Below are 61,776 nucleotides of genomic sequence, written 5' to 3'. Positions count from 1 at the left end.
CCCCCTACCCGTATCCGTCGCCGGAATAGAGTACGAGGCATTGCCAATAAGTACGACACACTTACGGATAATTTATATATATTTTCATAACATCTTGTCTCGATTTCATACAATTTCATATTTAATCTTTATTCACCAAAGTATTTGAAATATCATCTTTATGCAAATAGCACACTTGAGGTACATAATTCCATAATTATGAATGAACACATTTATCAAATATATTCCACATTCATATATCAATGTCTCATGTCTCCATATATCAATCACTGTCATTTTTCTTGTTTTTCAGGTAATTATATGTAACCGTTCATAAGTATGCAATTCACTGTTTCTTCCTGTCAATCACAATTTCAAATGACAAATTCATGTGAATGAGCTCAACCTCATTAAGTGTTTAAATTCTGTCACTTTGATTCACATACTCATAATTTACTAACATATTTTGTCAATCGCAATCTCCGAATGACGAAATCATATAATTGAGCTCAATAATAATAATAATAGCATTACTTACATTTCTTTTTCCACACGTTACATTTACAACTTACCAGCTTCTCCATTTAAGGAACGACTTACAGATTGAAGTACATCGTGATCTAAAACCCGAAGTCTAGCTGAAGCACATAAGTGTTAAACGGAAGCCCGAAGGCTAACTGAAGCACATAAGTGCTAAACGGAAGCCCAAAGGCTAACTGAAGCTCATCAGAGCTGAACTGAAACCCCAAAAGGGTTAACTGAAATCATATGAGTTAACAGAAGCTCGTAAGAGCTAAACGGAAAGTAAACACGAGAATTCGCAACAAATGCTGAATCTCGGTTTACTTGGGTAATTTACCGTCAATTCATCTTTTTCACTGAAAGATCGTACTCATTTCCTGCATTCCATTCTTTCGAAATACTCAGTTCAATTTCATACCTTTTGTACACAATTTACTTATTTTCAACAATTAACATTCATAAATATTCCAAATAAAATATTATATCATTTCTAATTCAACATTCATTGATTATAATCGGGCATGTGATCAATTTATACACAAGTCATTCATATATATATGTATATTTTTCCTCCTCCTCCTCTCCATCCACATCCTTAGTATAAACAAGACCTTAGTATAAACAACAGATTTGTAGGTAACATTATCCATAATTTTTACTATCTACTTAGGTGAATATTCAAGCTGTCCATCTATGTCATAGTCACTAAATTATTTTTATATTGAGCTAAAGAACTCCAAATTAAGATCCATAAATTTTCCCAGAAACTAGACTCATACGTCTTCTTACCATAAAAATTTCATAATTTTTGGTTGGGCCAATTAATACAGTTTATTCATTGAAGTCTCCCCTGTTCTGCTGTCTGACAGTTCCGACCCTTCTTCACTAAAAACTAATTATCTCCTCGTACAGGATTCGAATGATGTTCCCGTTTGTTTCTCTTGATAATAGACTCAATAAGGAATCCATGCATGTAAATTATGACTCTTAATAAGTTTTTTAAAATTTATGGTAAATTTATAAAGTCAGGACAGCGGATCTCGAATTCATTCTGACCTTGTCTCACAAAATTTATCATATCTCATGATTTACAATTTCATTGCTTACATTATTTCTTCTATAAGAAACTAGACTCAATAAGCTTTAATTTCATATTTTATTCATCCTCTAATTCCATTTCTAAAATTTTTGGTGATTTTTCAAAGTTAGACTACTGCTGCTGTCCAAAACAGTTTTAGTGCAAAATGTTGATTTCCATTTTGCCCCAAATTTCACAATTCATACAATTCAGTCCTTACTCAATTAACCCATAAATTAAGATAATTTTCTCAATTAATACTTTTCCTAAACATTATAAGTTATTTCATAACTATTGAAATTCATAATTCCCATATAAAACTCTAACTTCAAACTCTTTTACAATTAGGTCCTAAACATTCACTTTCTATTCAATTCTTTCAATAAAATCAGCATATAAACAATTTAAAGCTCTAATTCCATGCCAAATCATATATGCTTCCATAACATATTCATAGCAACTTAATTTCTTTCATAGAATCAAAAACTAATGAATTCAACAAGTGGACCTAGTTGTAAAAGTCACAAAAACATAAAAATTTCAAGGGGAAAGCAAGAATTAAACTTACATGAAGCTAGAGTATGAAAACCAGCTTCAACCCTCCTCCATGGCTATTTTTCAGCTGATTAATATGAAGAGAAATGAAGAGAATTCTAGATATTCCAAATTGGTCCCATTTTTATTTAGTTAATTTTGGGAATTTTCCAATTTTGCCCTTAATTCTCCTTATTTTCTTGCTGATTTCATGCCCTTGCCGTCCAGCCCAAATAGACCTTGGGTCTATTTTCCTTTTAAACCCTTTTTATTTTATCAATTAAGCTATTTAATCATTTCTTAAAATTTTGCATTTGATACAATTTAGTCCTTTTTGTTCAATTAACTATCAAAACTTTAAAATTTCTTGACGAAACTTTAATACTAACATATTAACACTCCATAAATATTTATAAAAATATTTATGGCTCGATTTGAAATTCTCGAGGTCTCGATACCTCATTTTCAATTTTAATTATTTTAATATTTATTTTTAGTACATTATTCATTATTTCAAAATTTTTCCTAACTGCACATTTAATTTATACACACTAAATTAATATATCCTACTCATTTGTCGGATTTAGTGATCTCGAATCACTGTTCCAACACCACTGAAAATTAGGCTGTTACACCTCTTCTTTCATCCTCTCCTCCAGTCAGATAGAAGCATCGAGTCCCAACCCTTGACATGATGAAATAGACTTGTTTGTTGTCTGATTTGATGTCAGGCCCGAAAACCTCGACAATACGGTTTATCGAGGGCCTTCTCCTTCCTTAGACCTTAATCTCTCCTCTGATTAGGGAATGCTCTATTCCCTCAACTAAGAACCACCCTGCCCGTAGCTCTAAGCCCTCTAGGAGTAGATGAAGTTCATGAGGGAGTAAATGACGGCACAAGAGGCACGATTTGTGGAACAGCAAGCCTTTCAATAGGAGTTACTAAGGCAAAATAAGGAACTACGCCAAAAGGCACATGCCAATAACTCGGGATCCCAATAAATGTTACCACCCAAAATGAAGCCACGAGCACTTAGGTGAAGGAGTGGATAAATGAGATGGATGAGCTTTGTCGCGACATACGGGCCCTGCAGCTAGAGTCGTAAGACATAGACTGGTTGTTTTGTTCTAATAACCTTTTAGCTCTCGAAATCGCGGAAGTTGGCCTACCCCGTGACTTCAAGGTGCCTAAGGACATATTTGAATGCAATATAACAACTATATGAATGTGTTGGGAGCATCAGACACTGCAAAATACAAAGCATTCTCTACAACGCTGAAAGCAAGCACCAATGGCTGGTATCTCTCTCTTCCACCAAGGCTCAGTTTGCAACATCTCATAGCTAGGGAAAATGTTCTTGAGAAGATTTTAGACCCACCGAGCAATCATGAATACACCTATGGGGCTAATATCGGTTAAGTACCGAGAGGGTGAGTCTCTCCAAGACTACATAAAGAGGTTTCACATAGCTACACTCAACACAAAAAACTTAGAAGACCAATGAGCAATAGAAGCATTCATCATAGGGGTGCATAATGACTATATGCAGTACTCGTTAATTGATAATAGGTTCAGAGCCTAGCTGACCTATACAAACGAGCTCGTAAGTTCACGAAGGCAGAAGAAATTAAGAGGGTATCACGAGTTAGATTTTAAAGGGAGGATAGACAACCTAGGAACAGAGAAGGGCAGCGCACTAGGCAATCTCCTAGCAACTAGTTCTTGCGGGTTAGGACCGATAGGTCACACAAGACCTCAACCCAAAGTGATTTATTTAAAAACCCGCAAAGGCACCAACATGAGTACATGAGGCGTTATACCCCCCAAGGCAGGTTCGAAGCTTACACCTTATTGAATGCCACACGAGCTTACATCATTAACCAGGTGAAGAGCTTGTGCATCCTTTCTAAATCACCCCTGATGCGAAGTACCGGTAGAGGGACGAATTCTAAGGATCAATAAGCCTTCTATGATGATACAGAACATAAGATCGAAGACTGCTTCATGTTAAAGGACACCGTAGAAGAAGCTATCTAGAATGGCGAACTTGTTGAGTTCATAAATAAGGGAGGTTTCTAACAGGGCCAGAGTTCGTAAGGACTGGACCCCAAGGAAAAGCAATGGGTATGAGGAACCATTCATGTAATAGTAGGCACAAGCAATGAGTGGATGCAGTTAAGCACAAAAAGAAGCGAGCTCACATGAGCGGTGTGATGTCGCTTAGTATCTCGAAGAAACTGAGACACTATGAATAGTAAAATGTGGAGTTTGGAAGTGGTGATGATGAGCTAGTCCGCGACGAAGATGAAAATGACCCAGTGGTGGTTTCAGCTCAGATCGTAAGGTTTGAAGTCAAAAGGATACTTGCCGATAGTAGCAGCGTAGTAGAAGTCCTATCTTGGGGAGCATATAAGAAAATAGGCTTAAAAAAGTAATCATTATTCGTAACCAGCCCTTTGTACTACTTTTCAAACTATCCTACCAAAGTAAGGGGCATTATCACATTACCAGTCACTCAGGGTGATAGCGAACATATGACCACGAAATGTGTCCAATTTTATGTGGTTGATTACCCAATGGCATGTAACGCCATCTTTGGTAGACCAATCATGGAAATGGCAAAGATGGTGATGACAACTTATTGTATGAAGATCAAGTTTCAGACAAGTTCCGACGTCAACTTCTTGTGAGTCAACCAGTGCACGGTGAGACAGTGTCACATACTGTCTGTGAGGTAGGCAAAGCAGCCTCTAATCAAGAAGAAAAGTTCGCCAAGAAAAGCCATTAACTTGGATGACCTAAATATGAGGGAAGAACATCAATATACAAAACCCAATACAGCAGAGCACACAGAGACCCTACAGATATTTTGCAGTAATAAAGAAAGAACAGTCAGAATTTTGTTAGCACTAAATGGAGAAAAAAAGATTTTAGTGGTCGAATGCTCGAGGGGGAATTCAGACGTCTTCACATAGTCCGCAACGGTTCTGCCAAGCGTTAGTGTACAAGTTAAATATACTCCCAAAGGCGAAACCCATGAAACAAAGAAGGGAAATTTCGCACCACATGTAATTGAAGCAATAAGATAGGAGGTCACCAAGTTGTTAGCCGTCAGATTTATCAGGGAATTGGAGTACCCGAATTAGATTTTGAATGTTGTAATGATAAAAAAGACGACATGCAAGTGTAAGATTTATTGACTTTACAAACTTAAACAAGGTATGCCCTAAATATAGCTTCCCCTTACCGTCGACAAATTGCCTAGTGGACATCTCCACTGGGCACAAGTACATGAGCTTCATGGATGCCTTCTCGAGCTACAATCAAATTCTATTAGACTAAGGTGACCAGTAGAAGACAACCTTCATCAATAAGTAAGGTCTCTTCTGTTACCAGGTTATGCCATTTAGACTAAAAATCCGAGTGTAACTTTGGTAAACAAGATATTCAAAGAACAGATAGGTTGCGGTCTAGAGGTATATATAGATGATATACTTGTAAAAAGTAAATCTATGGAGGAGTATGTGCGAAACCTATTGACACATTCACGATGTTGAGGGCCCACAATATGAAGCTTAACCCCGAAAAATACTCATTCAGTATGTGAGCTGGCAAGTTCTTGGGTTTTATGATATCATAGAAGAGAATATAGACGAACCTAAAAAAAATTCAAGCTATCACAGAGATTCCCCCACTGCGAACTATAAAAGAAATCCAACGCCTAATAGTCGGGGTGGTGACGATAAACAGATTTATCTCCAGAATGGCATACAAGTGCTTACAATTTTTCAGAGCTTTAAAGAAACCCTTCTCATGGAACGAAGAGTGTCAAACTACTTTCAAATAGCTAAAATGGTACCTTACTTCCCTCCCACTTCTAAGGCCGCCTCAAAGAGGAGAAACACTATATTTGTACCTAGCAGCCTCAGAAGAAACAATCGCAGCCGTCTTGGTCAAATCCGAAGGCATCCTCTAATTTCTAATGTATTATGTTAGCAAGGTCTTTCAGTATGGCTAGCTCAAGTACACAAATACAGAAAAATGCATCTATGCTCTAATCATTGCAGCTCGTAAGCTACGCCCATACTTTCAGACCCACCTGATTGTCGTGGTCATTAACCAGCCAAGAATGAGGTGCTCGCCAAAGCAGACACCCTGGGGAGGATAACAAAATAGAACATTGAACTTACTGAATTTGGGATAGATTTTACCCCATGGACGACAATAAAAGGGCAGATGTTGGTAGATATCATGGTAGAATGCTAATTCGAAAGAAATAAAGATATAACAGGTAACATAGAATGTAATTTGAAACATCGAATAGTGAGATACCTCGCGGACATAATGTAATATGTGAATACTAATGAAAATTAGCAAGTTTACGAGTGACACATTATGCGATAATATTTATCACACTAATGATTCTCACACTTTGCAGAGAAACAATAATCACTTTATATTTTTTACTAAAATTACTTTTTGTTATTGGACACTACCAATAGTAAACACACCAAGAAGTGTACGTACAATAGATGAATCGAAAGATTGGATGGTTTAAGTCGATGACTTCGCAGCTAGAATGGGATTCGGGGCAGGCGAACTTATGATAGACCTAGAGGGTAACGAGTGACAATATGGACTATAATTTGGATTTCAAACATCAAACAACATCGCCGAATACTAAGTGCTAATCTTGGGACTACAATTAGCGTGCCAGCTAGGTGCTAGGAATTTGACTATGCACACCGATTCTTAGCTCCTCGTAAAGCAAATACAGCGCGAGTATGAGGTTAAATAACTAATACTAAAATGATATCATACAACAGTAATTCAATTGCTGTAGGGATTCAACAAAGCTGAAGTTAGACAGCTTCTAATAAATAACAACACGTGCGTAGATGTCCTGTTAAAGCTTGCATCCTCCATCATTATTGAGTAGAGAGGAAAAATCTTACTCGAAGATAAGGAAGCACCGAGCTATGACGTTCCCCAAGTGTTCTCTACAACCTAGAAAGAAATGTAGATGACCCTTATAATCCATACACTGCATAGTAAATAGGAAATCGAAAAGAGCTCGAAAAATAACAACGCAAGGCAGCGCGATACACCCTCCTAAATGGCGTGCTATATAAAAAAAAGGTTTTCATACCCATTTCTGCGAAGCCTCTCTCTATCAAAAGCTAAGTATATCATGAGAGAAACCCATGAGGGCATTTGCGGTGATCATCTAGGAGGCAAGAAAATACTCAGACAAGGATATTATTGGCCTACTATTTATGAAGATGCCTAACACATGGTTAAAAAATGTGACCCTTACCAAAGAAACGACAGAATACAGCAACAACCAGCAGAACCTCTCCAAATCATGACAGGGCCCTTTTACGACATGGGGGTCGATATTCTCGGGTCATTTTCTATAGCCATAATACAGAAAAAGTTCATTATAGTAGCTGTTGACTAATTCACCAATTGGATTGAGACAGAAGCTCTAGCAACCATAATAGAGAGACAGGTAGAGTCATTAATATAGAAGTCGATTGTCTGTAAGTTTGAGATACCTCGTACTGTTATCATAGACAATGACACACAGTTCTAAGGGAAGTTCATGAAATTTTGCACAAACTTCCGGGTATCCTTAGCTCAAAGCTCGGTGAAACCCTACAAACCAATAGCCAAGTAGAGGCTATAAAAAAGAAATTTTGACCGCGCTTAAAAAGAAAGCAGGCAAATTAGAAGAACTACCAGAAATCTTATGGGCATTACGAACTACGCCCCATACTGCGACGAGTGAAACAACCTTCTCAATTGTCTATAGTGTAGAAGTCGTCATCCCTGTAGAGATAGGCCTAATATCGCACAGAATGCAAACTTCAATGAAAAAGCTAATCATGTGGCCTTAAGACTTAACTTGGAGTTAATCGACGAACCTAAAGAAATAGTTGAAATAAAAAACACAGCTCGTGCCCAACAAGTAACTCGTTATTATAACTCCAAGGTCAAAGGAGAGTAGTTTCAAATAGGCGACCTTCTGCTAAAAAGATGGCCCTGAGTTGGGAGGAACCATACAAGGTGGTAAAAAAGATAAGCTATGGAGCATATAAATTGGCAAGAATGGAAGGCGTTATGATACTGCAAACCTAGAATGCCCGACACCTTAAAAAGCATTTTGTATGAATGCCCATCATATAAATAAAATTTCTTTCTCACAAAATTATCGTCTATAAAATTAAGGTTCACAGGCGAAGAGCCGTGACCTCCAACACAATTAGTGAGAACAAAGGTCCCAGCTGTAAAATTAAGGTTCATAGATGAGGAGTTACGACCTTCAACATAGTTAGTGAGAGCAAAGCTCCCAGTTGTAAAATTAAGGTTTGCAAGCGAAGAGCCGTGACCTCCAACATAGTTAGCGAGAGTAAAGCTCCCAATTGTAAAATTAAGGTTCGTATGTGAAAAGTCGCGACCTTCAACATAGTTAGCTAGAGTAAAGCTCCCAGCTGTAAAATTAAGGTTTGTAGGTGAAGAGTCGCGGCGTCCAATACAGATAGCAAGATCAAAGTTCCCAGTTGTAAAATTAATGTTCACAAGTGAAGAGCCACGGCCTCAAACATAGTTAGTAAGAGCAAAGCTCCCAACTGTAAGACCAAGGTTCGCATATAAAAATTTTCTAAAAAAATTCCAAGTATGAAATATCTCGCAACAATGCTCTTCATTTAAAAAAAATTCAATACAAAGAGAATAGCTAGAAATTAAAAATTTAAGAAAAATATGAGTACAATATCATTGTTCAACTACTCATCACCCTCACCTTGATCTTGATCAATAGGAGCAACATTCTCAATAGCTGGGGCAGCAACTTTAATATCCCCAGTGACCGAGGGAGGAACTGAAATCACAGCATCACCAACAGCAGATGGAGCCAGGTTTACAGTATGAGAGCCTTCCCCCTCCTCCACAAAAAGCTCTCATTTCCAAGCGGCCACTAAAGAATCCCAAGCAAGCCTGGAAGGGTTAAAGGTATCGAAGCCCAGGTTGTTAACATCCATGTTCGTAAACGTGTCAAAATCCACCTTACGGACATCAAAGGGGCCACAGAGGACCTGGGTATGTAGGAGCAGATTCTCCTTGAACCTTTGAAGGGAGCTCAAGATGTTCAGAGAAGTTTGCTGCTTGAAAGCTGCCAACACCTCCCCTTGTTTTAGGAGGGTAGTATCCACCTGTTCTTTACACTCTTTAATGATCCTTTCTATTTCGATGAACTGCCTCACAATAACCTTCAGCTCCACTTCTGCGAATATGTGTCTCTCTTTTTCAACAATGAGCTAGCTCCACACTCCTCCACTATCGTCTCTATCATCACCAAGCGCTTGGTGAGGACTCCCTATTACTCATTTATTATTTTATTTTCTTCTATTACCTTGTTGTACAGCTCGTTTACCCTTTCTAACTCAGTCCGAGTATCAGTGAGCTCCTTATCACGGGCCTCCGCATACCTTAGGCCGAGAGTGCCAACCTCAAATAATAGACAGTGTAAAGATGAAGGAAAGTCCTTCACAGCTTCAATGGATATTTTTTCAATTGTGGGAGCCATTGGAGAGTCTTCAAAAGCAAGGGAGGGGGAGTGTCCTCGGTGATGGTGATAGGCGAGCTCACCTAGGCAACGGTTGTCAAGTTTACCAGAGGGGAAGAATGGATGGAGGTGACTGTAACAGCAAGGTCTCCATTATTGCCCTCATCTTCTGACAGTGCCCTAGTTGAGGACCACCCCCTTCCTACTCGCTAGAGGGATTGACACGCAGGGCCCCAGTCGAAGTCCTGCGCTTCTTGCGGCCACTACTTATTAAAGCATCGATGTCCATAGCTATGTTAAGCTCGCGTGAGATGCTGTCACTATCATGTGAACTATATTTGTTGCTTTGATTGCCTCCTGTACCACCAAGAACCCTAAGATTAGTAGAAGTAAGTAACAAGTTAGTACCTCCTCTGACCCTCTTATTTCGCTTAAATTTTAAGAGGGCAAAGGAACGAAGCATTATCCCGCAATAATGGTAGAAGAAGTTCACAGGCTCCCTCAAGTACCCCATCAATATTATCCCCAATTGGTCGTAAGAATCATAAGTCTAAGTTCCCTCGCTGATCGCCAACCAACCAATTGCACGATGTCTTTGTTATTACCAGCCCTCCAGCTATTCGGACTAAGATTCTCCAGATAGAATCTGAAGACATTCTTAGCAGTTAGAACCTTCTTCAAGGCTAGCATGCGACCAATGCGCAATCTCTAATATTGCACGATAGCCTCATCAGTGGTGAGGCTCCTTTGAAAAACGTATATATCCTCGCTAGGGGAAGACCATCTAATGGAAAACCCAAAGCCCTCACCAAGTAGACTGTGAAATTAGATGTATTTCCCCTGTTTTAGGAGAAGATTCTTACATTAGTTTTTGATAATTGTTTGCACCTTCTGAAAAGGGAAAAATAGTAGAACCCCGCGGACTCCTCCAAGTCAGTCACCTTCAGCTGATACAGATGTTGGAAGATAGGGAAAGTAGGAACCTCATCATGCTAGTATCAGTCAAAGAAATACGCCATAGCGAGCCACCAAGAGAAACAGAAAAGTTGGCCAGGAAAAAACCTATAGTCATTGAGGAGACTGCAAAAGAAAGAGTGTAAAAGAAGGTGAAAGTGCACTTCCAAAACTTGCAACGAAAGAAAAAACCGTCCTCCGTCGCCTTACATACGTGGTGTGACCTCGAGGGAATGGAAAAGTCATAAGCGAAGTAAGGAAGCTAAATTCCCCGCACGGTCAGAGCCTGTTTTATCTCCTCTGGTGTTGTGGTGTAGGCATAGGTTTTTCAGTCACGATGATTAGAATCGAACAAGCCAATACAATCTGGTTGTGAGCTCATCTCATTCTTACCATATTTTGAACAAAAGAAGAAAGAAAACATATATCAGAGTTAAGAAACAAAGAAATTCATGAGATTTACCTCGATTTCGATATACAAAAAAGCCAAACAATGGAGAAACCTAAAACGCTGGCCATCCCTTTTTAAAGGGAGACCCCTGAAACCGTTTGGGTAACCAAAAATAAACCAACGGTTCATATGCGAGCACAAAAAAATCATTCGTATCTCAACATTCGGTTGCACGCCCCAATGCCTGGATTTGCACATGGTAAGATAACTATCATACACTATGGCCCCACGGCGTACCTAGCAAGCTACGTCTGAAATGGACCTAAGGCCAACCACTTTATAACGTCCCTTAGGTGCACCAAGGGGGACTGGATTGTTAGGATTTGGAAACCGATAGTCCAAGTGGCCGATAAGATCTGGACCTCCGAACCAGATGAACTCGACCCTAAAAAAAATGTTTACCTATAGGTATAGTCATCTGAGGACCTCGCGGGGGTACAAGATGTTTGCGAAGATAGCTCACGCGGGAAACCATAAGGAGAGCTCGCGTAAGCTTCGTAGGAATGAGGTCGCAAGAAGAGAGCTCGAGTAAACCTCGTAGGGACGAGGTCGCAAGCCGTATCTGCGAAGATAACCTTCGCTCATGACTGGTAGGTGCGAGGTTCGTTGGGAGTGTTAGTCCTAGGGTCAGAAAAGACCGCATGCTTTGCAAGCAAGGGTCCAATAAGCTAAAGGAGGCCTAGAGAATGTCAGTACTAGGGACAGAGAATGTTAGCACTCTCGGCCCAAAGATCAAGACAAAACAATTGGCCCTATTGTGAGTTGTAATAGTAACAATAAGAATGTATACAAATACCCCCATATTTTTCTTAATACAACATGAGAGAATATTACTCAACAAAACTCTTTTTCATGCCTAGTCTATAAAACAAGTATTTAGGTATTGAATAATTATACTATTTGATCCCACACCCCCAAAGTTAAGTTCACATCATATTGACTTTACTGTACTTTTCCTTATCTTTATTCATTGATTGCAAAAAAAAAAAAACAAAACCAAATCAAAACCATGCTACAAAGCTGTCAGAGTCATCCTCTTGGCTAAATTTCCATTGGAAAATCTGCAGGTTACAGTCGTATAGCTGTAAGCTCATAATGCACCAAAGTATGAAAAGTCACCCCTCCATATGTGACTCATAACTTTTTTTTTTGGAGTGATATAGAAGATGCATTAAACACCTATCATCTTAGATTTATTATTATTATTATTATTATTATTTTGATGAATTAAAATAACAGAGTAAAACAACTCAAATCAATAAACGTGATTAGAACGACTCAAATTCAGATCACATTTAGAGCGGTAAACACTTTTAATCATCAAACAATCACATGGAATTTGATTTGTTTTTATTTAAACACTTTATTTTTTTATAATATGAGATCAATTTAAAAATTGTAGATGCAAGCCTAAAACAGACTTTTATAGTATATTTCAGCCCTTGTGTGATATTTAGTAAGCCTTGACTGTGACTTCTGTATGAGAAAATTGTTTAGATACTTGCTGGGTATCATTTGTTGCTTGTTCTACATTAAGACAGCATGAAAATTGGATATGATTCCAACTTTTACACTCTTAAGTTTTTAACTATTTTTTTATTAAATTAACATTTAAATAACTTATACACCAACCTAATTAAAATATTTAATATTAGTATTTATTTGATGACCCATTTTTTGAGAAAAAAAAAAGAAGCAAGCAAGCAAGCATGAAAGAGTATGGGTTGTGAGATTGAGGCAAAAGAAACCAAATTACATCACTGGTCACAGCACATGGGATAATCAATGTTCTTTAAATCTTTTACAGACCAAAACTGTCAATGCGTGTACCTTAGGAACCGTACCGCACCCGTGATTTCTTTTACTTGCTATGTTTGATTTTATGGTTTGAGCCTAGCTTTTATTCGGGATATAATTTAAGTAATTTTTTTTATAATTTCAATTTTAAAATTTAAACTTAGTTTAAATATTTTGGGGAAAACAATTTCTGTTGTTGTTTAATATTGTTATGTTGTTTTTTTGTTACTATTTTATTATTATATTATTATTATTTTACTGTTATTGTTTGGATATTGTATTTCTTGTTTTGTTGTAATTTTATTACTATTTTAGAAGATTTTTTTTTGCTATGTTGCAATGTGTTAGTGTTATTTAAGTATAAATTTTTTAAATATATTCTCAATTTGTTGGGAAACACTTATTTTAATATTTTTAGTATATTTGATATATTATATTTTTTAAATTTATCTTTTTATGAAAAATAATCTAAAAAAATAATACAGGAAGGTCGGGTCGAGCCTAGAAAACAAGCTTAAAAAATTGCATTGACTCGACCCTTGATCAGGTCTATATGAACTTTAAATTAATTCATATAATTTATTCAACCCAATATCAAGTTTCATTGTAAAAATATTATGTTTATAATTAATTAAAATAAATTTAATTAATTCCTTCAATTAAAATTATTTTCTCAACTAAATTTTAATTTTGTTAAAGTCATTATAACTTTATCGTACTAGAACCTATGAGTAAATAAATTTAATTGTCTCATTCCTTAAAACCACAATGATTAATTAATTTAATTTTCCCTTCAAACTTTAATTATTTAATTATAATTAATTAAATAATAATTTAAAGAAATAAGTTAATATAAGTCATTTCTTGTTCTTAGCGAAAAAACACATTCATTGTAGATAGTGATACATGCAATCTATTTCTTTTTCTCTTTTTTCATTTCGGTTCAAATGAAATCCGTTTCGGTTCAAATGAAATCCGTAAATGATTGTGTTGAGCTAGCAAAATGATTAATTGAACATATATAATTAAGACTAAAATAATTTGTACTTAAGTTCCGACTCTTCATTTAGAGATATTCGACTTTATATGTTATGTAAGGTTTTGAAAAGGATGGGAAGAAAGATACAGATTTTTCATTGACAATTCTATTTAGACTAGTAGAAACGATTTAAGATAAATTAAATATTAATTTAAATAACAAAATGAGAAAAAAATTATTTAAAAAATAAAAAAATTCAAATTTTAGAGAGAGAAAAAAATTAATAGACTAAAACTAAAGAAGACTTAATCAAGCTTATACCATTAATAGCATCTATTTTGATCTTGTCCATCCAACGATACAAATAAATGAAAATTATTAATAAAAATTGAACATATTCAAATTCGGCACTCACATAACTAACATAATGGCAAATAGGACCCCAACTTTTACACACCCATCTGTCGTAACTTCATGCATATAGCCTTGTCCTTGACCTATTACCTCTTAACTAAACCTATGAACCAGGCATGTTGGGTTAATTTTAATTAATAATTTGGATTGATTAAGTCAATTTGAGTTTTAAATATTGAGTTAAGGCCTGTGTCTTCACCTTTGAAGGTTAAGAAAACTTAATGTATCATTTAACGAGAAGATGATGAAGAAGATGCCATGAAAGTGTATGGATTGTGAGATTGAGGAAGAAGAGAGGAAAATACACAAAGGGAGCTTTGGCATCCTAGTATTAAATGAAAATGAGATTTAACAAAGGCAACGACCGGAGGGGATTAGCTAATTATCTGAGTCAAGAAAATTGTCACTCGCACACTTTTTAGGAAACGACAGTCTTCTTTCTTTGTATCTTTTACCCACAAAAGTCGAGGTCTTCCAATGGGACAATGTTCAGCAAATGGTTAAATTCTTAAAAGAGTCCTTGAACTAGTTTACTTTTATGGTACCCAAATGAACCCGTATATTTTTATTTGTGTTTAAATTAGCCCTTATTTCAAATGACATGTTAATTTAGAAAAAAAGTTGGTGATGAGGAGAGCGTTGAATTTCAACATCAACTTATAATCACCATTTAATATATTGAAAAATATATTTTATTTGTGTTTATTGTTATACAAAGTTTAGCTATTATATTTAGTTTTTAAAAACCAAGTTTAACTTAAATATTTTTTTAGTTAAAAGGATAATAAATCTAAAAACAAAACACAAAAGGATTATAAATCTATAGAAAAGACCATATTTTACATTATTTAGAAAAACAAAGGCAAAAAAAAATTTGAGTTTAGATAAAGAACCATATTCTAAGCCTTAAGTCTATATATTAGCCTTCTGGTGATGTGGACTTTGATGAAGAAGAAGGCATGAAAGAGTATTAAAAGGGAGTTTTGACTAACAAGAAAAATTGTTCCAAATGATGATGATGATGATGGGTGTTAATTTCCAAGTCAAGGTCTTCCAATGGGACAAAATTGTTAAGATTAAAACTTTTCTAGATGCATGTTAAAAATTCAAAGTTATTTGGATAACAAGTAAAGTTTAAAGGCTTATTTGGGGTATGATAAAAGTACATGAGATTATTTAGGTACTTTGATAAAGCTTAAGGGCCTATTTAATATATTAGTATGAGTAAATCATCTATATGAAAATAGATATTAGTTGATTTCGTTACCAAATGTATAACTTCAAAAAAAATTGTCACAATTCATGAATTCCTTTTTGGGTTGTTATAAAATTTCTTATGAATTTCCTAACAAAAATAATAACTTGAACACATTTTGTCATTTGGGTCAATTGAACTGAAATTTCGTATAACTTTTTTAAGAATAATTGCCACTTTTAGACAATTTTAAGTAAATTAAATTTAAATTTCATACCACTTTCTTGAAGAATCTTATGTTATCTCATTATAATAATATCTTATATTATTGATATACTTTTTACCAACCAAAAAGTTAATGGGATGAACTCAAGCGACAGATTCATTAATTGAAGTGAGTCCATTTATATTTAATTTCAAATTTCGATCCACAAATACACCTATATAATAGTGTCAGTAAGCTTCAACTTTATAAAATAAATAATGATAGGATAATTAAAAAAAAAAGACAATTGCATAGGAGATATATGTTTTCATGAGCATTAAAAAAATGTATAGGTAGTAATGTTAAAAGGCTTTGGCACTAGAAGACTAAGTTCGAGATTTTTATAGGTAGTAATGTTAATAGGATTTGGCACTAGAAAGGTAGACTAAGTTCGAGATTTACTATGTGTAATAATGTATATTTATTGTATGTAATTTTTTGTCCAATTAATTAAGTTAGTTAACTTTAGTATAAGCTCTTAATCTATTTGTATTGTAATAATTTAATTCTATTTGGTGATTTTTCAGACAATTCATTTATACCGTAATAATTTAATATTTATGATTACTTAAATATATATATTTATATTTTAATTATACTTTACTTATAACACTTTCAATATATATTAGAAATAGTAATTAAATTAGATTAATAGATTTAGAGAGTTGTGATTGATCCTTAATTAGTTTCATTTGAATAAGATTAATTTTGAATTGATTCCAATTTAAATTTGAATTATTTCAAATTTATTTGATTTCGAGTTTCATTATTTCGAATTTTGAGATTAAGTTAGTTACGGCACAAAAAAGCATTCCATCAACAACCATTGCAGCTCTATTAAAAATATTTTTTATTATATAATTAAATTATTATTTTTAAAATTAATTTAAAATTATTCAAATGCAACTTTCTTTTAAAAAATAAGCACGCGGAGTTGAAAGATTCATTTTTTCTGCTTTCTCTATAGACAAAGCAGCAACGATCTTTAAAACCGTAAGTCCTCACTCATTCTAGTTAACACTCTAAGTGGGCTTAAGCTCTTTCCATTCTTCTTCTGTCATGGATGAAAGGTTGAGAACAGCAGCTTGTACAGGAAATGTTAGTGATCTATACAGTTTAATTGAAATAGATGGAAATGCTTTGAAGCAATTTGACGAGGAGGAGTTTGTCGAAACTCGGCCCTTACACATTGCTGCAGAAGAAGGATACCTTAGGCTTGCAATGGAAATGATGAGCTTAAAGCCATCATTTGCTAGCAAGCTAAACAAACAAGGCTTGACCCCACTTCACCTTGCAGTTACAAATCCGGATACAAGTATGGCTCTACGTTTCTTGGAAATTAATAAAGATCTAGCTCGTGTCAAAGGAAAGAATGGCAAGACACCTTTGCACATCATAACTGAAGTTGGGAACCACAATGGTCTGTTGGATAGATTTCCAGAGATTTGTCCTCAATCGATTAGAGACGTGACAATTGAGAATCGTAATGCTTTGCATATTGCCGAGGAAGAAAACGGACTGGATGTTCTTCAAGTCCTAATTCGAACACTTGAGAAGACAGGCTACTATAGTGAAGTGGTGAACCAAAAAGATGAAGGCGGAAACACTGCACTGCACTTAGCTGCTTTTCATGATCGACCTGAGGTTTGACTCATCTAGTTCAGTACGGCTTCTTTTTAATCTTTATAGACATAGATTGTAGTTCTTTTATTTCTCAAACTATCAATTAAACAGATGCTTAAACTATTATTGAACTGGAACACCGATGAGTACGCTACCAATCAAGCTGGTTTGACAGCATTGGATATTGCAGACCAACATCATAATGAAGACAGTATTACTGTTCTACGTCGTTGCTTTATTCCAGGAGTTTCAAACTTTATACGTAAGTACAAGAACCAAATGATAAAAATATCATATCTAATGCCTCACGAGATAGATAATATGTCAGGCGAGGACCGCAATGCCTTACTAGTAATTTTAGGGTTGCTTCTAACTGCAACCTTCCAAGCTAGTCTTAGCCCACCTGGTGGTGTTTGGCAGGGAGATAACACTTCAAAGTCCAAAGGGTCATATGATGAGATGGCATTGGGTAAATCAATCTTAGATGAATTTACTTTTTTTTGTTTTCTATATTCCAACTTATCTTGTCTTCATCGTAACCTTTTTCTTAACATTAGCCTTGCTTAAACCTTATCCCCATTGTTTCAGAACAGCACTTCAAGTCTTACTTGCTTTCTTCGCAATATGCTTCGACCAATCAATAGTTTACATAGCGCCAACAGAGTCCACAACTAGAGTTATGATTTCTTTTTCGATTTTGGTTTTTTTTTTAACGGTGCTCATGGTTTCCACTTCTCGAGAGTCGAAACTTAGTGTTGCAATTCTGGGATGTTGGTTTTTCCGTTCTTTTGTGTTGCAATATTTTGGTAGTTTTAGTTTAGTTTTACAAAGTATAATTCAGGGAGTTTGGTTATGCCTTTTCCTATGTGATGAATTCTGGACAGGAACGACCATTGTAGTTGTAGCATACGTGTTAAGTTTAGTTCCCATGCAAAGGTGGCCATGCACGACATGCAAAGGTGGTCATGCTTCTGGAATCGCAGCAGGCAGTGGTGCCATGGTGTGCAGCAAGCTGAAGCTATCCATTTAGTTTCCTTAATTGAATGTTTTGTATTTAGTTAGGATCAAACTTAGTTGGTAGCTGCATTTTGATGTAATTAGGTGCTGAATGACAAGTTTAGGTAGAAGCTTTTTGTTTTTCAATCAAGTTTACCAAGTTACTAGGCAATTTAGTGGTGTTAGGTATGTTATTAGGTGATTACTTGTTTGTTTTACTTGTTGACTGATATATGTAATGGCTTAATGCCTTGTTGGCTTGCTTAATGAAAGATATCAGCTCATTTTCATTCAATCTTTTTCTCTCTTTTTCTGTTTTTCACTTGCTAGCTTCATCTTTCTGTTTTCTGCTTCCGAGTTTGCTTCTTCACCAAGCCTCGAGGCTTACTACTCAAGCAAGACTAGAAACAGCTTGCTGCTGCCTCTTGCACCAACAATTGGTATCGAGAGCTCTTGTCTTAGTGGACCTGTTGCTTCAAAACAAGGAACTTGATGGCTTCTTCAGGATTTTCACCAGCAGCCCCACCAGTCTTCAATGGAGAAGGCTTTCACATATGGCTGGTCAAGATGAAGACTTACCTACAGGCCTTCGATCTGTGGGAAGTTGTCAACACAGATACTGAGCCAGCACCACTGAGGGCTAATCCCACAGTAGCTCAGATTAGGCAACATGCTGATGAGAGGACCAAAAGGCACAAAGCCATGTCCTGCATCCAGAACTGTGTGTCAGATGTCATCTTCACCAGAATTATGGCCTGTGAGACTCCAAAACAGGCCTGGGATAAGCTCAAGGAGGAGTTTCAAGGCACTGAGAGAACAAGGCAACAGCAGCTGTTAAACTTGAGAAGGGATTTCGAGAATTTGAAGATGAAGGAAGAAGAAACAGTGAAGCAGTACTCAGATAGAATTATGGCAGTGGTTAACAGCATAAGGCTCCTAGGTGAGCACTTTGATGAGGCAAGAATTGTGGAGAAAGTCCTCTCCACTTTGCCTGAGAGATATGAGGCCAAGATATCCTCTCTAGAGGACTCAAGAGACCTTGCTAGCATCTCTTTGACTGAGCTAATCAACACCTTTTATGCTCAGGAACAAAGAAGAGCTAGCAGAGCTGAAGATCACCAAGAAGGTGCATTTCAAGCCAAGGCCAGAGAAACCTCGAGCACTAATGCTCAAAGAGGCAAAAAGCCTTGGAAAAACAGGCCTAAGCCTGATGCTGCAAGGAGCAATGACCAGCCCTGCAGATATTGCAAGAAGCCTGGCCATCCAGAAGACAGATGCTGGTTTAGGCCAGATGCAGTATGCCAACACTGCAAGAAGAAGGGCCATGTTGAAAGGGTCTGCAAAAACAGAAGTAAGCCAAGGCAGAATCAATTTCAGCAGTCAAAGGTTGAAGCTCGAGTAGCTGAGGACAGTAGTGACCAAGAAGAACAGGTCTTTGCTGTTTCCTGTGTAGCTTCTGAGAAGAAATGCTCTAAAGGCTGGTTGCTGGACAGTGGTTGCACTAACCACATGTCACCAGATGCCTCCTTGTTTAAAACCTTGGAAAAAAGTTATAAAACCAAGGTCAAGGTTGGAAATGGTCAGTTTATAAGGGCTGAAGGAAGAGGAGAAGTGCTGATAGGTACTCCCACAGGCAACAAGATCATTCAAAAATGTGCTGTTGGTACCACAGATTGACAGAAACCTTCTCAGCATAGCTCAACTACTCGAGAAAGGTTATTTTGTTGTGTTCAAGGATAAACAATGCCATATTACTGATCCAAGTGGATCAAGCCTTATGACAGTCACAATGACTGATAAATGCTTTGAGGTTCACTGGGCAAATGACTCAAACTCAGCATACACAACCTCTGTTGAAGACTCCAAGCTTTGGCATCAAAGGCTTGGACATGCCAACTTCAGATCAATGGCTCGATTGGCCAAAGAGGGCTTGGCAGAGAACTTCATCAGCTCAGTGGAGCATGATGATGTGTGTGAAGTTTGCCAAATGGGGAAACAGGCAAGACTGCCATTTCCTACAAATTCAACCTGGAGAGCTACTGAAAGACTGCAGCTGGTGCACTCTGATGTATGTGGCCCGATGAGGACTGAATCACTCAGCAAAAATAGGTATTTCATCCTCTTTATTGATGACCTTACAAGGTTTTGCTGGATTTTCTTTTTAAAACACAAGTCTGAGGTAGCTCAAGTGTTTGTAAAGTTTAAAAATGCTGTAGAAACAGAAACAGGTTGCAAGCTGAAATCGATAAGGACTGATAATGGCACTGAGTACACTTCAGCTCAGTTTCAAGCCATTTGCAATGATGCTGGTATCAAACATCAGCTTACAAATGTCTACACACCTCAGCAGAATGGGGTAGCTGAAAGAAAGAATAGAAGTCTGATGGATATGGCCAGATGTCTGCTGTTTGAGAAGAAACTGCCCAAGACCATGTGGGCTGAGGCAGTAAACACTGCTGTTTACCTTCAGAACAGGCTTCCTACTAAAGCTCTTGCATCCGAGACACCTTTCGAGGCTTGGTCTGGTTTCAAGCCTTCCTTAGCACATCTGAAGGTGTTTGGTTGCCTGTGTTATGCACAAATACCAGCAGCAAAGAGAGACAAGCTCTCTAAAAGGGCTCAACCAGGTGTTCTAGTAGGCTACAGCTCAGTCAAGAAGGGCTACAGGGTTCTGGATCCCTTGATAAACAAAGTCCAGGTGAGCAGAGATGTCATCTTTGATGAAAAAGCCTGCTAGAATTGGGAGAAAAATGAGCCAGAAGCAGTTTCAGAAGACCTAGTGCCTAACCAAGCTGAACTTGAGCAGCTAGGACCTGAAATGGAAGTTGATGATGTGCCTGTGAGAGGCACAAGGCCCCTAGATGATATTTATGAAAGGGCACAGGTTGCAATAGCAGAACCTAGCAGATTTGAAGAGGCTGAGGCAGATGAAGGCTGGAAACTAGCTATGATCAATGAAATCAACATGATTGAAAAGAACCAGACATGGGAGCTTGTTGATAAACCTGCTGGAAAGAAGACCATTGGAGTAAAATGGGTCTATCGAGTAAAACAGAATGCAGATGGCAGTCTGAACAAGCTAAAAGCCAGGCTTGTTGTCAAAGGATTTAGCCAAAGGTATGGTCTGGACTACCTGGAGACATTTGCACCAGTAGCCAGGCTTGACACAGTTAGAATGATAGTTGCCTTGGCTGCTCAACATCAGTGGACCATTCATCAGCTTGATGTTAAGTCTGCATTTCTCAATGGCTTCCTGGAAGAAGAGATCTACATCGAGCAGCCTCAAGGATTTGTGATCACTGGCAAAGAACACATGGTGTACAGACTGAAAAAGGCTTTATATGGCCTGAAACAGGCTCCTCGAGCCTGGTATGCTCGAATTGACTCTTACTTGCTCAGTTTGGAATTTGAAAGAAGTCCCAGTGAACCAACACTGTATGTGAAGAAGAACCAAGCTCAAACTCAGCTTATTCTGTCACTCTATGTTGATGATCTATTGATAACTGGAGGAGATGGAAGAATGCTGGAAGATTTCAAAAGAAAAATGATGGAAATGTTTGAAATGTCTGATTTAGGCAGAATGAACTACTTTCTTGGAATGGAAGTGAACCAAACAGAAAAGGGAATCTTTCTTTGTCAGAGTTCTTTTACTATGAAGATCCTGGACAAGTTCTCTATGAAGAACTGCAAGCCAACAAGCACACTAATGGCTGTTGGAGTGAAGCTTTCGAGGCAAGGGAGTGGTGAACCAATTTGTGAGACCATGTACAAGAGTCTCATTGGTAGTCTATTGTATTTGACTGCCACAAGGCCCGATATCATGTTTGCTGTTAGTGTGCTATCAAGATACATGAATTGCTGCAATGATCAACACTTTCGAGCAGCTAAAAGAGTGCTGAGATACATCAAAGGCACCATTGGTCATGGTGTATTGTTCAAAAGGGCCAAAAACATGAAGTTAATAGGCTATGTTGATAGTGACTGGGCTGGATCAAGTGATGACATGAGAAGCACATCCGGATATGCATTCAGTCTTGGCTCAGGCATGTTTTGCTGGAGTTCTAAGAAACAAAGTCTGGTGGCACAGTCAACAGCAGAAGCTGAATATGTTGCTGCTGCATCTGCTGTGAACCAAGCCATATGGCTTAGAAAAATCTTGACTGATTTAAACCAAAACCAAAAGGAGGCAACAGAGATTTATTGTGACAACAAATCTGCTGTTGCAATTGCAAAAAATCCCATTTTTCATGGCAGAACCAAGCACTTCAATATTAAGTTGCATGTTATAAGGGAGATGGAACAAGCTCATGAAATCGAGCTGATTCATTGCAATTCAGAAGTGCAAATTGCTGATATCTTCACAAAGGCACTCAATGTGTCTAAATTTGTTAAATTCAAAAGGGAATTAGGTGTTACTAGCATGGAAACTAAGGAGGAGTGTTAAGTTTAGTTCCCATGCAAAGGTGGCCATGCACGACATGCAAAGGTGGTCATGCTTCTGGAATCGCAACAGGCAGTGGTGCCATGGTGTGCAGCAAGCTGAAGCTATCCATTTAGTTTCCTTAATTGAATGTTTTGTATTTAGTTAGGATCAAACTTAGTTGGTAGCTGCATTTTGATGTAATTAGGTGCTGAATGACAAGTTTAGGTAGAAGCTTTTTGTTTTTCAATCAAGTTTACCAAGTTACTAGGCAATTTAGTGGTGTTAGGTATGTTATTAGGTGATTACTTGTTTGTTTTACTTGTTGACTGATATATGTAATGGCTTAATGCCTTGTTGGCTTGCTTAATGAAAGATATCAGCTCATTTTCATTCAATCTTTTTCTCTCTTTTTCTGTTTTTCACTTGCTAGCTTCATCTTTCTGTTTTCTGCTTCCGAGTTTGCTTCTTCACCAAGCCTCGAGGCTTACTACTCAAGCAAGACTAGAAACAGCTTGCTGCTGCCTCTTGCACCAACAATACGGTTTATCCTTCAGCTTGCTTACACGGGGTTTTACGTATTGTATTGTCTCTGGGTGCTGGTTATCCCTTTATCTATGTAGATTCTGTCTAAACTGGTTTCTTATTCATAGAGTGTAGCTATCTTTGTACCAAAGAGAATAACCAAAACAATGTTCATCTCAATCCCATTTGTCTCCTTTGATTCACCAATGTTATTTTGATTGAATTTTAATTGTGAGATTTACCTCGTGGGTTCAATATAAAATTTTAGAATTATCTTTTAGGTTTGTCCAGTATGAACCATGAACTTAAATTTTTTGTCAAAACTCGGCTTAGATAAAAAATATTAAATTTGAGTTTATTTCTACCTGAACGTTTTTTTAAATCGACTTGAGTAGTCACCAAATCCTTTTTATTTAAGATCACTTCAAAACTTTCATTTTAAATCTACTATCAATTTGCATTTTTTTTTTGGTTGCATAGTGATACTACTATCAATGGAACTCTTTTCCTTGCCTAGTCTGTGAAAGAACAGATTAATTGTGCGATTTGATTCCCACACCCCCAAAGTATTGATTCATTGATTGCAAAAAAACAAATAGTAGTATGCTACAAAGATGTCAAGAATCTTCTCCTTTTTCTTTTGTTTTTCCAGGAAGCTACATAATTAGGAATTTCGCTGAATTTACAAAGAAAATCTGCATATTACAGTCATACATATTGTTACAAAATGCATAAGGAAAAGTAAAAGTTGATAATGCACCAAAGCATATGGAAATTCACCCCCTTCAACTCACTTTTTTTGTGAGGTGATAAGGACGATACATTAAACCTTTTAATAAAATAATTTTATTGGCTGAGAAAAGAAAAAGAAAAAAAGGTTGCTTTTGCTTTTGACACCAATTTCAAAATGACTAATAAATCTTACAGCACTTCAAAATGCCATCCAACCTTCTTTCTTTCCTCGAAGCTACATATGTAGGAATTTGGATAAATCAAATCAGACCACTCCTGGGCTGAATTTTCATGGAAGTTCCACAAAATTTGCACATCACAACCATACATATAGCTTGTAAAATGCATAAGGAAAAAAGTAAGTTGATAATGCACCAATGAATGAAAATTCTAAATCACAAGCTATTTATAGAGCATGTGATTCTGGTTGGTTTTAATTAATTAAACACCTTCATATTTCTATCATTGGCAATTAATTTAAAAGTTGGAAATTAATAGTTTATGTGTTAGAACGTAAATGTTGAGTAAAATATTATTCAACATACCAATAGTCCGAATTTGACTATTTCTTTTTTGTTGTTGTTTACTGCTCTTATATTATTTTTATTACAATTTTATTATTGTATTGCTACTATTTTATTGTTATTGTTTAGATATTAAATTTTTTGTTTTATTGTTAATTTTGCTACTATTTTAAAAACATTTGATTGTTAAATTGCAACTGTATTAGTGTTATTTAAGTATAAATATTTATTTTAAAAAAATTTATTTTCAATTTGTTGAGAAATATTTATTTTAATATTTTTAATGTATTTGATGTATTATATTTTTTAAATTTATCTTTAAATAAAAATAGTCTAAAGAAATTAATATGGGTAGGTTAGGTCGGGCTTAGAAAGTGGGCCTGATCAAGTCTATATGAACTTTAAATCAATTCATTTAATTTATCCAACCCAATATCAAGTTTACATTGTAAAAATATTATTTATATAATTAATTAAAATAAATTTAATTCATTCATTTAATTAAATTATTTTCTCAATTAAACTCTAATTTTATCAAAGTCATGATAATTTTATCGTACTAGAACTTAGGAGTAAATAAAATTTTGAGTTAAGGCATGAGTCTTCACCTCTGAAGGTTAAGAAAAGTTAATGCATCAGTTGAAGAGAAGAAGATGATGAAGATGCCATGAAAGTGTATGGATGGTGAGATTGAGGAAGAAGAGAGGAAAATACACAAAGGGAGCTTTGGTATCCTAGTAGTAAATGACAATGAGATTTAACAAAGGCGACGACTGGAGAGGAGATTAGCTAATTATCTAGTCAAGAAAATTGTCACTCTCACACTTTCCAGGAAACGACAGTCTTCTTTATTTGTATCTTTTACCTACAAAAGTCAAGGTCTTCCAATGGGACAATGTTCAGCAAATGGTTAAATTCTTAAAAGAGTCCTTGAACTAGTTTACTTTTGTGGTACCCAAATAAACCCCTATATTTTTATTTGTGTTTAAATTAGCCCTTATTTCAAATGACATGTCAATTTAAATAAATGTCGATGATGAGGGGAGAGTTGAATTTCAACATCAACTTATAATCACCATTTAATATATTGAAAAATATATTTTATTCGTGTTTCTTGTTGTAGTTTTTAAAAACCAAGTTTAACTTAAATCTTTTGTTAGTTAAAAGGATAATAAATCTCGTATTGCTTAAGAACAAGGCACAAAGAGATTATGAATTTATATAAAAGCCCATATCTCACATTATTTAGAAAAACAAAAGCAAAAAGATTTTGAGTTTATATAAACAACCATATTCCAAGCCTTAAGTCTATTTATTAGGTTTCTGGTGATGTGGACTTTGATGAAGAGTATTAAAAGGGAGTTTTGACGAACAAGAAAAACTGTTCCAAATGATGATGATGATGATGGGTGTTAATTTCCAAGTCAAGGTCTTCCAATGGGACAAATTTGTTAAGATTAAAACTTTTCTAGATACAAGTTAAAAATTAAAAGTTTTTTGGATAACAAATAAAGTTTAAAGGCTTATTTGGGGTATGATAAAAGTACACGAGATTATTTAGATAATGTGATAAAGCTTAAGGGCCTATTTAATATGTTAGTATGAATAAATCATCTATTCAAAAATAGATATTAGTTGATTTTGTAACCAAACGTACAACTTCAAAAAAAATTGTCTTCATTTATGAATTTCTTTTTGGGTTGTGATGAAATTTCTTATGAATTTCCTAATAAAAATAATGACTTGAACACACTTTGTCATTTGGGTCAATTGAACTGAAATTTTGTATAGCTTTCTTAAGAATAATTGCCACTTTTAGACCATTTTAAGTGAATTAAACTTAAATTTCCTACCACTTTCTTGACGGATAATTTCCGCTTTCTTCCCCTGAATGAAAAGTCTTTGGAAGGAAGGGTGTTGTGTTTCTATTTTCCTAGGTGAAATAATGATAGATTTTCTTTGTTAGTCCTTTCTAACATAGGGAAGGCAAGTTTGGGTAAAACGACTTCTTTAGTCTTTCTTAATTTCAAAATTGAATAAATTGGTCCCTTTAAAAGAGGAAAAATTTAATCTTTGTTAATTGTGAAAGTGAGCAGCTAAGTACATTTAACTACATCGTTAATGTCTTCTATCAAATTCACATAATTTTGATTGGTATAATAATAAATTTAGCCCTCAATGTTTGCATTTTTATCAATTTAATCTTGATTCTAAAAAATCAATAAATTTAACATTAACATTTACGCATTTACACATTAAGAAAATAGAATAGCATGTTCAACTTCCATATATAAAGAGAAACAACCACACCCTTGTTTAACCCTTGTCCAATTCATTCCCACTAGAAACAATTCGAAATTTATTTCGCCACCAATTAATATGACTCAAACTCGACCTAAAACCACATAAGATTCATGAAAGCCATTTCAATGAAAGCAACTCGAACTAAACCCAAATCATTTGGATTTTTTACAATTCTTTTTCCAGTGTTTATTGAGTTTCAATCTAGCTTGAGAAAAAAAACTGTCAAGAGGTTGCCAGTGAAAAACATTCTCCGGTTCCATGTGTTCATCCCACAAGTTTTGAGGTAAGAGTAACTTTGGCAAATTCTAAATCCACTCATTAGATTAGTATGCTAAAAATTACACTGAGTTTGATGTCATAAGTGAAGTGATACCAACTCAATTGGTTAACTAATAAGTTTGGCATCATAAATTAAGTAACAACAAGTCAATTAATTAAAATATTAATTAATTCTTTTATATTTAAATTATATTATATTATTAAAAGTTCCATACGAAAAAATTGAATTAATATCACTAATATCAATAACATTTTAAAAGTAGTACAATGAAGGAGAAAAAAACAAACTAAAATGGAAATGAAAAAATAATACAGACCAAAAAGGCCTAATTAAATAGAAGTGTAGATAAAATTTTAATATATAGGGAGAGGGGTACCCTTTTAGTTATTTTTATTTAATACTAGTATCAATTATTTTTTAATCATATTTTTGTGGGATTGAGATTTGGTGTTTTTTATTGGCTGGGACGATTTCTTTTTTATGGAGGTAACCACAGGGCTAACTTCGGTTATGGAATATGTGGTTCGATTAAAAAAATAAGTATCTAAAATAATAGGCATAATTTAAGGCCTCCTATTTAATTAAGCCATAAATAAATATTTTTTCAATGAATATAAGGTAAATTACTCAATTAGTTACTTAACCTTTAACATGTTTTTGTTTTGGTTACCCTTTCGTTAAATTGTTAATGGAAATGATGACTTGGTCGTCCTCCGTTATATTATTAATGAAAATGATGTTGTAACCTATTTGTAGTTGGTCCAATAACACTTTTAGTCCTCAGCGATTAAACATTTTATTAATTTGATTTTAATTTTAAATTATCCAATGAATTTAAACCTCTATAACTACAAAATTATTTAATATATTTAATTATTTTATAACTTTTTACACCTAGCCCAGGAGTTATTTGGGTTTCTCATCTTCTTCGTTGTTTCCATCGAAATTTTCCACCCCCTTCGTTAGCTTCAACATCACCACTATTCATTAAAGTGTTCATGAGCCGAGCTAAATTTGAGTTAGACCTAAGAATAATATTAATGCACTTTATGATTACCCAAGTCCATCCATATTTATAAATGACTAATCTAAGCTCATTTTAAGCTTGCCCTTTTTTTTTTTGAAATTTTCAATAAAATTTTTATATTATATTAGTTTGATATTTAATAATTATATTTTTATTTATTAAAATTTTATATATAGTCATGTTAACATTTTTTTAATGTTTATATTATAGTAGTTTTAAGTTTTATGTATCATAAGTTACATAACATAATATAAACCATTACAAACTTAAAAAATGAGCCGGGTCGGGCTAAGCTCAAACCTTTAACGTTCAAACCTGAGCTCATATTTTAATGGATCTAAATTTTCCTAAGCTTATATTTTGAGTCTAATATTTTTTTCTCAAATACTCTTAAATTTTAAGTGACACTTCGAATTTAAACAGAAAATCCACTCTCATGACCTGGTCCAATTATTTATCACCTTCTTTTTACACCTATTTATTGTAGAAAATGTTATCTAAACTTAAATCCTAAGCAGCAATTATATTTGTCTATATTATGATTCTTATCCAATAGATATATCCAAAATCTACTGCAAGGACTATGATTAGTCACTAAAAGATAACAACAAATATAATTAAAATAATACTAAAAAAATTGACATTAAAAATAGTATTTATCATCCACAAAATCAATTAAATTAAATATATAATTATACAAAAGAAAATAAGGTGATGGAATAGTTATTTCTTAGAGACTGAGTTGATTGCGAATGCCAATATTCTAGTGTCTTGTTGGTTTCCTCTGCGGGGTAAAACTTCGAAGCTCAACAATCTAGCTTTGAGATTGAAAACAGTGAAAGGGGTGCCACTAAAAATAATCTCCAGCTCCATCATCCCACGAGTTTTGAGATAACAGCAACTTTGGCAAATTCTGAATTCATATAAACCAATTGATAAATTAGGGGAAAGAGTTCATGAGAATGCTAAAAACATCACAATGAAACAAAGGTAAATTACCTCTCAAGGAAGGCTAAATTTCCGAAGCGCATATGGTTCCTCTGAAGGCTCAAAAATCAGAAAGAGCTTAGGAAATAGCTTCAATTTGCATTGGCTCAATGTTGAATAAGATCAAGAAGGCAAATCTGTTGACAAGTTGCAGTACTTCCTCAATATCTCAGTTCATGCACAAACATAAAGCAAGCATTCATTGGAAGAAATTGAAGCTCTTGAAAAGCTTACTTGCTCCTCCTTTTTCTATTGTAGGTAAAACTCCAAACATAATGGCATGTCCAAAGATCTACCATCAATTCTTTATTGACACTCTGTTTTGGTTAACATATGCGTTGCATTAAACTTGCAAGTAAAAAGCACAACAAATACCAAGGACATAAGTAAGCAAATGCAGTGAGTATTAAGACCAATGCTGGAAACTAAACAATAAAGCTCCACTTACTCCCTACAGCATAAGAACCAAGGCTGGAAACTAAACAATGAAGCTGAATGAAGTCCACCACTGATCCTATGAACTAAAACCAGCCAATAACAAGTCAACTGCTTAAAAGAATTTAAGTACGAAGCTCCATATCTGAACTATGATACCCACCACGGCTTCGCGTGGATATTTTTTGAACTCCAAAGCAGAATCTTTTTAATTACTATAAATGTAAGTCACATGGCGTTATAAAATAATCAGATTAGTATAAAATTTGTGTTTTTTCTTATAGTAGATCATAATTTAGTGTTACAGAAAGTTATTTTAATTACTAAGCTACAAATCTTGAACTTATTGGATACCATCTCATAAAAAACGAATGTACAAAGCAATTCCGATGTTGCATCCTTACAATTCCAAAGCAGAATAAAATTTTGGAATTTTAATTACGAAAGGGGAAAATTGATTCAAGTTTTAGCCCAAACTGATATAACAATCAAGTCAAATGGCTTTACCATGAAACCAGCTCTGCACTTTAAAGTTCCAACTAAACCAAAATCATTTGGATTTTTTTCTTCCAAGTGTTTATGTTGGCCCCTATGGAATAAACATAAAAGCTCATCAATCTAGCTTGAGAATTAAAAGTGTGATAGGGTTGGCATTGAAAATAACATCCAGGTTCCATGTGTTCATTCAACTTGTTTTGAGATAAGAGCAACTCTACTTAATTCTATGTTGGGTTTTTGAATAATTTATCCGGAGAAAGTATGAAGCTCAGCCAGGAACTTAAGCAACAACGTAATAAATCTGAATAAAGAATGAAGAAAACTTGAAATTCAAGTCAGGAGATTTTGAGCAAACGAACAGAATCGGGCTTAAGGAACAAAAATGAATGCTAAGAATTGAGAGAGTATTTGGATGAAATTCTCAAAGTGATTTCATTAACATTGAATGAAGGCTTAGAGCCAATACATATGCCAAACATTTAGCTAGTCAAAATAAAGCAAATTGTCACCTAACATTACCTATTACCACCAAGTAACATTGGAACTTATGAAAAAACGCTACTTGTACACATAGGTAAACTGATTTATCAATCTATCAGCACCTAATTACATCAAAAAAAAAAACAATGTCAACTTAGTTTAGATCAAACTAATTACAAAACAATGTTTAAAGTAACAAAACAGAATGAAATACTATAACAGTGATGTGCTTCAGCAACTTCATGCATACTTCATCTGGTAATAATACAGCAACTTGATCCTTTCCAGCTGCATGTACTTCATCCGCACAACTTGTGTTGCATGTGCTGCATGTGCTGCATGCAAGCCAACTTCAACACTCCTCATTGGCTTGCATGCTGTAGACTCCCATTAGTTCTCTTAGTTTGATGAACCTTGACACACTAAGGGGTTTTGTCAAGATGTCAGCAACTTAGTCTTCAGAATTGCATTGAATTAGCACCACTTCTCGAGCTTACTCTATCTCTCTAACAATATGAAACTTAATGTTGAAGTGATTTGTTCTTCTATGAAAAACTGGATTCTTTGCAATTACAACAGCAGATTGATTATCACACATAATTTCTGTTGTTTCCCTTTAGTGAAGATTCAGATTAGCTAAGATCTTCCTTAGCCAAATGGCTTGGTTAACAGCTTCTACAGCTGCCACATATTCTACCTCTGCTGTTGATTGAGCAACAACATATTGCTTCTTTGAACTCCAGCTAAAAATGGCTGAGCCAAGTGTAAAAATGTACCCTGAAGTACTTTTTATGTCATCCATTGAGCCTGCCCAGTCACTATCAGTATAGCCAACCAATTTCAAGCTTTTAGCTTTACTAAACAACATTCCATAACTCAGAGTACCTTTGATGTACTTGAAAACTCTCTTGTCAACTTTGAAGTGACTTGTATTGCAACAATGCATAAATCTTGAGAGCAAACTCATAGCAAACATTATGTCTGGCCTAGCGGTAGTCAAGTATAGCAAACAACCAACTAGGCTCCTATAGGTTGACTCACATACCTAGGTTGACTCACATACCTTCTCAAAAACACTTTGGCTATATAGCTTCTCCCCAACAGCAACTGGAGTGCTTGTTGCTTTACAATTCTGCATTGAGAATTTGTTTAAGATCTTTATGGCAAAAGCCCTCTGACTTAGAAAAATTCATTCCTAAGTTTGTGTTACTTCCATGCCTAAGAAGTAAGATATTTGTCTCAAACATCTGTTGTATTTTGGCTTTGAAATCAGCTAACATTGCTTGGTTTCCTCCTGTCACCAACAGGTCATCAACATACAAGGGCACAATGAGCTGAGTTTGCACTTCATCCTTTTTAATATACAATGTTGGCTCACTAATGCTCCTTTCAAATCCAAAATTGACCAAGTAGCCATCAATTCTGCTGTACCTGGCCCTTGGTGCTTGTTTCAAGCCATATAAGGCTTTCTTTAGCCTATACACCATGTGTTCTTTATCAGCCACTTCAAAGCCTTGAGGTTGCTCAACATAAATCTCTTCTTCAAGGAATCTATTGAGGAAGGCTGGTTTTATATCAAGCTGGTGAATTTTCCACTGCATCTGTGCTGCTAAGGCAACTAGCAGCCTAATGGTGCCAAGCCTGCGCACTGGTGCAAAGGTCTCCAGGTAGTCTATGCCATACTTCTGGCTGAACCCTTTCACAACTAGCTTAACTTTAAGCTTGTTCAAGTTCCCATCAGCATTGTGCTTGGCTCGATAGACCCATTTTACCCCAATGATCTTCCTATTGACTGGTTTCCGAAGTAATTCCCAAGTCTGGTTCTTCTCAATCATGTTGATTTCATCAACCATGGCTTGTTTCCAGCCTTGCTGAGCTTTAGCATCTTCAAAACAGCTTAGTTCTACTATAGCTACTTGAGCTCTTTCTTAAATCTCAGCCAAATGTCTAATGCCCCTAACTAGTTCATCATCAATGTCCATTTTAGGACCATTTTGATCAGTTTCAGTCTGATCTGCTACAAAGTCCTCAGAAACTACCTCTGGCTCATTCTTTTTCCAATTTCAACTTGCTTTTTCATTGAACACCACATCTCTGCTTACAAACACTTTGTTTATTGAAGGATCCAATATCCTATAGCCTTTCTTAACTATGTTGTAACCTACCAGAATACCTGCTTGAGCTTTCTTATTCAGCTTGTTTCTTTTCACAACTGGAACTTGTACATAACATATGCATCTAAAGACCCTTAGATGAGCTAGTGATGGCTTGAACCCAAACCAGGTCTTGAATGGACTCTTCTGAGCCAAAGCCTTGGTTATGAGCATGTTTTGGATGTAGATAGTAGTGTTACCTGCCTCAGCCCACAAGGTTTTTGGCAAATTCTTCTCAAACAACAAGCATCTGGCCATATCCATCAGGCTTCTATTCTTCTTTTCATTTACACCATTCAGTTGAGTTGTGTAAGTGTTGGTGAGCTGGTGCTTGATGCCTGCTTCATCATAAAAGCGTTGAAATTGAGTTGAGGTGTACTCAATTCCATTATCAAATCTCAGAGTCTACAGCTTGCATCTTGATTCTATTTTTGCTGCAGCCTTGAACTTTGAAAAAACTGAGGCTACTTTATACTTATGCTGGATGAAGTGGATCCAACAATACCTTGAGTAATCATCAATGAATAAGATGAAATACCTATTTCCATTTAGAGACTGAGTCTTCATGGGGCCACACACATCAGTGTACACCAGTTGCAACCTTTTTTAGGCTCTCCAGGCATTGTTTGAAGTAAATGGCAGCCCGGCCTACTTTCCAAACTGGCATACTTCACAAACCTCTTCATTTTCAACTAAATTGGGAAAGTTTTCAACCAGATCTTCTCTAGCTAGTTGAGCCATCGATCTGTAGTTGACATGGCCAAGCCTTTGGTGCCAAAACTTAGATTCATCTGATGAGACTATGTAGGCACTGTTTAAGCCCTTATTCTAGTCCACAGCAAAGCTTTTATTAGTCATGACTACTGTTATGAGATTGGATCCACTTGGATCATTAATTTGAAACTCATTGCCCTTGAACACCACATATAGCCCTTCTCAAGCAACTGAGCTATGCTGAGCAAGTTTCTCTCGATCTCAGGCACCAAAAGAATATTAGAAACCAGCTTGTTACTTGTGGGAGTGCTTATCAGCACATCTCCCTTGCCTTCTGCCTTGATGAAGTGGCCATTTCCCACCTTCACTTTGGTTTTGAAGCTTCTATCTATTGACTTGAAGATGGCAGCATCAGGTGTCATATGGTTGGTGCAACCACTGTGCATGAGCCATCCCTTTGTGGCAATTTCTTTAGCAGCTGAGTAGGAAACTACAAAGACTTGCTCATCATGGTCACTGCTCTGTTCTGCTATTCGAGCTTCAACCTTTGGCTGTTGTGGTTGATTCTGCCTTGGTCTACCTTTACTTTTGTAAACATTTTCAACATGACCCATCTTTTTGCAGTATGAGCATTGCACATCTGGTCTAAACCAACAATTAGCCTCTGGTTGACTAGGCCTTTTGCAATGCCTGTAGGATTGATTCCTTCGTCTTGCAGCATCTGGCTTAAGCTTATCTCTCCAGGTCTTTTTACCTTTGTAGGCAGAGGTGCTTGAGGCTGGTTTGGTTTTGGTTTGGAAGGCAGCTTCTTGGTGCTCCTCCAGTCTGCTAGCTCTTCTTTGCTCTTGAGCATAGAAAGCATGATCAACTCTGCCAAAGAAATGCTGGTCAGGTCCCTCGAGTCTTCTAGGGATGATATCTTTGCCTCATACCTTTCAGGCAAGGTTGGGATCACCTTCTCCACAATTCTTGCTTCATTGAACTATTCTCCAAGTAGCCTTATGTTGTTTACAACAGCCATGATTCAGTCTGAGTATTGCTTTATTGTTTCTTCCTTTTTCATCTTCAAGTTTTCAAAATCCCTTCTCAAATTCAGTAGCTGTTGCTGTCTTGTTCTATCTGTCCCTTGGAACTCCTCCTTCAATCTATCTCAGGCCTGTTTTGGTGTCTCACAGGCCATGATCCTTGTAAAGATCACATCAGACACACTGTTTTGAATGCAGGACATGACTTTATGCCTCTTGGTCCTTTCATCAGCATGTTGCCTGATCTGAGCCACTATTGGATTGGCTCTGAGTGGTGCTGGTTCAACATCTAAGTTGACCACCTCCCACAAATCGAATGCCTGCAGATAGGGTTTCATTTTAACCACCCATATGTGATAGCCCTCTCCATTGAGGACTGTTGGTGCAGCTGGTGAAAAGCTTGATAAAGCTATAGTTTTCAAGGTTGAAATATGACAGGTCCACTGAGAATACAACTCTAGATACCAATTGTTGGGTTTTTGAACAATTTATCTGGAGGAAGTATGAAGCTCAGTTAGGAACTTAAACAACAACGAAATAAATTTGGGTAAAGAATGAAGAAAACTTGAAATTCAAGTCAGGAGATTTTGAGCAAATGAACAGAATCGGACTTAAGGAACAAAAATGAATGCTAAGAATTGAGAGAGTATTTGGATAAAATTCTCAAAGTGATTTCATTAACATTGAATGAAGGCTTAGAGCCAATACATATGCCAAACATTTAGCTGGTCAAAATAAAGCAAATTGTCACCTAACATTACCTATTACCACCAAGTAACATTGGAACTTATGAAAAAATGCTACTTGTACACATAGGTAAACTGATTTATCAATCTATCAGCACCTAATTACATCAAATTACATAAAAAAACAATGTCAACTTAGTTTAGATCAAACTAATTACAAAACAATGTTTAAAGTAACAAAACAAAATGAAATACTATAGTAGTGATGTGCTTCAGCAACTTCATGCATACTTCATCCGGTAATAATACAGCAGTTTGATCCTTTCCAGCTGCAAGTACTTCATCAGCACAACTTGTGTTGCATGTGCTACATGTGCCACATGCAGGCCAACTTCAACATTCTGCATGCATTTATATAATCCATTGGTAAATCAGGGGAAACGAATGCCATGAGGATACTAATAATCAAAATGAGTCAAAAGTAATTTACCCAAGATCATATGCTTCCTCTTAATGGCCAAAATCCAGAAAGCGTTGAAGCAAAGCTGGATGGGATGAACAAGGCAACTCTGTTGACAAGTTGTAGTACTGCTTTAATATCTCAGTTCAACCGCAATATGAAAAAATCATTCAATAGAAGAAATTGAACATCATAAAAGCTTACTTGTTACAAACATTTGTCATTTATTCCCTCACCTGCTTTCCTTTCATCAACCATTGCCATCTTTATTGCCTTCACATCACCAAATTCAAAACGTAAAAGCGCACATATATAAATGTGGATTTTGCATTGATTCACAACATTCACCTTAACACTAGTAATTTTGTGGGAACTTCATTTATTGGTGAGAAAGAAGATATCAAAACCACCAATAATTTGCAACGTCAATTCCAGTAGAGTATTGAACTTGTGTCCGGCTTGGCTTTCATCAAGTTTTATGGAATCAATAGATCATAGTCATAAAATTCAAAATAATAAAACATAGCAAATAGATTATATATGGGGAATAGTTGGTAGGTTTACCTTAGCTAACATGAATATAAATCAGAAATCATGAACTGAAAACATATATATATATATATTTACTAACGTTTTAAGAAAATATGAAACATAAATCAATGGGTGAATGAATCATTGAAGTAAACTGCAGATAGTATTGAGATACAATATGATTAAATCTCTACTTACAGCCCATGGCATGAGCACCAATGGTGGAACCTAAACAATTAAGCTGAATGATATCCATCACCGATCCTATGAATCAAAACCAACCAATAACAAGTCAATTGCCAAAAAGAATTCAAGTATGAATCTTAATATCTCTTCACTGCAATGCTCAAACAACATGAGAGGTAGTAACATACAAAGAAATTTCAGCCCAAACTGATATGATAATCAAAATCCAAGATAAGAAAATATCGACTCCAATGGCTCTACCATCAAACTAACCCAATCTAGCTTGAGAATGAAAACTGTCAAAAGTTTCCTCCACCTCCACGTGTTCAGCCCACAAGCTTTGAGATCTCTAGCAAATTCTGGACTTATATAACCCATTGATAAATATGGGGAAAAGACGGTGAGGATGCTAAAAATCATTAAATGAACCTAAAATCATAATAATAAGTCTAAGTCAAAGGTAACTTACTTCTCCACCAAGACTGAATTGCCAGAACCAGAAAGGGCCTCAAAAGATTACTTTGAATTCAGTAAAACAAATTGAAGGTCTTACAGCTCAGGTGTTCTCAATGATCTATCATTCCCTAGTCTTACATCAACAAAAAAGAAAAGGATATAAGAAAAACAAATCTCACAAATAACCAATCTTTTCTAATGAATCAAGCTATGATTGAACGAAAATTGTTGAAGTTAGTTCCCATGCAACACATGCAGCTCAAGAAAATTCATGCGCGCAAGATTTTTTTTGCACATAAGTTCTCTGGGCAAAATACATGCAACAGAAGATGTTAATACCACTGTTTCATATCAGTTTCATTTTGTTACTTTTTAACAATATTTTTGTAATTTAGTTCATTTTTAATTATGCTTGGATGACAAATTGATGTAACTTGATGGTCAAAGAGTTGGTTACCAGCTTTGTTCAAGTGTGCAAGTAATATCACCTAGTTCCAATGTAATAGGTGGAGTTAGGTAGTGTTTAGGTGATGGATTTGTTTATTTTGACCAGCAATGACTGGTATATGTAATGGCTTTGAGCCAAAGTTTCTTTTGAATGAAATCATCAGATTTTACTTCCATATGCTCCATCTTTCTTTGCCTTCTAAATTCTGTTCTCCATTCCTGGCAGTAGCTCAAAGCTTGAGCTTCAAGCATTTTTCCTTCATTCTTTATCCGGGTATAATACACTGTTGTTAAATTCCAAATTGAAGTTCTTACTTCATCCAATTAAAGTGTGCTAAATCCCCAACAATTGGTGTCAGAGCCTTTATCTTAGTGCACCTGTTATAGTTGGATCACATACTGATGGCTTCATCAAGCTTCTCACCAGCTGCACCTCTAATTTTCAATGGAGAAGGATATCACATTTGGGTAGTCAAGATGAGAACCTACCTCTAGGCATTTGATCTATGGGAGGTAGTTAACTCAGATGTTGAACCAGAACCATTGAGAGCAAATCCAACAGTGGCTCAAATGAAGCAGTACTCTGAAGAAAAAAGTAAAAAGCACAAGGCCATGTCATGCATTCAGAACTGTGTTTCTGATGTAATTTTTACTAGAATCATGGCTTATGAAACACCAAAACAAGCCTAGGACAAACTCAAAGAGGAGTTCCAAGGCACAGAGAGGACAAGGCAGCAGCAGCTCTTGAACCTAAGAAGGGATTTCGAGAATTTGAAGATGAAGGAATAAGAAACTGTCAAAAAGTATTCTGACAGAATCATAGCTGTAGTTAACAGCATAAGGCTCCTTGGTGAGCAATTTGATGAGGCAAGGATTGTGGAGAAAGTGCTCTCTACCTTACCAGAAAGGCATGAAGCAAAAATATCCTCCTTAGAGGATTCAAGAGACCTAGCAAGCATCTCCTTAGCTGAGCTCATTAATGCCCTCTATGCTTAGGAGCAAAGGAGAGCTAACAGGATGGAGGAGCACCAAGAGGGTGCTTTCCAAGCTAAAACCAAGTCTGCTTCAAGTTCCTCAGCCTACAAAGGCAAGAAAAATTGGAAAAATAGGTCTAAGCCTGATGCTGCAAGAGGAGAAGATCGACTTTGTAGTTTTTGTAAAAAACTTGGTCATCCAGAGGCCAGATGCTGGTTCAGGCCAGATGTTGTGTGTCAACACTGCAAGAAGAAGGGCCATGTTGAAAGGGTCTGCAAAGAAAAAGGCAGACCTGGCGAAAACCAACCACAACACAAGAATGAAGTAGCTCGAGTGGCTGAAGACAGTAGTGACTATGAAGAGAAAGTCTTTGTTGTTTCATGCTCAGCTGGTCAAAAGAAAGTCTGAAATGGTTGGCTCCTTGACAGTGGCTGCACCAACCATATGTCACCAGATGCAGCTATTTTCAAGTCTTTAGACAGAAGCTGTAAAACTAAAGTTAAAGTTGGCAATGGCCACTTTATCAAGGAAGAAGGAAAGGGAGATGTGGTTATTTGCACGCCAACAGGTAACAAGATCATTTCAAATGTTTTGTTAGTTCCTGAAATTGACAGAAACCTATTAAGTATAGCTCAATTAGTTGAAAAAGGCTATACTGTGGTGTTCAAAGAAAATGAATATCAGATTAGTGATCCAAGTGGATCTATGCTCATGTCAGTAGCCATGACAGAAAAGAGCTTTGTTGTGGACTAGAATAAAGGCTTTAATAATGCCTATGCTGTTTCTTCTAAAGACTCCAAGCTTTGGCACCAAAGGCTTGGGCATGCCAACTTCAGATCAATGTCTCAGATGATCAGTGAAGACTTGGTTGAAAACTTCACCAACTCTGTTAAGGAAGAAGAGGTATGTGAAGTCTGTCAATCGGGAAAACAAGCAAGATTGCCATTTCCTACCAATCAAGCATGGAGAGCCTCTGAGAAGCTGTAGCTTGTACACATAGATGTGTGTGGCCCCATGAAGACTGAATCATTGAATGGAAGCAGATACTTCATTTTATTTATTTATTATTACTCCAGGTATTGTTGGGCATACTTTCACTAAGTATAAAGTACTCTCAATATTCCAGAAATTTAAAGCTGCAGCAGAAACTAAAACAGGCTGTAAATTCAAGACCTTTAGGTCTGATAATGGAACAGAGTATACTTTATCCGGGTTTAATACCTTTTGTAATGAAGCAGGTATTAAACACCAGTTCACCAACACTTATACACCTCAACAAAATGATGTAAGTGAAAGGAAGAATAGGAGCTTGATAGATATGGCCAGATGTTTATTATTTGAGAAGAATTTGCCCAAGACCATGTGGGCTGAAGCTGTCAATACTGCTGTCTACATTCAGAATAGGCTTCCAACCAAAGCACTTGCTCACAAGACACCTTTTGAGGCCTGGTTTGGGTTCAAGCCATCATTGGCTCATATGAAAGTCTTTGGTTGCCTATGTTATAGCTAAATACCAGCTGTAAAGAGGGATAAGTTGTCCAAAAGAGCTATTCCTGGTATTTTAGCCGAGTATAGTATGGTCAAGAAGGGCTACAGGATCTTGGACCCTGTAATAAACAAAATTAAAATAAGCAAAGATGTGATCTTTGATGAAAAAAGATACTGGAATTGAGACAAGAATGAGCCAGAGGCACTAGACCTTTGGCTGAAATTTATGAAAGAGCACAAGTTGCCATATTGGAGCCATGCAGTTTTGAAGAAGCTGAAGCTGATGAAGGATGGAAACAGGCCATGGTTGAAGAAATCAAGATGATACAAAAGAATCAAACATGGGAGCTAGTTGAAAGGCCTACCAACAGAAAGACCATTGGTGTTAAATGGGTCTATCGAGCCAAAGAAAATGCTGATGGCAGTTTAAACAAGCTGAAAGCCAGACTTGTTGTCAAAGGCTTCAGTCAAAGATATGGCCTGGACTACTTGGAGACTTTTGCACCAGTAGCCAGACTTGACACCATCAGATTGCTAGTTGCTTTAGCAGCACAAAAATAATGGGTCATTCATCAGTTAGATGTCAAGTCTGCATTCCTAAATGGCTTCTTTGAAGAAGAAATCTACATTGATCAGCCTCAAGGCTTCGTTGTGTCTGGCAAAGAACAAATGGTGTACAGGCTTAAGAAGGCATTGTATGGCCTGAAACAGGCTCCTAGAGCCTGGTATGCTCGAATTAACAGTTACTTGGTCAGTTTGGGATTTAACAAAAGTGTTAGTGAGCCAACACTATATGTCAAGAAGAATGAAGTTGAATTACAGCTTATTGTATCCCTCTATGTCGATGACCTTTTGGTGACTGGAGGAGATCAAAACATGTTGGCTGAATTCAAAGCCAAAATGAAGGACATGTTTGAAATGTCTGACTTGGGGCTAATGACATACTTTTTGGGAATGGAGGTGCGCCAAGCAGAAGGAAAAATCTTCTTCTCAATGGAGAATTGTAAGCCAACAAGCACTCCTATTGCTGTTGGAATGAAGCTGTCAAGCCAAGGAGATCATAAACCAGTCAATGAGTCTACCTACAGGGGCCTAGTTGGCTGCTTGTTATATTTGACAGCAACTAGGCCAGATATCTTGTTTGCTGTGAGTATGTTATCAAGGTTTATGCATTGCTGTAATGTCCAGCATTTTCAAGCAGCAAAGAGAGTGCTAAGGTACATCAAAGGCACTCTTGACTATGGTGTGTTATTCAACAAAGCTGAAAGTTTGAAATTGAGAGGCCATACTGATAGTGACTGGGCTGGTTCAAGTGATGATATGAAAAGCACCTCTGGATATGCTTTTACCCTTGGCTCAACCATGTTTTGTTGGAGCTCAAGGAAACAATAGATGGTGGCCTAATCAACAGCAGAAGCTGAATATGTTGCAGCTGCCAATGCTGTAAATCAAGCCATTTGGCTGAGAAAAATTCTAGCTGATCTTAACCTACATTAAAGGGAGGCAATCTTTTGTGATAATAAGTTTGTTGTTGCAATTGCAAAGAATCCTGTCTTTCATGGTAGAACGAAGCACTTCAGCATCAGGTTACATGTGATAAGGGAGATGGAACAAGCTCGAGATCTGGAGCTGATTCATTGCAATTCAGAGGAACAGGTTGCTGACATTTTCACAAAGGCCCTTGGTGTGTCAAGGTTTATAAAACTGAGAAAGCAGCTAGGTGTTACAAGCATGGAAACTAAGGAGGAGTGTTGAAGTTAGTTCCCATGCAACACATGCAGCTCAAGCAAATTCATGCACGCAAGATTTTTTTTTGCACATAAGTTGTCCGGGTAAAATACATGCAACAGGAGATGTTAATACCACTGTTTCATCTCAGTTTCATTTTGTTACTTTTTAACAATATTTTTGTAATTTAGTTCATTTTTAATTATGCTTGGATGACAAATTGATGTAACTTGATGGTCAAAGAGCTGGTTACCAGCTTCGTTCAAGTGTGCAAGTAATATCACCTAGTTCCAATGTAATAGGTGGAGTCAGGTAGTGTTTAGGTGATGGATTTGTTTATTTTGACCAGCAATGACTAGTATATATAATGGCTTTGAGCCAAAGTTTCTTTTGAATGAAATCATCATATTTTACTTCCATATGCTCCATCTTTCTTTGCCTTCTAAATTCTGTTCTCCATTCCTGGCAGTAGCTCAAAGCTTGAACTCCAAGCATTTTTCCTTCATTCTTTATGCGGGTATAATACACTGCTATTAAAGTCCAGATTGAAGTTCTTACTTTATCCGGTTAAAGTGTGCTAAATCCCCAACAAAAATGCAGCAAGTATTGAGATACTAGATGACACCAATGCTGGAAACTAAACAATGAAGCTGAATCGAGTCCACCATTGGTCCTATGATTTAAAAAAAAAACCAACCAATAACAAGTCAACTCTCAATAAGAATTAAGTATGAATTTTAATATCTGAATTTTGGTACTCACCAAAATCCCCTATGGATATTGTATCAACTCCAAAGCAGAATCATTGTGCTACTGTATTGAAATCTCCAACTACCGTTCAATTTTCCTCCAAATTAACTAATATATATGGAGAATTCCCTTCTTGGATAATATATGCTATATCTACAAAAGAACAAAGACACAAGAGGGGAGTGGAGATGAGAAAAAAAAAAGCAACTATCACAAACTATTAAACAAATTTCCAATTTTATGTCATTAAAATTGATATCATCATTGACACATGTCATGATTTGAGAGTGTAACGTGTTTTAAATTTAATGGTGTTACCAAAATAATTTACACAAAAATCCTAAGTACTAATCTAGGGGGGAAAACCCCTTAAATACTAATATGTGGAAAGGTGCCAATTTTAAGGGATTTAAGCTTTGGGATGATTATCAAAATAAGAGAATTCTCAAGTTCATTATACTTCAATTTGTTTTTTATATTTGTACATTTGATTCCAAGAGCAAAAGGTTAACAATAGAATAAAATAATAATACTACAAAGGCTAGGCACAATGTATGACATAGTTTTCCTTCTTTTAATTACCTAATGTACAACAAAGCAAAGTTTGATTCAATAGATTTTGCCCTGCAAATCCAAGTAGATTGAACACAACAAAATCTGCAAGTTGCTAAATGACACTCATTTAGTGACTACCAATTCCACTATTGCATCCTTTCAATCCAAAAACAGAGTAAAACTCTAGAATTTTAATTACAAAAATCAAATTTCAATCTCTCATAATCTTGAAAAAAAGGAAATTTCATTCAAGATTCAGCCCAAGATGATGTGATAATCAAGTCGAATGGCTGTACCATGAAACCAACCCCTTCACTTTGAAGTTTTTACTTTTGTTTTCTAGGAAGGCTAAATTCTCAAGAGCAAACGGTTCCTCTGTAGGTCCAAAAACAAAGCAATCTGTTCACAAATTGCAGTCTGTCTCAATATCTCAGTTCAAGAACAAATGTGAAGCAAACATTCAGTAGAAAAAATTAAAAGCTTGCATGTTCCTCTGATATTTTGTATACCTAAAGCTCAAAGTATAATGGCCTTTCCAAAGATCTGCCATTAGTTCCCTCTTGGCTCTCTGTTTTCTCATATGATTTGCTTACAGCAGTCACTTCCATCTTCATTCCCTTTCATAGTATCAAATTTTAAATGTTAAAACAAAGAAAATAAGATAAAAAGAATTGAATTTTTTTTATATTAAGTGCTACGTAGTAGCTCCTTATCTACTTATCATCATAAAAGAAAAAAGAAGAAATTTATCAGTTACTTTTTTATTATGAATTATAAAAAATGATTAAAAAATTAAATCATTAAAAATATTAATTTTCAGTCAATTTAAATTTTTTAAGGAATTATCAAACAACACCTTAGACTACCAAATCTACAGATGATAATGAGTCATATAATTGTAAAAGATATGCATAAGAAACATAACAAAATGCATTGAAAGTGAGGGAAAATTGAAGAGACCATTCATTATGTTGTCTAAGATATACCACAACAAACACCTACACCATCATAAAAGTATAGGTTATTATATGAAAAACCAGTCTCAAACAAAAGCAATCTTTCAAATTAACATATATATATATATATATAGGGAATAGGTGGAAAGTTTACCTTAGCACCTAAGGAAGAGATGCAATATCAACCCTTTAAGTCATGAACAAATTTCCTCCTTTTTCCCCCTTTGTTTCCGTTGTCCCTAGTGATTTTACTGTTTTCCCCCGTGGCCAGCGCTGACGTTATTCCAATGAGCCACCGATAATCGGGTCCTCACATTTGCATGGTATAAGGATTAATTGGACCTTTGTAGTTTTCAGCCACATAATATACATGAACACCGCATTTTTTGACCTTGATGTCATCAACTTCAGCATCGCTTTTGTAGTAGCATTTTTTTATATAAAATTCAAATGATGCCTCCACATAATCGTCGTCTTTTTTGATCAGTTTGTCACTGAATAGAATCAACACGTGATCACCCATGTACTTTCGATGTAACTCAAAATCTAGCTTGTAACCCCACTCACATTCGAACTTTTCATAACAACCATCGAAGGCCGTTAGTTGGTATTCACAGATACCTCGAAGATCTGTATTGTATTTATGGCAATGCGTGAGATCAACCACAAGGCAGATAGCAAAACTCAAGACTCTGCTCCCACTAAACTCGTTTGGGGTTATCTTCAACTTCAACGAAGAATTCATCCCCTGATACTCGAATTTACTGGCCGAAATTTCGCTCCCTGGGAAACAGCAAAACAATGATTTTGGACCATAATCATATTTACATCCCCATTTCTTTACAAGTGATTCAATTTTTTGCATGGCATTTCCTTCAATGTTTTTAATTGAAGCTTGATTCAAGCTGAAGCAATCAGAGAATATCATAAAGAACTCATCTTCACCGTAAAAAGAATAGAGTTCATATAGATCTCGATTTCGATCTGTGAACGATACTTTTTCTAGCGATTTGCAGCCATGTGCATCCAAGTACAGCAAATATGGTGGAAGCTCCGAAAGTAATTTAAGACTCTCGCAATGATCCATTTTCAAATATTCAAGCCTTTTGAACTTTAGGATTTTGGGGGGCACATGAACAATCGGAAACTTTCTCCTACCAGGGAGGGGGAAATAGGGTGGCAAAGAATATGGAAGGATAAGTTCTTGCATCTCGGGTCTTTCGGGTCTTCGTAGAATTTCTGGGAATTCGGCTACTAGGCAATGACTAAAATCCAGATAACGAAGGCATTCCAACTTCGAAATATTGCACGATACATTATTTATCTTTGATTTTGCCAATAACAATGTTTCAAGTCCAGCGAGATGCTCAATTGAATTTGGCACTTCTTCTATCCCAGTTTCAGCTAAATCTAAGAAAGAAACATCATTTGGGAGCTCAGGAAAGTTCTTAAGTTTATAACATCCATGAAGCTGAAGCGTTTTGAGAGATGCCAAATCACTGAAGCCAGGAAGTTCAACCAAACTGTTGCACCCATTAAAGCAAAGGATTTCAAGGTTGACGGCTCCTAATAGATTAGGGATCTTCCTTAAATTCTTGCAATTCGAAAGGACAATTTTTCTTAAATTAATAAGATCCTGCGCAATGAAAATATAAAATAGCTTTATTACTTAGCATTGTCTACTTACTTACTACTTACTTACTACTTACTTTGGGCAGTACAAAAAAATTATAATAATTATAGTAAGGGTTGGCATTTGTTACACTTTTTTTTTTTAGTTTATTGGACGAAGAAAGTATGAAAATTTTACCTGATGATTATCTTCATTCCAAAGTTGTTCCATATCACCATAAGGTAATTTTAACACAACAAGATTCTTCGGATCAAAACTTGATGATAAAGACCTAAATGGGTAATACTCCCAACAGAGAAGTCTTAGCTCATCAGGAAGAGATACATCGCCAACTTGGTCTGCATGTAGCTTCTTATTTCGTTGCTTTCCAATAAATGGAGGAAAATAGAAGTGGATATATTTAAGATTAAACATGTTCTTAAAAATAGAAGAACATAACTGTAGTTTATCAATTTGAGACATGTCTAACTTTATTCCTTCAATCCATTCTGTCCCCTAATAACAAGAAGCAAGTATTAGGCATTCCATTAAATCACTCATTAGAAATTAAATAAGGCTTAGACTAATTGAGCATACTTTTTTATTACAAGAAATTTTAGATTTAAAAAGTGTTTAATTTTATTGTATAAAGCAATACATTAGATATTTAATTAATTTAATAAAATTACCCTAAGTAGATCCATGTAATAACTTAAGATTAGGGTTAGCATTTGATAAAAATAATTGAAAAGAAAATTTTAGTTAATCAAATTGGTGAATTTTATTATTTAACTAAATTTTAAACTAGAGTACATACATTTAAGAGTATATAAAGGATGTAAGATTGTCTAACGATGGAACTTAGAATTAGTGCCGACTAAAGACTTAATTTGCCATTCCACTCATTTTTCGATTGAAAATTTCCTTTTTCTTTTTTTTTTTTGTTGTCGTCATAGATATGAAATATTGATAAAAGAATATATTGGAAGAGTACAGGGATAGAAATGCTTATTTCAATTGTCCTTATTTACTCATTATCAAAAAGTATAACGACTCAAATGACAACAGATACGAATAGTGAGTGCTAAATTTGATAAAAAATCATCAACAGAATGATTATGCGTCTTTTTTTAATTAGAATAAGAATAAATTAATCCTCAACGTTTATACATTTTATCAAATTGATAAAAATGTATAAATATTAAGAGCTAAATTTGTTATTATTCCAATTAAAAAAAGGCCTATCATGCTTCCATTAATAATTAATAATAGAGGAATGATAAAAAAAAAACTTGATGTTAATAACGTTGATGATGAAATTAAATTTTTTTATAGTTACGTGGTTAAAACAAAAACACTGTAACACTTACGTGCCCAATAGTGATGTTTACCATATAAATTTATACATCTACTGTGTGAGAAATATTAATTCTATTAAATATTATTTAAAAATAATTTTTTTTTTACATACCATACACATAATGATCAATGACTTAGGTAGGTTGAGTAAAATTCAATTTTCTCCTTCGAAAAAAATTTAAATTTTAAATTAATCGATTTAAGTTTGATGAGTTATTCGAGTTATCGAATCAACTTAAAAATAGTTTGAATTATTGGAGTTGTAAGTACTTCTTCTATCTCTACAAGTAATTCATTTTTATAATCCTGATTTCAATGGGATGTGATTTGGTTTATACGAGATGGGTTATGGTGACTAGAAGTGATTTCTGATTGCTCTTTTGGTTGGTGTAATGGGCATGGTTTTAATGGTATTTTTTTGTACATAGATTTATATATATATATTGCTGAGTTGGTATTATTTTGTTTTTTTTTTTGCGATTTTCGTTCAGCTATGCATGGTATCTATTTTTTTTTTCAAATCCCGTTTTCGGATCATTATTATTAATAAAATTTTATAAGCCTAGAAAAAAATCACACAAATATATAGAAAAATATAAAAAGAAACATAAGTATAATTAATACTTACTTTATTATGTCTGAGCACTTGCTTTACTTCATTAGAATTCCATAACCTACTGCGCATTCCAGGAACTCTAGATTCTTGGCGAACAATGTCTTTACCCATCCGTTCAAGCATATCATGCATCGAAATACACTGCGGATTCTTATCCAAGAAGCTACTTCTTCGATTATCTAGTGCATCCCTGTAAGGGAAACTTGCAATCTCTTCTGCTTTTTTCATGAGAAACCTACTGCGAATTTCAAGCATATCACGCAAAGAAATAGGAAGAGATGTGATATCTAGGAGGCACTTGTCGACCAAGTTTCTGATGCTAGACTTTGCGCCATTATAACAACTACTAAGAATATTTTCTACATTTTCCTTAAGTTCCCCTTTGAAGAAGATTGCAATATCAAGGAATATATTCTTTTCTTGTTCATCAAGCCCATCAAAGCTTCTCTTCAAAATATTTGAAATCTCTGGTTGGCTATATTCCTTCAACTTAACCATCTCGCTTTCCCAATATTCTCTAGACCTTTTATATAGTTGGGAACCTAAAACTTTTAGAGCAAGTGGATTGTATTGGGTGTACTCCACAAACTTTATTGATAGGTCTCGAAAATCAGCATTAGGATTCAACTGCTTAAACGCACAAGTAGAAAATAGTTGAAGAGAGTCAATCTCATTTAAATTCTTTACCTCATAAATTTGGTCAGCTTCTCCATTCTCAAGTACTTTTCTATCTCTAGATGTTACAATGATTTTACTTCCATCACCAAAATGTCTAACACCCATAATAGTTATTTGGTCTTGGTGACTAACATCATCAAGCACAAGAAGTACTTTTTTATTGTTCAACCTCTCTCGGTAAGGGTATCCTATCAAAGGAGTGTCTATATGAATATCTTTTTCATTTAACAGTATGGAAAGAAGATCATTTCGTAAAGATTCCTTTCCTTGGTTTTTTATTTTCTCACTAACATTTTGAAGAAAGCAATGGCTTTTAAACTTTGGAGACATTTCCTTATGTACAACATCAGCAAGGGTAGTTTTGCCTATACCACCCATTCCCCAGAGTCCTATTACACGATAGCGTTCTTGCTCAATCAGCCTCAAAATTGCATCTTTCTGATAATCTATTCCAACCAGTTCTTCATAAACATGTCCAGATTTGCTACTCATCAACTTTTTTATAACATATTTAACAATATCCTCAATGTACTCTGTTTCAGGTCTAGCATACAATAAATAAATAAATATACATACATATATGAAATCCAAAACAAAGATAACTCAAATATAAGAAGGTGAGAAAAATATAGTTACCTGTCAAATTTGCCTCCTCCTATATGCCACCCTTTTAATTTACCAACTTCAGCAAAGACTGCTTTCCATCCCTTCACTTCATCAACTAGCCTCTTCGATTCATGCTCTTCAAAGGATGTTGTAAAACTCCCACCAATATTCCTCACATGGGAAGGATCAACATGGTAAAAGATGGGAAGAACAATATGTCCTTGTGTGTGCTTGCGGTCCATGATGGCAGAGAGTTCAGCTAGGCACGATTTTGAAGAAGCATAGTCTTTAGATAAAACCAGGATTGAGAGATTTGAGGCTGCAATTCCTTGAGAAAGTGCTGGTGAAAGCTGCTCCCCTTTCTCTAGTTTTTCTTCATCGAAGAAGACATTCAGTCCCGTGTCCTTCAAAGCTTTGAGTAGATGACTGGTGAAGTTAAGGCGTGTGTCTTCACCTCTGAAGCTCAAGAAAACTTGATGTTTCACTTGACAAGAAGAAGAAGAAGAAGTCAAAGAGTATGGATTGTCTGATTGAGGCAAAAGAGATGCACCATGGGAGCTTTCCTTTGCTGGGCTTCTCTTGTTTTCGTACTTTTGAAGAAGAAATAGAAGAAGAAAAATGAAAAGAATTATGAGTAGCATCATCTTTGGTATTACTGTGACAATTATTTACCACACTTCGGATTTAAACAGATAATCCACTCTCATGACCTCGTCCAATTATTTATCACCTTCTTTTTACACCTATTTATTGTAGAAAATGTTTTCTAAACTTAAATCCTAAGCAGCAAGTATACTTGTCCATATTATCATTCTTATCCAAGAGATATATCCAAAATCTTCTTATCCAATAGATATATCCAAAATCTACTGCAAGGATTATGATTAGTCACTAAAAGATAACAACAAATATAATTAAAATAATACTAAAAAGTTAACATTAAAAATAGTATTTATCATCCACAGTATCAATTAAATTAAATATATAATTATACAAAGAAAATAAGGTGATGGAATAGTTATTTCTTAGAGACTGAGTTGATTGTGAATGCCAATATTCTAGTTTCTTGTTGGTTTCCTCTACGGGGTAAAACTTCGAAGCTCAACAATCTAGCTTTGAGAGTGAAAACTGTGAAAGGGGTGCCACTGAATATAATCTCCAGCTCCATCATCCCACAAGTTTTGAGATAACCAACTTTGGCAAATTCTGATTTCATATAAACCAATTGATAAATTAGGGGAAAGAGGTCATGAGGATGCTAAAAACATCACAATGAAACAAAGGTAAATTACCTCTCTAGGAAGGCTAAATTGCCGAAGAGCATATGGTTCCTCTGAAGGTTCAAAAACCAGAAAGAGCTTAAGAAATGGCTTCAATTTGCATTGGCTCAATGTTGAATAAGATCAAGAAGGCATATCTGTTGACAAGTTGCAGTACTGCCTCAATATCTCAATTCAAGCACAAACATAAAGCAAGCATTCATTGGAAGAAATTCAAGCTCTTGAAAAGCTTACTTGTTCCTCCTTTTTCTAGTATAGGTAAAGCTCAAGCATAATGGCATTTCCAAAGATCTACCATCAATTCTATTGGAACCCACCATTGTTTGAAAAGTCAAATGGGGTGGGCACCGAAATTAGAAAGTAATATTGGTTGGTAAGTTGGGTTAAAAGTTGGCATGGTATAATTACAATTTTGGTCCCTAATTGTATAGGGACATTGCAAGTTGATCCTTGAACCTCAACTATAAATAGGCTTAATCATTTCTTACTTTCTTCATCCCATAATTGCCATTCTTTACTTAAGGCATTATTCTCTCTCTCTATTTGTAAATTTCACTTGTAATTTTTGGAGTGAAATATATTTAGTAGTGCCCGAGGACGTAGGCAAAATTTGCTGAACCTCGTTAAAATTCTGGTGTTCTTTATTATTTGTTTTGCATATTTTGTGAATGTGATTGTAGTGATTTATTGTGCTATTAAATTACGATAGAGGGATATTCTGGCTAGGAAAGACTTGGTATTTAAGTGATCTTCGTGATCTACCTCTCTTTTCTGGGAATTGAACTTAGTGTGATTTTTCTCTTTCACACGCTTCCGCGCAACAAATTCTCTATTGACACTCTGTTTTGGTTAACATATGTTACGTTGCATTAAACTTGCAAATAAAAAGCACAACAAATACCAAGGACATAAGCAAGCAAATGCAGTAAGTATTAAGAACCAATGCTGGAAACTAAATAATGAAGCTGAATGAAGTCCACCACTGATCTTATGAATTAAAACCAGCCAATAACAAGTCAACTGCCTAAAAGAATTTAAGTACGAAGCTCTATATCTGAACTATGGTACCCACCACGGCTTCGCATGGATATTTTATGAACTCCAAAGTAGAATCTTTTTAATTACTAAAAATTTAAGTCACATGGCATTATAAAATAATCAGAGAATTATAAAAATTTGTGTTTTTCTTATAGTAGATCATAGTTTAGTGTTACAGAAAGTTATTTTAATTACTAAGCTACAAATCTTGAACTTGTTGGACACCATCTCATAAAAACGAATGTACAAACCAATTCCAATGTTACATCCTTTCAATTCCAAAACAGAATAAAATTCTGGAATTTTAATTACAAAAGGGGAAAATTGATTCAAGTTTTAGCCCAAACTGATATAACAATCAAGTCAAATGGCTTTACCATGAAACCAGCTCTGCAATTTGAAGTTTCAACTAAACCAAAATCATTTGGAGTTTTTTCTTCCAAGTGTTTATGTTGGGTTCCTCTATGGGGTAAACATAAAAGATCATCAATCTAGCTTGAGAATGAAAACTGTGACAGGGTTGGCATTGAAAATAACATCCAGGTTCCATGTGTTCATTCAACTTATTTTGACATAAGAGCAACTTGGCTAATTCTGCATGCATTTATATAATCCATTGGTAAATCAGGGGAAAAGAATGCCATTAGGATACTAATAATCAGAATGAGTCAAAAGTAATTTACCCAAGATCATATGCTTCCTCTCAATGGCCAAAATCCAGAAAGCGTTGAAGCAAAGCTGGATGGGATGAACAAGGCAACTCTGTTGACAAGTTTCAGTACTGCTTCAATATCTCAGTTCAACAACAATATAAAGAAATCATTCAGTAGAAGAAATTGAACATCATAAAAGCTTACTTGTTACAAACATCTGTCATTTATTCCCTCATCTGCTTTCCTTTCATCAACCATTGCCATCTTTATTCCCCTCACATTACCAAATTCAAACAGTAAAAGCTTAATCTCTAGGTAAAAGGGCACATCTATAAATGTGGATTTTGCATTGATTCACAACCTTCACCTTAACACCAGTAATTTTGTGGGAACTTCATTTGTTGGTGAGAAAGAAGATATCAAAACCACCCATAATCTGCAACTTCAATTCCAGTAGAGTATTGAATTTGTGTCCGGCTTGACTTTCATCCAAGTTTTATGGAATCAACAGATCATAGTCATAAAATTCAAAATAATAAAACATAGCAAATAGATTATATATAGGGAATAGTTGGTAGGTTTACCTTAGCTAACATGAATATAAATCAGAAATCATGAACTGGAAACATATATATATATATACTAACGTTTTGAGGAAATATGAAACATAAATCAATGGGTGAATGAATCATTGAAGTAAAATGCAGATAGTATTGAGATACAATATGATTAAATCTCTACTTACTGCCCATGGCATGAGCACCAATTGTGGAACCTAAACAATTAAGCTGAATGATATCCACCACCGATCCTATGAATCAAAACCAACCAATAACAAGTTAATTGCCAAAAAGAATTCAAGTATGAATCTTAATATCTCTTCACTGCAATGCTCAAACAACATGAGAGGCAGTAACATACAAAGAAATTTCAGCCCAAACTGATATGATAATCAAAATCCAAGATAAGAAAATATCGACTCCAATGGCTCTACCATGAAACTAACCCAATCTAGCTTGAGAATGAAAACTGTCAAAAGTTGCCTCCACCTCCACGTGTTCAGCCCACAAGCTTTGAGATCTCTAGCAAATTCTGGATTTATATAATCCCATTGATAAATATGGGGAAAAGAAGGTGAGGATGCTGAAAATCATTATATGAACCTAAAATCATAATAATAAGTCTAAGTCAAAGTTAACTTACTTCTCCACCAAGACTGAATTGCCAGAACTAGAAAGGGCCTCAAAAGATTACTTTGAATTCAGTAAAAAAAAATGAAGGTCTTATAGCTCAGGTGTTCTCAATGATCTGTCATTCCCTAGTCTTACATCAACACAAAAGAAAAGGATATAAGAAAAACCAATCTCGCAAATAACCAATCTTTCTAATGAATGAAGCTATGATTGAACGAAAATGCAGCAAGTATTGAGATACCAGATGACACCAATGCTGGAAACTAAACAATGAAGCTGAATCGAGTCCACCATTAGTCCTATGATTTAAAAAAACCAAGCAATAACAAGTCAACTGTCAATAAGAATTAAGTATGAATTTTAATATCTGAATTTTGGTACTCACCAAAATCCCCTATGGATATTGTATCAACTCCAAAGCAGAATCATTTTGCTACTGTATTGAAATCTCCAACTGCCGTTCAATTTTCCTCCAAATTAATTAATATATATGGAGAATTCCCTTCTTGGACAATATATGCTATATCTACAAAAGAACACAGACACAACAGGGGAATGGAGATGAGAAAAAAAGAAGCAACTACCACAAACTATTAAACAAATTTCCAATTTTATGTTCATAAATTATGCTTTTAACATTTACAATGTGGAACTACAAGGTTTCAGTATGGCAAAGCACCTTCTAAAAGAAAGTAATTTGTAAAGCAGAGCAAGTCAGATTCATTCTGATTGGTTTTAATTAATTAAAGCACTTCATTTTCTGTCATTAATTTATAAGTTAAAAATTTAACACTAAAAACTGTGGAAAACAAAAGTATGGCAATATGAAAAATGAAATGAAAAAACTGAAAAATGTATGATAATAAGAAAAAATGAAACCCCTACCTATGCATTTAGATGACATAATTGAGAGGTTGAAACTCCTCAAAAGCAGAGCCAAAGATGGAAAGAGATACAAACTATTTCAATCTTTTAAGTACTCCATCCCTTTCTTTACCATCATGGCTAAAGCTTCTTTTGTTCCCAGCATGTCTCTTTTCAGTAGCATCTGTATCATCTGTAGCATCTGTATCATCTGTATAACTCTCTGCATCCACGTAAAATACATGAACACCACATCTCTCCACCTTGATAGACTTTACCTTGAAATCGTCTTCTACTTCATAATCTTCTTCTTCTTCTTCTTCATCTTCTTCTTCTTTATCTTCTTCTTCTTCTTCATCTTCTTCTTCTTCTTCAGGGTAAACGTTATATTTGATGTAGAATTCAAATGATGCCTCCTCATAATTCTTGTCTTCTTTAACCATGTCCACGCCAGATAGAATAAACACGTGATCACCCATGCACATCTTCGGAGCAGGAATACTACGGAGACATATCTCAGTTCTGAACTTTTCATAACCACCACCATTGCCACCACCGGCGGCTGTAAGTTGGTACTCACAAATATATCGAAGTTCTGGAAAGTCATGGCGGTGAGTGAGATTAGCCACAAAGCAGATAGCAAAAACCAAAAATCTGCTGCCACTACCCCCATTTGGGGCTATCTTCAAACTTAAGGAAGAATTCATGCTCTGACACTTGAACTTATTTGTTGAAATTTTGTTTCCTGGGAAACAACAAATCAAACTTGGAATGTTGTAACAATATTTGAATTCCCAAACATCATATCGCGTTGCCCATTTCTTAGCTAGGGATCCAATTTTGAGCATGGCATTTTCCTCAATGTTATCAATTGACTCTTGATTTAAGTTGATGCAATTACAGAATAGCATGGTAAACACAGTGTGAACATGATCATCATCATAATCATCATCTAGAGAATCAAACTGACATAAATTTTGATCTGCGAAGGATACTTTTTCTAATGATTTGCAGTTATGTACTCTCAAGTCTTGCAGATATGGTGGAACCTCTGAGAGTAATTTGAGGCTCTCGCAACCATTCATGTACATAATCCTAATGGCTGTAGACCACATGCTTGGTGAGGGCACATCAACAGTTGGAAATTTGACGATTGGACAACGACAAAGATTTACGTAATAAAGGGATTCTAACTTTAAAATATTGCTTGATACATCTTTTACCCTTGAGTCTGATAACTCCAGCCTTTCAAGTTTGTCGAGGTGCTCAATTAAATCAGGTACTTCTTCTATTCCGGTTTCTGATAAATCTAAAACAGAAAAGTTATTTGGGATCTGGGGAAACTTCTTGAGACTACAACATCCCTCAAGGTGAAGGGTCTTAAGTGATGTCAAATGGTAGCAGCAAGGAAGTTCAACCAAACTTTTGCATTTTCCACAGTGAAGTGTTTCAAGGTTGACGGCTCCTAATAAATTAGGGATCTTCTTCAAATTTTTGCAATAAAAAAGGTCAATTTCTCGTAAATGAACAAGATCCTGCACATGATGACAACATAAAGTAGTTTCAATACTTTAAAGCATCATTTACTTAGAATTTATCAAAATAAAAATTTATATTTGATGTATTGGATGTATTAATTCAAATGATATTTCTTCTTTTAAAAAAATTAATAAAAATATGTTATCATATGATTAAATGCTATATCACTTATAAATGCTTTTTTCTCAAAAAAAGTTCTTGGATGAAAAGTATATATACCTGATGACCTTCAGTCCAAAATTCTTTTATGTTTCCATGTGGTAATTCTAACACAATAAGGCACTTTGGATTAAAACTTGATGGTAAAGATTCAAAAGGGTAATAATCCCATCGAAAATACTCTAGTTTATCCGGAAGAGATACACTAGCAATTTGGTCTGTAAGTAGTTTCATTTTTTCCTCACATTTCTCCCACGAACTCGAAGAAAAATAAAACATGATGTACCTAAGATTAATCATGCTTTCAAAAATAGAAGGGCTGAAATATAGATTATCCATACGTGATATGTCTAACTTTATTCCTTGAATTCGATCTGTCCCCTGATAATAAAAATCAATTTATCAAATATTAGCATGAATAAAAGAAAAAGTAATTATATCAGCACAAGCGGAAACTAATTGAGTATTTTTAGATACAAAAAGGTGTTTTCTTTTATTTTATCTTTTTTTTTTTCAAATCAACCCATTAAGTATTTAACTAAGTCATAAACCTTGAACAGTTTCTATATTATACCTAAGACATGATCATTATATATCTTAGATAATAAATATTTTTTTTAAATACTAATTAAAAGGGATAATACTTTATACAATATCTAAGGTATAATTTTATATAGTAACAGTATCTCATAAAGCATATTAAAAAATATATATAAATACAATTAGAGCTTACTTTATTAGATTTGAATACTTGTTCCACGTGTTCATGATACCACAATCTACTCCACTTTCTAGGGGGTTTAGATTCTTCACAAACAATATTCTTTCCCATCTCTTCAAGCATATCATGCATAGAAATGTAAACTCCATCCCCAAAACAATTGGAATGGCGCAATAGAACCCGACCAGAAGAGACATTAATCATGCACTTGTCGACCAAATTGATTATTTCACTCTCTACATTCTTATAACAACCATTTAGAATATATTTTATTCTTTCTATGGGTTCCCCTTTAAAGAAGCATGCAATGTCAAGAAATATATTCTGCTCTTCTCTACTTAGCCCATAATAACTAATTTTCAAAGTCTCTGAAATTCGTTCTTCTGGGGGAAAATCCTTTAGCTTCTCCGCCTTACTTTCCCAATATTTTGAAGGCTTCTTATATAAACCAGAACCCAAAACTTTAAGAGCAAGTGGATTGCCTTGGGTGTACTTTACAAACCTATAGGATAGTTCTCGAAAACCAACCGCGGGACTCAACTGCCTAAACGCAAAGGTAGAAAAAAGTTGAAGAGAGTCGTTGTCATTTAATGGCTTCACCTCATGTATTGTACCAGCTTCTCCACTCTGAAGCACTTGTTTATCTCTAGATGTCAGAATGATTTTACTTCCATAACCAAAATGTTTAACACCCATAAAATCTATTTGGTCTAAGTCATCAACATCATCAAGGACAACAATTACTTTCATATTGTTGAGCCTGTCTTGAGTTAAAGTGGATCCTATGGAGGGGGTGCCTATATCAACATCTGAGTTTAATAATTTCGAAAAAAGTTCATTTCGTAAAGGTTTCTTCCCTTGTTTTATTCTCTCTCTAACATTTTGAAGAAACCAATGACTTTCAAACTTTGAAGAGATTTCTTTATATACAACCTCAGCAAGGGTTGTTTTGCCTTGACCACCCATTCCCCAAAGTCCTAATACCCGACAATCTTCTTGCTCAATCAGACCCAGAATTATCGTTTTCTGATCATCTATTCCAACCAATTCTTCGGAAGCACTTCCAGACTTAATATTCGTCAACTTTTTTATAACATATTCAACAACATTTTCAATGTACTGGATTTCAGGTCTAGAAAAACAAAATATAAACCAGTAAATATGAAATCTAAAACAAATATAAGTCGAATACAAGAAGATGAGAAAAAATTAGTTACCTGTCAAATTTGCCTCCTTCTATATGCCACCCTTTTAATTTACCGACCTCTGCAAAAGCAGTTCTCCATTGTATTACTCTATCAGCTGGTTGCTCTAATTCATGCTTTTTAAAGGATGTCTTAAAACTCCCACCAATATGTCGCACATCGGAAGGATCAACATGGTAAAAGATGGGAAGAACAATATGTTTGTCAGTGGACTCGCGCTTGCGATCCATGATGCTAGAAAGTTCAACCAAGCACGATATCGAAGAAGCATAGTCTTTAGATAAAATGAGGATTGAGAGATTTGAGGCCGAAATTGCTCGAGAATATATTGGTGGAAGTTTCTCTCCTTTTCCTAGTGTTTCGTTATGAGGGAAGACATTAATTCCTACGTTTTCCAAATAATTGACTAGGTGATTGGAGAAGTTGAGGCGTGTGTCTTCACCTAAGCTTAAGAAAACTTGATGCTTCATCAAATTTTGCATAACGTACACAACAATATCCTTGATGTACTGGGTTTCAGGTCTAGCAAATAATAGAAGAAGTATATCTATGAAGTTCTAAACAAAGATAAGTCAAATATAAGGAGATGAGACAAATATAGTTACCTATCCGAGATGCTTCCATCTATATGCCACCCTTTTAATTTACCAACTTCAGCAAAAGCAGTTTTCCATCGTTTCACTAATTCATCAACTGACCTCGTTGCTTCATGCTGATCAAAGGATGTCTTAAAACTCCCACCAAGATTCTCGACATCAGAGGGGTTAACATGGTAAAAGATGGGAAGAACAATTTGTTTTTTGGTGCGATAGCGGTCCATGATGTTAGAGAGTTCAGCCAAGCATGATTTCGAAGAGGCATAGTCTGCAGACAAAACGATGATTGAGATATTTGAGACTGCAATTGCTCGAGAAAGTGCTTGTGAAAGCTGGTCCCCCCTTTCCAGTTTTTCTTCATCGAAGAAAACATCAAGTCCCTCGTCTTTCAAAGCTTGAAGTAAGTGAGTGGTGAAATTAAGGCGCGTTTCTTCACCTCTGAAGCTCAAGAAAACATGATACTTCATTAGAGTAGAAGATGATGAAGAAGAAGAAGCCATGAAAGAGTATTGATAGTGTGCTTGAAGCAAAAGAAAGAGAAATATAGCAAGTGAGTTTTGCTTGGGTTGTGGCGTAAAATATGCATCATCTTTGGTATGCTTTTATTAACGGGAAAGAGATTGAAGGCGTTTTTCTTAGCCAAATTTCTTTTAGTCAACACGGTTTTATGATTCATGTTGACATAATGAGTTAAAAGTGTATTTTTAAAAACAAAAAAAAATCATGTTAATATTTTTAATCGAAATAATTAATCTATTATTTATTTATATTAACTAATATTAAATTTAAAATTTATTCCCTATATTTTAAATTTATATAATTTAATCTCTTTATTGTGAAGAAAATTCTGAAAACCTAGTTGGCTTTCTTTGTCTTTTCTTCAATGTATTGTACATTGGATTCCTCATTTTTGGTAAAACTAAAAATAATTCCATCTCTTTTAATCAAAACATATTTAGAAAAAAAATTAAATAGATAATTCTCAAAAAGGAGATGCTCGGATTCAAATATTGCTGAAGTTCTTGCCATCAAGACAGCCCTTGACATTTTTGTTAACACTGATTAATTGGAACACCCATCTTCGTCTTGTTATTGAGTCTGACTTCATCTTCGTCTCTTTGCAAACCAGTTGCCATGTGAACCCATCATAACTGCACCAAATAAAACTAAGTGCATAAGGATCCCATTCATGTGAAACTCCAATGGGTGTAGTAATTAAATAAATAAAGCCAGCCATCCTCTTTCACAATTGAGGACCAATTAAAACAATTAAAGAGAACGTGTTTTTGGTTCACATTAATCAACAACTCCACATTCTGTACTTTTTTTTGCATGCAATAATTTGATATCTAAAGGTAATAGTAATAATTTTTTAGTGTTTAATTCAAATTTTAGGATTAATTTGATAAAAGTTAATTGTTAATATTATTATGCCTAAAATTTTTATTATTTGTTCATAGAACAAATTTAATGTTAATTTTGAATTTGTTTAATTTTACGTTTAATTTTTAAAATACAGTTCAATGGATGTAATTTAATTAGATTTTTTGGGTTGATTTGATGAAATTTAATTGCTAATAATATTAACTAATTATAAATTTTCATCAAAACAACTCTAAAACGTAAATTAAACACTAAAAAATTAATATTATTATCTTGAAATACCAAAATGTATAACTTTTATCAAATACAAAGACCATAGGTACTATGTGCAAGAAGATATAATTCTCTAAAAATAAGAAAAAAAAAGTTATAAAAACTTAAAAAAGCATATAAACTTGTACTCATATCCATCGAAAAAAGTTGTGAGAGTCACATATCAAGGGGGAGAATTTTCATTCTTTGTTGCATTATGAACTTTGTTTTTCTTATGCATTTTACAACTATTTGTAGAAATTTCATGAAAATTCATGGCTGGATTACGGAATATGGTCTTAAGAGCAAAGACGAAGCTATACAAAAATATGTTCTCTATAAGTAGGAAGTTGAAAACCAACTTTATAAAAATACGGGTCTAGTTGTTTATTATTGTACAGGTACCATTGAAAGAGCTAGGAATATTATGCACTTGTTTGTTGATCAAGCACTCATTTCTTATCAAGATATGCTTCAACAAGTACCCAATAATTTTGATGTTATGACTCCATTTCTCTTTTGGATTGATAGTGACTTACTTCGTTTATGTGATATTTCTAATTATCTTATAACTCTACGTAATCCAACCTTCCTAAATGTCCCCAAAATATTCCACCGAAGACATATATTTGGTTATTCTCTATGTGATAATTAAGATTTGTGTTTCTTCGTCACTTTTTAAAGCGGGGTTTACCAAGTAAACTTGACGATTCTCTTGTATTATAATAATCCCATCTGATTTGACAATAATCACCAAACCCAACTAATACCATTCCGGTCCACAAAAACCATTAACAAATACATGATTTGAAGACCTTGACTATGATTTTACACACCAATCAGCATTTCTCAAACAAATGTTGTGTGTACCTCACCTTTGAATTTTCTTTTAACTTTTTCTTGGAATCAAGTATTTTCAAAAATATTAAATACATTTGATGTTTACACTATGATGCTGAATTTTGATAATTAAGAATTGTGTACCTAACATTTGGATTCTTTTTTTAGAAAATATATGTGAAGCATAATTTACCAAGTAAACTTGACAATGCACTTATGCCTATAATATCCCTACTAATTTCATCCATCATTATTTTTAGAAGTAATCACTAAACTATTAATGTGTTTCTGCTTTAGTCACCTAAATTTAAAAATAATTCTATTTTAATCACTAATGTTATTGTCATTAGATTTAATGAAAGAGCAATCAAAATATAAAATGTGGATGATGCTAGTGACTAAAATAGAATCTTTTTCTAACTTGAGTGATTAAAATAGAAACACACACTAGTAATTGAATGATTATTTGTGTAATTCATCCATATTTTTATTGTTTTTAAATTTTTTTAATAAACATTCACTAATTTTTTTCTTGAAAGATACAAGAATGAAAAGAATGTAGCCAAGCCAAGCTTTTAGAATTGGGAGTTTAATGTATTTAGATATCATAGAGTAATTGTAAGAAAGGGTAATTATTGAGGAGTAATTACACTACTTTATAATTATAAAAAATTCTAATTCTCAATATTTATTTATTTCCCATTGTGAAATTAATCTTAAAAAAAATTTAACCCTAACTAGTTACCTATGCAATTCCTTTAATTTTCAATCCTTTATATGAATTGGAGAGTGTAATGTTTTAAACTCAATATTAGAAATGTATTTAGGATGTTACAATTACATTTATTTCAGTGTGACTCATAAATTGTAAATAACTACACAAATTACATAATTTTGAGGCAATTTAATCTCTTTTTTAATTGTATCTTGTGTTTGAATGACCATAAAATCAAAAGTTCTTTTGTCCCCAAGTTAAAGTCTTTTCCCCTTATTTGATAATTTAATTTTGCTATTAAATTATTGATGAAAAATTATGAGCAATAAGAAACGATGAGTAAATTTTTTTTTATTTTTTTAAGATTTTGGATTAAATTGAGATAATATGTAAATGTTAAGGGTTAAAACTTTTAATTATGACTAAATTGAAACATGTAAAATCTGAGGGTTAAATTTGTTATCATGACTAAATTGAAAACTGTGATAAGCTGGTTGGCATTGAAAATAACATCCACCTTCATGTCTTCATTCCAGTGTTGGAATATTTTCAATATATATAATTTTCAATAGTTGCTAATGAAAAGTTATAAGTAACCAAAAGTTATGTCATTTGATTATTAACAAATAGTCATAATTATTTTAGATATCTATTGAATAATTATGTTATTGCTAAAGATATGACTATCCATTTGAATCGTTATATCCCTATGAAGAGATTAGGCCCGTTCTTGACATTTTTGAGACCTACGTGAAACGATAAATTAGGCCCTTTTAAAAAAGACATAATT

General features: G+C 34.9%; 4 protein-coding genes across 23 annotated transcripts; 2 read left to right on the top strand and 2 right to left on the bottom strand.

The window, feature by feature from the left end:
* Positions 1-16,673: 16,673 nt before the first annotated feature.
* Positions 16,674-18,648, top strand: LOC107916318 (ankyrin repeat-containing protein BDA1). Of its 3 annotated transcripts, XM_016845536.2 has the most exons (4): positions 16,674-17,380; positions 17,471-17,621; positions 17,688-17,828; positions 18,244-18,532. In XM_016845536.2, the coding sequence occupies exons 1-4, from the start codon at positions 16,796-16,798 to the stop codon at positions 18,387-18,389; spliced, it is 1,023 nt and encodes a 340-aa protein (XP_016701025.1). In that variant the 5' UTR covers positions 16,674-16,795; the 3' UTR covers positions 18,390-18,532. The 3 variants fall into 3 exon arrangements, with proteins under 3 accessions (XP_016701025.1, XP_016701024.2, XP_016701026.1); XM_016845535.2 differs by having other exon boundaries at positions 17,471-17,828; positions 18,244-18,648; XM_016845537.2 differs by lacking the exon at positions 17,688-17,828.
* Positions 18,649-21,530: 2,882 nt separating this feature from the next.
* On the top strand, positions 21,531-23,428 carry LOC121208133 (secreted RxLR effector protein 161-like). The gene is made up of 3 exons (XM_041078627.1): positions 21,531-21,710; positions 22,014-22,463; positions 23,399-23,428. Exons 1-3 carry the CDS (start codon positions 21,531-21,533, stop codon positions 23,426-23,428), a joined length of 660 nt encoding a protein of 219 aa, XP_040934561.1.
* An 18,281-nt stretch (positions 23,429-41,709) lies between these two features.
* On the bottom strand, positions 41,710-58,389 carry LOC107916319 (disease resistance protein RML1A). Of its 16 annotated transcripts, none has more exons than XM_041078243.1 (14): positions 57,806-58,388; positions 57,213-57,722; positions 56,008-57,127; positions 55,335-55,655; positions 53,598-55,111; positions 53,098-53,238; positions 52,954-53,011; positions 52,723-52,842; positions 52,441-52,611; positions 52,265-52,330; positions 51,887-52,001; positions 51,724-51,783; positions 51,550-51,628; positions 50,995-51,460 (listed from the first exon to the last, which is right to left on the bottom strand). In XM_041078243.1, exons 1-5 carry the CDS (start codon positions 58,294-58,296, stop codon positions 53,672-53,674), a joined length of 3,882 nt encoding a protein of 1,293 aa, XP_040934177.1. In that variant the 5' UTR covers positions 58,297-58,388; the 3' UTR covers positions 50,995-51,460; positions 51,550-51,628; positions 51,724-51,783; positions 51,887-52,001; positions 52,265-52,330; positions 52,441-52,611; positions 52,723-52,842; positions 52,954-53,011; positions 53,098-53,238; positions 53,598-53,671. The 16 variants fall into 16 exon arrangements, with proteins under 16 accessions (XP_040934178.1, XP_040934177.1, XP_016701044.2 ...); XM_016845555.2 differs by having other exon boundaries at positions 51,887-51,961; positions 52,526-52,611; XM_016845557.2 differs by having other exon boundaries at positions 51,887-51,955; positions 52,526-52,611.
* On the bottom strand, positions 42,720-49,307 carry LOC107916322 (disease resistance-like protein DSC1). Of its 3 annotated transcripts, none has more exons than XM_016845561.2 (6): positions 48,579-49,307; positions 47,277-48,486; positions 45,488-45,805; positions 43,832-45,313; positions 43,231-43,338; positions 42,720-43,120 (listed from the first exon to the last, which is right to left on the bottom strand). In XM_016845561.2, exons 1-4 carry the CDS (start codon positions 49,190-49,192, stop codon positions 43,988-43,990), a joined length of 3,468 nt encoding a protein of 1,155 aa, XP_016701050.1. In that variant the 5' UTR covers positions 49,193-49,307; the 3' UTR covers positions 42,720-43,120; positions 43,231-43,338; positions 43,832-43,987. The 3 variants fall into 3 exon arrangements, with proteins under 3 accessions (XP_016701050.1, XP_016701052.1, XP_040934180.1); XM_016845563.2 differs by having other exon boundaries at positions 43,231-43,329; XM_041078246.1 differs by lacking the exons at positions 42,720-43,120; positions 43,231-43,338 and adding an exon at positions 43,365-43,719.
* Positions 58,390-61,776: the final 3,387 nt, after the last annotated feature.

This window comes from Gossypium hirsutum, chromosome A10, assembly GCF_007990345.1.
Source record: "Gossypium hirsutum isolate 1008001.06 chromosome A10, Gossypium_hirsutum_v2.1, whole genome shotgun sequence".
Lineage (NCBI taxonomy): Eukaryota > Viridiplantae > Streptophyta > Magnoliopsida > Malvales > Malvaceae > Gossypium > Gossypium hirsutum.
Note: the sequence above shows the minus strand (reverse complement) of the source record. Positions and strands in the feature narration are given on the sequence as shown.

Excerpts from the sequence above, each read along its gene's own strand:
- LOC107916318 (XM_016845535.2), top strand. The coding sequence starts at position 16,796 with ATGGATGAAAGGTTGAGAACAGCAGCTTGTACAGGAAATGTTAGTGAT. Across the intron at positions 17,381-17,470 it reads CTTTTCATGATCGACCTGAG|ATGCTTAAACTATTATTGAA; the intron begins GTTTGACTCATC and ends TCAATTAAACAG. Across the intron at positions 17,829-18,243 it reads ATATGATGAGATGGCATTGG|GAACGACCATTGTAGTTGTA; the intron begins GTAAATCAATCT and ends AATTCTGGACAG.
- LOC121208133 (XM_041078627.1), top strand. The coding sequence starts at position 21,531 with ATGATAGTTGCCTTGGCTGCTCAACATCAGTGGACCATTCATCAGCTT. Across the intron at positions 21,711-22,013 it reads CTTTATATGGCCTGAAACAG|ATCCTGGACAAGTTCTCTAT; the intron begins GCTCCTCGAGCC and ends TTTACTATGAAG. Across the intron at positions 22,464-23,398 it reads CAACAGCAGAAGCTGAATAT|ATTCTGTCTAAACTGGTTTC; the intron begins GTTGCTGCTGCA and ends TTATCTATGTAG.
- LOC107916322 (XM_016845561.2), bottom strand. The coding sequence starts at position 49,192 with ATGATGCTACTCATAATTCTTTTCATTTTTCTTCTTCTATTTCTTCTT. Across the intron at positions 48,487-48,578 it reads GGAGGAGGCAAATTTGACAG|ACCTGAAACAGAGTACATTG; the intron begins GTAACTATATTT and ends ATTGTATGCTAG. Across the intron at positions 45,806-47,276 it reads AAGTGCTCAGACATAATAAA|GGGACAGAATGGATTGAAGG; the intron begins GTAAGTATTAAT and ends TCTTGTTATTAG.
- LOC107916319 (XM_041078244.1), bottom strand. The coding sequence starts at position 58,296 with ATGGCTTCTTCTTCTTCATCATCTTCTACTCTAATGAAGTATCATGTT. Across the intron at positions 57,723-57,805 it reads GATGGAAGCATCTCGGATAG|ACCTGAAACCCAGTACATCA; the intron begins GTAACTATATTT and ends ATTATTTGCTAG. Across the intron at positions 57,128-57,212 it reads GAAGGAGGCAAATTTGACAG|ACCTGAAATCCAGTACATTG; the intron begins GTAACTAATTTT and ends TTGTTTTTCTAG.